At 43.0% G+C, this 72,089-nt stretch overlaps 2 protein-coding genes across 3 annotated transcripts; one reads left to right on the top strand and one right to left on the bottom strand.

The window, feature by feature from the left end:
- Window positions 1-19,752: 19,752 nt before the first annotated feature.
- Window positions 19,753-30,848, top strand: nemp2 (nuclear envelope integral membrane protein 2). Its single transcript, XM_053626169.1, has 9 exons — window positions 19,753-20,393; window positions 21,216-21,322; window positions 22,424-22,655; window positions 23,078-23,150; window positions 28,289-28,382; window positions 28,464-28,578; window positions 29,183-29,408; window positions 29,797-29,997; window positions 30,098-30,848. The coding sequence occupies exons 1-9, from the start codon at window positions 20,303-20,305 to the stop codon at window positions 30,450-30,452; spliced, it is 1,494 nt and encodes a 497-aa protein (XP_053482144.1). The 5' UTR covers window positions 19,753-20,302; the 3' UTR covers window positions 30,453-30,848.
- A 2,297-nt stretch (window positions 30,849-33,145) lies between these two features.
- Window positions 33,146-48,737, bottom strand: mfsd6b (major facilitator superfamily domain containing 6b). Of its 2 annotated transcripts, XR_008386075.1 has the most exons (8): window positions 48,411-48,737; window positions 44,793-46,206; window positions 38,599-38,696; window positions 36,952-37,113; window positions 36,038-36,136; window positions 35,660-35,958; window positions 35,380-35,458; window positions 34,460-34,553 (listed from the first exon to the last, which is right to left on the bottom strand). XR_008386075.1 is itself a non-coding variant. In XM_053626170.1 (7 exons), exons 2-7 carry the CDS (start codon window positions 46,202-46,204, stop codon window positions 34,260-34,262), a joined length of 2,364 nt encoding a protein of 787 aa, XP_053482145.1. In that variant the 5' UTR covers window positions 46,205-46,206; window positions 48,411-48,736; the 3' UTR covers window positions 33,146-34,259. The 2 variants fall into 2 exon arrangements, 1 of the variants encoding a protein (XP_053482145.1); XM_053626170.1 differs by lacking the exon at window positions 35,380-35,458 and having other exon boundaries at window positions 33,146-34,553; window positions 48,411-48,736.
- Window positions 48,738-72,089: the final 23,352 nt, after the last annotated feature.

Below are 72,089 nucleotides of genomic sequence, written 5' to 3' on the forward strand. Positions count from 1 at the left end.
GGGACAGGACAGAGGACGAGCGATCTGTTCATCATCCCGTCTGAGCTGAAACACACAGAGGAGCTGCTACCCAGATCCTCATCTCACTTTCCAAACGAGGGGGAAAGTGCAAGGACGCAGCACAGACACTCTTTTCATTCATGATTTTAGAAATACTGTGTGTGTGTGTGTGTGCATGTGTGTGTGTGTGTGTGTGTGTGTGTGTGTGTGTGTGTGTGTGTGTTTTGTATGGTTTGTGTAACAGCAACTCGGCTTTAAGTGAGAGAGCTTTTAATCAGCAGGCTGCTAAAAGACACATTTACTCATCTTAATGAACTCATATTATTCACCTTACTCAAGAAATAAAAACAACCGTCTATTAAGTGTGTGTGTGTGTATGTGTGTGTGTGTGTGTGTGTGTGTAGGCTCTAATGTTTAAATTAGCCCTGAATGTGTGATCTGAATCCATTAAATACTGTTTATGTACAATAATAAAAGCTTTAATATGTTTTTAATGCCCAAGATCCTACTCTACACCTTTAGCCTCATTAAATATGCCTATAAACCATGAATATGCACGAATATGCAAATTAGAAACCATCCTAAATAGCCTAATATTAGCTAGACGGCTCTCTAACTGTTACTAAACTGGCTCGTATGTGCAATATATTTCTTTTTCTTGAACTGTCGTATTATTTTATATTTTAAATTATGTTGCCAAACGTATTAAAATGTTACACATACATGTTGCTAAACGAATAAAAAATTTTATGTTGCCATAACAACTACCATTTTGTTCATTTATACTAACATCAGCTAAAATTAACCGGCGTAGTAACTGCTATCGTAAATAGTACAGTATAGTGAACTATCCGTGTCGACTTGAATATCCCCTGTAATTTATTCATGTAACAGTTGCGCAAACTGTTAAAATATGATGTTACCGTGACAACCATTATTTTCCTCTTCACTAAAATTAGCTCACTTAGCTAGCTGGCTAATTAACTGCGAGAACACGAGCGCATAGATTTCAGTATAAGAAAATGCTTTGATTTGAATGAGCTTATTCTTAGTGATTATTTCATGTAACAGTAACTAAACTTGTTGAAACATGATGTTACCATGACAACCATTATTTTCTTCATCAACGACGTTAGCTAGCCAGTTAAATGAACTGCTAAGTAATTACCAACTGCTAAATAAATTTACTGCTCAGAGATTTCAGTATTTCAGTTTGAATTAGCAAAATATGGTGTTACTATGACAACCGTTATTTTCTTCATCACCAACGTTAGCTAAGTTGCCTAGTTGGCTAGTTATCTGCTAGTAAACTAGCTCGCCCTTTTAAGTACTCGTGTCTTAATTTGAATTATTATTATATTGTTGTGATTTATCATGTAACAATATGTAAACCTGTTGAAACATGATGTTACCATGATGTACGTGACATAGCCATTTTCTTTTTTTTCCCCCCCCATCACTACCATTAAAAGGTTTGCTAGCTGGCTAATCAACAGCTAGTAAGTAATAACCAGTGTACCGATTTCTTTATTTCAGTTTAAATTATTATGTTCTTATTCATTTAACTGCAGCTAAACCTGTTAAATGATGATATTACCAGGACAATCATCATTTCCTTCACCACTAACATTAGCAAAGTTAGCTAGCCAGCTGGTTAACTGCTAGTAAATGATCTCACATTTTGACACGAGTGAGATTTCAGTATACGAGCCTCAAGTTGCATCTTTCTGTCAGTTTTCAGCGTCTGACACTTTTGTATCACCATATACTAAGCGATTAGCTGTCCTGCTAATTTTGCTGCTAGGAAACTAGCTCACAGAATTCTGTATCAGTCTCAGTTTACATTGTTTGTTTTTGTTTTTCTTTTTTTGGTTTGTTTGTTTGTTTACAACTATTTACAACACCCTCACAATTATTTACAGCGGTAAAACCTGTTAAAAGTTGTTATGTCATTTTACCATAACAACTATCATCATGGCTAGCATAAACATTAGCAAACTAAAATGTCGAGCTAGCTAAGTGCTAATGAACCGGCTAAAATTCGTCACAGGTGAACGAGTGGGATTTCAGTCTCAGTCTCCATTTCATTTACATTGTTATGATTAATATTTAACAGGAGCAAACCCTGCAAAAATACTGTTACTATAACAACCACAATTTTGTTCATCACTAGCTAGCTATCTGCATTTGATCAGATATTTTAGCATTTTGTTCCAGAGGCCGACACGAGAGGAGTGTGTGACTAGAAACCTGCTAGAACATGCCGTTACCAAGACCACCATGATTTCCTTCATTAGTATGATTACCAAACTTAGCTTAGCTAGCTGGTTAAACTGACTTAGCTAGCGTTTGTCACCATTCATTGATATGCGTCTTTATTTATTTAACAGCAGCCAAACTCGTCCATTTATAGCGTCACCATAACAACCATGGTTTTGATCATTATTAACATTAACATTCAAACTTCTATGGCTAAAAGTTTCAGGGTAGTATGTTGTCATTCTCTGATCATTTGCATACTGGGTGTTACATGACTAATCGAGGTCATAGGTAGCCCCGCCCCCAAAAATCAGCCGTATACAGAAACAGCCGAAACATTTATCTGTATATTAAAAATACGTTAACTGTTTAGAAAATCACCTTCAGGTCGAAGAGACAGTACATGCACATACACACACACTGTAGATGACAGTGTTCTATCTGCTACTGTGTGTGTGTGTGTGTGTGTGTGTGTTTACTCTGCGTGGACACCTCTTTACAGCAGGGTATTTTGGGCTGTGGAAAACACACACTTCAGCTCTAGCAATTATGGCGGTGGTTAGGCCACACAGCCCTGGTCTGGGCCTGACAGTTTCTCTCTATACCCCCCATCCACACACACACACATACACGCACACACACACACACCCTGCCATGGCTGCGGAATTGAAGACGCCCACGCTCGTCCGCACCCAGATCTCTCCATCTGACACAGCTGCCAGAGATGGAGCGCTATTCAGCAGCCAAGACCTCCCCCTCCCCGACACTACGCCCCCACACTCACTCACACACACACACACACACACACACAGAGCTCAGTGCTCTCCTCCCGGCAGGGTGCGAGTGTGTACAAGAGTGGGAGAGAAAAAGAGAGAGAGTGAGACAGAGAGAGAGAGAGAGAGAAATGAACGTTGGTGAGATGGAAGTGTGTATAAGAGCCTGAGACAGAAAAGTTTTTTGCATGCAACTTTTATGACCGTGTGTGTGTGTGTGTGTGTGTGTGTGTGTGTGTGTTCAGGTTCAGCTATAAGACGAGGAAAGAAGACACAAACTGTAAAGGGATTACTGACATTTAGGTTTGAGCTGTGACGACTGTACGTGTGTGTGTGTGTGTGTGTGTGTGCTGACTCGCAGGGTGCGGGTGTACATGTCTTTTGTGTATCTACGCAAGAATGTGTGGGCAGGTATTTACGCATTAAGTGTATTTCTGCGCAAGTGTGTTTAGGTGTGTGTGGGCGGCTGAGCTGCTCACATCTGTGTTTTTTTTTTTTTCTTCATGCTCATTAAAGTGAGAATGTGTGTGTGTGTGTGTGTGTGTGCGTGTGGGCTGAGTTCTTGCGCCAGGGTGTGTTCTGTGTGTGTGTGTCTGTGTGTGTGTGTGTGTGTGTGTGTGTGTATAGGGAGGGTATCTGGCATCTAAAGATAGCTGATTTGGCTCAGTGTGTTTATAGCTTTCCCAGTTTTCCTTCTCATGACTTCAGTGTAAAGGTTAAAAAGTTGCCCTGAACATAAGAATGTAATATTTTTAAAAGTCTCTCGCTCCATTTCGGATGGATGATTCGGAATATTACACTCTTCGAAAGAAAGGAAAGATCAAATCTAAAAACCTGTACGGGTTCCCTGAAAATCCTATATCTATACCTATATATATCTCATATTATTATTATTATTATTATTATTATTATTATTTAACTAACACCTGGAGAAAATTGAATAAAATCCATATACAAATAAACAAACCTATTATATTTAATATATATATATATATATATATATATATATATATATATATATATATATATATATATATATATATGTATATTTTTTCTGAGTAACACTGATTTGGGGCGGAGCAACCTCTGAGCTCAGCATATGATGTCACTAGGAAAAAAAAAATCAGACTCCACAGCTTTCAGCCAATCACCTGCCTGCTCGACTTGTTAGATAATATACAGACTTAATGAACTTGATGTTAATGATGATGGACAATTGTGGTTGCTATGGTGTTAGATGAGTCACTAAGAAAATCAAAAGTCAGATCCTTTTGAAATTTGCATATTCGTAAGTAAAGTTGTCGAGGCGTCCATTTTAGTTGTTTCTTCGGTATTAACCGTAATAATTTTTACTCAAAACCTTTTGACACTTTGATAAATGATTCTATCTCTCTCTCATATATATATATATATATACAGTATGTGTGTGTGTGTGTGTGTGTGTGTGTGTGTGTGTGTAATGGGCAGTGCTGTTTTGTGGACTTTTGAAGGACGTGTCGACAGAACAAGCACCCAAAAACCTAAACAGGACACCGACTTCCTGTACTTGACGGTAAACGTTGTGTGTGTGTGTGTGTGTTTGTGTGCGTGTGTGTGTGTGTGTGTGTGTGTGTGTGTAAGAGAACTGGTTGTTAGGATGGGATGTTCTAAAAACCAAGGCTAGTGTGGGTGGTGGGGTGGAGAGACGTGACCCTAGTTCACCACACACACACACACACACACACACACACACACACAACAAATGTTTAGCAGAAATGTTCACACAGTGTACAGATGATATGTGGTAATGACACACACACACAGTCACACACACACACACACACCACAAACAGGAAAAGTTCACACAACTAAAGAAAACCCGTTTCTACAGAAAGTAGAATGATATTGTTCTCTCACATGGTAGTTTTTAACAATAAATTCACGATGAAAATGGCTGCTACGTTTTTCACTCACATTTGGTGAACAGAATTATGGGAAGTACACATGTTCACCCTTAACCAGAACACGTGTCAATGGTATAATCTTAACTGAGCTTGAGGTTTGTGTTGAAACATAATAAATCTACAAGAATGAGATGAGTGACAGTCGTACTGTATACTGAAGATGAACTACTAGCATCATGGTGCTCAGGGGCGGGGCTAACAGTGTTAATCACTGCTGATTGGGTGCTAATGAAATGTCGTTGAGTTTGTTTGAAATGTGAGAAATAAATGCACAGACGAGTTCAAAAACGTTGTTGTTTTTTTTGTCGAACAACATACTGATCCGTGAAAAGTCTCTTTGTTAATTGTGTAACAAAACGATAATGTTATTTATTGAAGCAAAAAAAAAAAAAGTTATCCTATCCCAACTTAGACTGTGTGAAAATGTATTTGCACCCATATTACTAATTCCCCAAATCTATGAAAACCACCGCTAACCCAGAAGAACATTATGGCTTGTCTGAATTTTTGCCCAAATACACCTTGATGATGCTCAAACCTTTCGGGAGAATGTTCTGTGGAATGAAGAGTGTAAAGTGGAACTGTTTGGAAGACAGTGGTACCGTTACATCTGGCGTGAACCAAACACCGAATTCCACAACGAGAACATCATAGCTACGGTCAAGCCTGGTGGTGGAAGTGTGATGGTGTGGGGATGCTTCACTGCTTCAGGCAGCGCATTCATTTAGAACAGTGATTAAACCGACCGAAACTAACAGGGGTATATATATATATATATATATATATATACGGTTTTAACGCACACCTTCCAGCCAATCAGAATCGAGTATTCGGAAATGTTTTGGAGATGACGGAGTTTATTAGTTACGGGAAAACGGCGAGTTTCTTTTTGACGATGCAATCAATCGAGAACACGTTGTTGTTGAAGTGGGAGGGGCAAATCGCTTTACAAGCTTCGTGAATGTTATTCTTCTTACAGTATGTTGAAAAGATGGCCAGAGTTTGTGCATGTGTGTGTGTGTGTGTGTGTGTGTGAGAGAGAGAGATTTCCAACAATCTTGTTTCTCACGTTAAGCCTCAGAGTCGCAGTGGCTGGAAGTCCGAGTGCTGTGATACAAATCTGCAATGAGAGATCCTACACAGCAAAAAAAAAAAAAACAAAAAAAAAAACAAGCTCTAGTTAATTTTATAACTTTATAACAAGATCATTTGCATGGAAACACTGTGAATCGCTGTTTCTTATAGGGTGTCTTCGAACTGATATGATTATTACGGGTCTACAGAAAACTTTTAAACGTTGCAGACTGCACCTCTAATGTTGTTTACGCTCCACGCCTGGTTTACTGTAGATGCTGCTATTTACAGTAGTGTGCATTGCTAATATTACATGGTTTGGTGGTTCATTGACAGTTTGTCATTAGCACTGATTATCACTCCAGCCTACGTGTTTATAGCGCTCGTTCTTTTTTGCACAAACGTTCTTTCTGTGTTCTACAGCCACAGCTATCTCACACTTCTGGTTCCTGGTCATTTGGTGAAACTTTTTGCAGCATTTGTATCACTTGTGTGTCCTAACGCGTGTTGCAGGGCTTAGAATAAAACCGTGACTGAATAAATGCTAATGCTTGGATGATCTTTTGAATAAGCGACGCTCTTAATAAAGCTTTTCATTAATTGCCGGTTCGTAATGAAGATCTTTTGGTTTGGATTGGGTTCGCAGCCAAGATTTTCTTTTCTTTTAAATGGCTTTTCTTTCTATTTCATTGACTGAAGCCCAAACTGCTGTTTTTCCACCTCCAGCTGGTTTTTTATTTTTAAAAAAATAGCGGCGTTAAGTTCTCTGTATAATCAATAACTCACATCAGACAGGTTCACGGTGCACTTGACATTAAGTTAGGGATAATAACAGGAGAAGGAGGACGACGTGGCACATGTAAACGCACCTCAGCCCACGCTTAATCTTACCTGCTAATGCCTGGATGTGAGGTTCTCGTAATCACAGCAATTCATTGCGACGACGCAATAAACACTCAAGACCTTGTCAAGCATGTCAAGAGGAGAAATTTCACACAGATTAGATTGAGCAATCAGATTAAGGTTCAATCCGGCTGAGAGTGCTTGTGTTCACCCGTGGCGCCTGTGTGAGCGAGCGTAGGGGGGGCGACGGCTGATTAAATTTCACCCTAATTCCCTTATTTGCTATGGAGATTGAGCAGGAGTAATCCCCGCAGCATGGAGACGCTGGATTCAGAGCCACAGGGTGCTCATGTCACGCGTCAAGCCGGCTTTGCCTGTACGATCGTGCTGTCTGTGAACAAGTGGAGGAGATATGAAGCGTCTGACTGCACTGGCTGCTCTCTGAAGTCAGGAGATATTCTCGTTGAAGGAGCGCTAAACAAAACACAAAATTTACATTGATACATGGCGGCATGTCCCTTAAATCTTAAAATAAATATGAACCCTTTCGTGCGTAGTGTCCACGCTTTCTGATGGACAGTCGGATTGTTTTCTAGGAAACTATAAGATAGAAATAATCTCCAAATCACCTGAGATCTTGACTGTAATTGAATATTAATCACGATCCTGGTTTCTGTTGCTCTTTACCATTCTCAGTGCAGTCTCTGGTTTACGTTTCCATGACATTATACTCAAAATACCAATTTAAGAGACTACATATATATTATTTACAAACATTATTCATTTTCTGGCCCAGAAAAAACTCCAATCCACCAACCAATTCACTAAAGGTCGTAACTCATTATGTTCTCCCTCCAACTAGGAAAAACCCCCAAAGAAAACTCTCCTTCAACTCAGAAACCCTACTTTCCTCAAGTTCAGAAAGTGATGTCAAATCAACATGGCCGCTGTTTCGGTTCAGGGTTTTTGTAGAAACTAATCGCAGCTAGGAAATAAAGTTGTGAGCTGGGAACTGAAGAAACATCGGACTACAGGACTGATCCGAGGAATGGTTCGAGCCAGTTGTTTGAAATTTGACGCTTCACTACCTATGCTTCATATCTAATTTGTGTAGAATTGTACAAGTTAAATGTTGCTGAAATCTTTCGAAAACAAACGATCAGCTGGATTACCTCCGTTGCTCTGCAGAGTCCGGAGGTGGGATTCTGAGTTTAAATCTGGCAACCCTGCGGGAGTGAGAGCGATTCCTGATGGATTAGGGTGCTTACACTGCTATTATAACAAGCTGGAGGAAAAGCAAGGTGCCTCTATACGCAGCACTAATGACGCTCTGCAAGCTCCCCTGAGTGGAGCTCGTATACGTTCCTCCTGAAGGACTTCAGCACAGGCGTACACGCTGCCCACAGCTTCCTGTGTGTTTTCAGGGCACCGCCTACACGTGAGCACAATAATGACCGGTGTCCCTCCCACCTCCTGCACACACACTGCCATAATGAGCTGTAATCACATCTCATGGCCCCTGGTGGAGCTCGGCGTGTGGGTGGGGCTCCCACCACTGCCACATTCTGATTGCTGCCCACCCTCCATTTCCTGCACAGGGAGGCTAATGAGGAGCCGCCGGCCCACCGATCAGCGCGGGTCCGACGCTTGTTTGAAGGGATTAATTAAGAGCACTTCACGTCTGAAGCCTGCACCTCGCTCGACCTGAGCCTTTCCATCATTACCACATGTTTATCATTTACCGTGTTCAGTGTGGGGACATGTATGACTTTTGTTTGGATACAATAAAACCAATATTAATTTAAACCTGCCATATAAACACATGTGCATGTTTTCTTTTCCAACGTGTTATTTTGTGTGGAAAAAGGTTTATTATTATTATTATTATTATTATTATTATTATTATTATTTTCCAAAGGCTTCTGCTGTGCTGCTAAAAGGCTTGAACCAAGAACGTGGAGAGAAAAAGAAAAGAGTGCTGAGTCCTTACACTACATTACACTACACTACATTACACTATAATACACTACACTATAATACACTACACTACACTACATTACACTACACTACATTACACTATAATACACTACACTACACTACATTACACTACACTACATTACACTATAATACACTACACTACACTACATTACACTATAATACACTACACTACACTACATTACACTACACTACATTACACTATAATACACTACACTATAATACACTACACTACACTACATTACACTACACTACATTACACTATAATACACTACACTACACTACATTACACTACACTACATTACACTATAATACACTACACTACACTACACTACACTACATTACACTATAATACACTACACTACACTACATTACACATTACACATTACACTATAATACACTACACTACATTACACTATAATACACTACACTATAATACACTACACTATAATACACTACACTATAATACACTACACTACACTACACTACATTACACTATAATACACTACACTACATTACACTATAATACACTACACTACACTACACTACATTACACTACACTATAATACACTACACTACATTACACTACACTATAATACACTACACTACATTACACTACACTACATTACACTATAATACACTACACTACATTACACTATAATACACTACACTACATTACACTACACTACATTACACTATAATACACTACACTACATTACACTATAATACACTACACTACATTACACTACACTACATTACACTATAATACACTACACTACATTACACTATAATACACTACACTACACTACACTACATTACACTACACTATAATACACTACACTACATTACACTACACTACATTACACTATAATACACTACACTATAATACACTACACTATAATACACTACACTACATTACACTATAATACACTACACTATAATACACTACACTACATTACACTATAATACACTACACTACATTACACTATAATACACTACACTACATTACACTATAATACACTACACTACATTACACTATAATACACTACACTACACTACACTACATTACACTACACTACATTACACTATAATACACTACACTACATTACACTATAATACACTACACTACATTACACTACACTACATTACACTATAATACACTACACTACATTACACTATAATACACTACACTACATTACACTACACTACATTACACTATAATACACTACACTACATTACACTATAATACACTACACTACACTACACTACATTACACTACACTATAATACACTACACTACATTACACTACACTACATTACACTATAATACACTACACTATAATACACTACACTATAATACACTACACTACATTACACTATAATACACTACACTATAATACACTACACTATAATACACTACACTACATTACACTATAATACACTACACTATAATACACTACACTATAATACACTACACTACATTACACTACACTACATTACACTATAATACACTACACTATAATACACTACACTATAATACACTACACTACATTACACTATAATACACTACACTATAATACACTACACTATAATACACTACACTATAATACACTACACTACACTACACTACACTACATTACACTATAATACACTACACTACATTACACTATAATACACTACACTACACTACACTACATTACACTACACTATAATACACTACACTACATTACACTACACTACATTACACTATAATACACTACACTACATTACACTATAATACACTACATTACACTACACTACATTACACTATAATACACTACACTACACTACACTACATTACACTATAATACACTACACTACACTACATTACACTATAATACACTACACTACACTACATTACACTATAATACACTACACTACACTACATTACACTATAATACACTACACTACACTACATTACACTACACTATAATACACTACACTACATTACACTACACTACATTACACTATAATACACTACACTACACTACACTACATTACACTATAATACACTACACTACATTACACTATAATACACTACACTACACTACATTACACTATAATACACTACACTACACTACACTATAATACACTACACTACATTACACTATAATACACTACACTACACTACATTACACTATAATACACTACACTACACTACACTATAATACACTACACTACATTACACTATAATACACTACACTACACTACACTACATTACACTATAATACACTACACTACATTACACTATAATACACTACACTACACTACACTACATTACACTACACTACATTACACTATAATACACTACACTACATTACACTATAATACACTACACTACATTACACTATAATACACTACACTACATTACACTATAATACACTACACTACATTACACTATAATACACTACACTACATTACACTATAATACACTACACTACACTACACTACATTACACTACACTACATTACACTATAATACACTACACTACATTACACTATAATACACTACACTACATTACACTATAATACACTACACTACATTACACTATAATACACTACACTACACTACACTACATTACACTACACTACATTACACTATAATACACTACACTACACTACACTACATTACACTATAATACACTACACTACATTACACTACACTACATTACACTATAATACACTACACTACACTACACTACATTACACTACACTACATTACACTACACTACATTACACTATAATACACTGCACTATAATACACTACACTACACTACATTACACTATAATACACTACACTACACTACACTACATTACACTATAATACACTACACTACATTACACTACACTACATTACACTACACTACACTACACTACACTACATTACACTACATTACACTACACTACACTACATTACACTATAATACACTACACTACACTACACTACATTACACTATAATACACTGCACTATAATACACTACACTACATTACACTATAATACACTACACTACACTACACTACATTACACTATAATACACTACACTACACTACACTATAATACACTACACTATAATACACTACACTACACTACACTATAATACACTACACTACACTACATTACACTACACTACACTACACTACATTACACCATAATACACTACACTACACTACACTATAATACACTACACTACACTACATTACACTATAATACACTACACTACACTACATTACACCATAATACACTACACTACACTACACTATAATACACTACACTACACTACACTATAATACACTACACTACACTACATTACACCATAATACACTACACTACACTACACTACATTACACTATAATACACTACACTACACTACACTACACTATAATACACTACACTACACTACATTACACTATAATACACTACACTACACTACACTACACTACATTACACTACATTACATTACACTACATTACACTACACTACATTACACTATAATACATTACACTACACTACATTACACTATAATACATTACACTACACTACACTACACTACACTATAATACACTACACTACACTACATTACACTACACTACATTACACTATAATACACTACACTATAATACACTACACTATAATACATTACACTACACTACATTACATTATAATACACTACACTACACTACACTACATGAGATTACATTACACTACATTGCCCTACACAACACTATAATACACTACACTACACTTCACTACACTTCACTACACTTCACTACACTACACGAGATTACATTACACTACATTACCCTACACAACACTACACTACACTACACTTCACTACTCTTCACTACACTACACTACACGAGATTACATTACACTACTTGGACTTTTCTCAGTCTTGAGCATTGTTTTCGCTAAATATGGTCTTTGTCTCAACTGAGACAAATGTTCTTCTTTCTTTCCATATGCACAAAGTTTGTCACAAATAATTCTATGGCGTTTAAACGGTATCATTAATAGAGAATGTATGGAACAGAGAAGATTTTGCTCACTTTCTTTCGCTTGTGGAAGCAACCCTCTGCTTGTGAGTCAAGTTGAATTCTGAGACTTTGGGGGCGGGAATGAGCTGCATGTTCCCTCGCCCATAATTGGTCACTTTGAACCGATCCCCTTTATTTTCTACACAGACTTTGATTTCATTTAAAGTAAAAATTCCAGCAGCTTGAACTTTCTCTTTCTAAGCACACTCATTAATACTCTCACACTATATAATTCCTTCTTTTAGGAAACCGAATCATTGGCGCAATGCAATTCTGAGACTTCAAATCTGAAGTAAAGGCTTGAGCTCAAAAAGGAGTCTTGATTTTGACTCGATCTTGCTTTCACTTGGCCTTGACCCCACTAAGATCATGGTCTTAATGGGGTCTCCCACTTTGTATCTCAGACAAAAAACAACGTAATTCCTACGTAACTCTCACGTCCCAGTTCTGATGCAAGATGAACTTGTACCAGGATGATGGGAAGAGAAGAGTATGGAGAAGGAAACAAATCATACCACATGATTTGTCAAACATGGTGGAGGGAGTGTTATGGCATGGGCATGTACAGCTGCCAGTGGAACTGAGTCATTGGTGTTTATTTATGATGTGACCGCTGATAGAAAGCAGCAGGAAGAATTCTGAAGTGTACAGAGCTATACTGTCTGCTCAGATTCAGTCAAATGCTGAAAAACTGATAAGACGGCACTTCGCAGTACAGATGGATAACGACTCAAAACATACAGCGAAAGCAACCCAAGAGCTTCTTAAGGCAAAGAAATTAGATGTTCTTAAATGTCTGATAAGGCAGAAAGATCCACAGACAAGCAGCAACTGAAGGTGAAGCATCTCAAGGGAGGAAACTCAGCATTTGGTGATGTCCATGGGTTCCAGACTTCAGGCAGTCATTCACTGACTGCAAAGGATTTGCGTCCACTACTTTTGAGCCTGTGAAAATGGAGGGAAAATGGCTGTAATTCGCAATGTTTGTTAAACCCCTTGAATTAACGGGAAAGTTTACACTTCTTCAATCTCATCTTCATCGCTTCATTTCAAATCCATCGTGCTGGTGTACGGACGGCAAATGACGAAAATCGCATCGCTGTCCAAATACTTATGGACCTGACCGTACATCCAATGCGAGTTTGTAACACGTTTCAGAGTGGAAAAAAAAAAGTGTTCGGAAATGATTTATGAGATTTAATTGTAGAAAACCTCAATTAGAAACAAAGCTAAACTATTTGTTTATTTGACTCGCGTATATGTTTTGTTCTGTCACGAATCTGACCAACACCTGAACAGGTACCGAAGACCTCTTTCTCCGAAACATACTGTAAGGCGGAATATAAAATCACATACGGTTAGATTTCTTTTTCACTCTGTATCTTAAGAAAGAATCGAGTCTTTTCATGTTTGATGTTTCCCAGACGGCAATTATGAACAGGCTCTGCTGAGGATCGGTCCCCCCCACTCATCCGCCTACGTACACACTTTTTTTTTTTTTTTCTCAGCTCACTGCTCATGTCAATCTCTCATCTCTCTCTCTCTTTCTCTATTTCTGTCTCTCTGAAACCCTCCTTTAGGAAACAAGAATGGAAAAAAAAAAAAACTTCATAAACAGCCGTTTGAAACCGAGAAGTACTTCCAATACGTAGATGTAAACTTTTTTTAAAAAAAAAAAAAAGCAAAAACAAACAAACAAACAAACAAAAAAAACACAGGATTGGCATATTTACTGCAGAACTAGAAGTAGAGAGAAGACTCCAGGAAACTGTATTTGTGTATATTTTGTGCACGTATTAGCTAGAAAGTGGGACGATGTGGGGAACGGAGAAGCGATCTTCGTCCCACACACGGGTCAGCGCCCAGCAGTGGGTCACTGAAAGTCCCTTTAAGCTTCCCTCTTCCCGCTGAGGCTGTGGAAGTGTTTGTGTCTGTAGGATGGGCTTTAGAGGCCTGGCTGTGGCTGTGGGTGTCAGATTTGAGCCCACTGATCACACCGAGTACAAAAGTCCTTCTTTTCTGTGTGTGTTTGCGGAGAGGCGTCCGTCCTCTAGCGCCAGCTCTGCCGTCAGTGCTCCGAGTCCCACGTCCAAAAGCTCGGCTTTGAATTACAGGGTTACAACAATGCAGCCGTGGAGCTCCAAATGGAGGAAAGATTTAGCGTCAAGAATTCTATGCACTTTATTTTTTTAATCACACACCCATCATACTCATGATCACACGTTCGTCGTGTATTCTTTCTCAAAACATGACGTTTGTCCTGTATCTATCTCCGTTTTTTTTAACACACGCATTATACAGAAGAAGAAGAAGAAGAAGAAGAAGAAGAAGAAGAAGGCAAATTCTGCCCTAAAATCGGCTCTTTAAAAAAAAAAGAAAAAAAAAAAGTTTTGTTTAACGGGACTTTCTGTACCTTTAAAAGAAACCACGAAACTTCCTCTAACTGTCGGTTTCTGACTGTTTTTCCTAACAATTTCCCCTAGTGGCCCGGCACATCCTGCATCTTTGTAAAACAAAACGGTTTATGCAAACTCCTTCGCTAAGCTCGGCGTAAAAACGATCCTAAAGACGTCTTAATGGCAAAGCTACGAAAGATGTTTCTGCAAACAACAACAGAATGACTCATTTTTATCTCATAATGTTTATCTCCGTATTATAAGGTGACACTAAACCAAATATGTGATGACTGAAACCTGTTCTAGACTCATTTGAAGCTTCACGTTCTGTAGTCATGCTCTGTTGAAAGATTGAATTTTTCTAAGCGTTCATCTCTAGGAAGAAGAGAAGCAAAAAGAAAACGTAAAGCCTTAAAAATATCATATTATATTTGATTTATAATAATCTGAGATAAATATGAGATAAATTTGCCCCTATTTAAAAAACCCTCGACACTTGATGAGATATTGTTTTTCTACTTCGTGGCTTGGTGTGAAAACCAGTGAATCGTGTTTTTAGTGTTCTTTCGTTCCCGTCTCTCTTCTCTTTGCAGTCTGTGTGATATCACTACGTTATATTTTCTTAACGTACACCGTGGTATACAGTTTGGAAATAGCAACATAACCGACTCACACAACATTTCCAATACAGTACTATGCAAATGTTTCGAAATGCTGTGTTCACACATCGCTAATAGCTTCCTGTCTGACACTGTCGGCTTCCTAAAGGTTAACCCCTGAGTACGTCTTCTTCTTTTTCTGATGCATTTGTTAAAATATGTATAGAGTAAAGTTCAGTGTTTGGGCTTGCTAACATTATTCACAGCACGGTGCTGTGAGAATTCTGGACTCTGATTGGTCAGAAGGTGTTCATTCCCGAAGTAACGATTTCAAGAATTCAGAACAAAGTCGGTCATATATCAAATCGTTGCCTTACGAATGGAAATCGAAATATCAGATCATATCGTGTCGCATCCTTTGTGTTGTGTCATGTTGTATCGTATTGTATCGTATCGTTCCCGGTTGTATTGTACCACATCATGTATTACTACATTGTATTGTATCATATAATATCGTATCGTTTCACATTGAATCGTATCGTATCGATCGTAATACGTCGTATGATAATGATAACACGATACACTACAGCAGAGTGAAATTCTTCGCATAGCCCAACATGACAGGAAGTTGGGTTCAGCGCCCCTGGAGCAGAGAGTGTTAAGGGCCTTGCTCAAGGGCCCAACAGTGGCAGCTTGAACCCCTGACCTTCCGATCAGTAAGCTAGAGCCTTAACAGCTAAGCCACCACTCTTGTATCATATCATGTATCGCATCGTGATGTATATATGGTATCACATTGTATCATGTTGTATCAAATCATATCGTGTCACATCGTAACGTACCATAAAGTATCACATTGTATCATATTGAATCGTATCATTTCAAATCATATCGTATCACACCATAATGTATCATACTGTATCGTATTGTATCCTATAGTATCATATCGCATCACGTTGTATTATACTGTATCTTGTGGAAGCCTGAGGTTTACACCCCTATATGAAAGCCTGATTTTTTGTTTTTTTGTCATGTGCAGTGTGTGCGTACCTCAGATAAATCCTCACAGACCTGCTAATCCCTGAAAGAAATATGTGCCTGTAATTATCTAGCTCTGTTACCGTGACTGTTTGCTAAAGTCTATGTCCGTTTGTGTTTCTTGCTGACTCTCAAACTCTGTGCTGAAGATGATTCAGTGCTGCACGTGATGATTATGTGCTACAGAAGGAGGGGAAAAAAAAAATCGCAAGCAAAATTTAGGTTGCAGCTAGAGAAATAACGAATACGAGCATGAAACTGCTGAAATCTTATTCCTGTAGTGAAGAGAAGCCAGTGAACGTTTCAGAGTGTAGCGGCAGCATGTGCAGCAGTGTGAGGTGTGCGGCGTGTGAAGAGAGAGCGGCTGTGACGGTAGGCCTCGTGGGCGTGGGTGTACCTGTCAGGAAAAGCCACTGTCGTCTCAGCATCCTAGAGAAATGAGAAAGCAGGCGCCTGCTGTGCATACGCCCACCACAAAAATCCCCCTTCCATTTCAAAGGCTGAGCGCTGCACTGAGATGACATTTTCATCAGGTCTTTGCAAAGTTTTTTGTTTTTTTGGTTTTACATTTTCCCCACAGCCTGACACGGTCTGTGGCACACTGTGTTAAGGATATGAGAGAGACAGAGAGGCAGAGCGAGAGAGATATTCATCACGGTTTCATGTGGAGATAAAAAATATCGCATATGAAGCCCTTTCTTTGATGTTTTGATGTTTCACCAAGGCACGCAGGACAAAAAAAAACAACAACAATGGGGGACATTTCCATTTCCAGGGCATTGATTATAACAATCTCGTTTCGACAAAGAAAGCCTTCATCTGGAAATCTTCCTCTGGAAAGAGCTTTCACAGTAGACACCATGATGGAAAGAACAACATTCTGAGACTCAACGCTCTCATTTACAGTTTAAGAAAGCGTAATTAATTATGACGAGAAATGTTTTTGTAGTATATTATACCGCGGTGCTGTTGAATTCTGGATTCTGATTGGTCCGAAAGTGTCAATGCTACATTTAACAATTTAAGACTAATAATAAGCAGGTTTTAAAAATGTGTTGTTATGTAACGAAGAAAAACATGTATAATTGCGTTTTCTAACGTAACAGTTAGGGAAGGAGTCTCCAGTGTCAGCGCTTTTATAACGGTCAGCGATAAATCTGTAACTTTACGTTTACAGGACAGAGGAGTTATAATAAAGGAAATCGTTTGGACTGCAGATATTAAAGGTTAATTAATTAAATGGATAAAAAGTGCAGTGTGTCATTATTGGCAAATTGCTTCAAGAATGAAGAAAAACGACTGTTTATAGCTGCTATAACGTAAAAGAGAACCGGACCTAACGTGTTTCACAGACATTGCGCGATATCAAATGTAATTCTAAACGGACAAAAAGAATAACGTCGTTGTTTAATACGGTTTTTTTTTTGTTTTTTGTTTAAAAAAAAGGAATCTCTGGTAAATTGCTGTGGTGTAAGAGGAGTAAAACACTTTGAAATGTTCTGTTATAGGAAAATAATCTCCTTCAGGATGGCAATTTTAACAACTCTTTGTGTCTTGGTGCATCACACAACCCTGCCTTTGGTTATTTTCCAACAACAGCATGACCTGGCGTGTTTTCTTACTTACTCATATGCTCCTAAAGCCAGAGCTTCCCTGGAAAGCTGGTGCTGGGAAATGGATCATCAAGACCCCTAAAGTAGAGAAACTGTTTGTTTTATCATTGTTCAGAGTCAGTGTGCACTTTTTTTGTGCTCAGAAACGGTGTCTAGAAAAAGTTGCTCATTGAAAAACAACTCCTGGATGTGACGTATAAAAAGAAAGAAAGAAAGAAAGAAATAAATAAAGCATGGCCTTTAAGAGAATCTGTTATGTGTTCGTATGTTCTGATTAGATTTCTGAATAACAAAAATTCTTGAAAAATGTGAAAATTGACCTTTGAGGCTCAAATATGTCGTGTGCGATTGGTTTAATCTGACTTGTGTTTTTGGAAGTGTATTAAATAAGTATGGAACAATTACTTTTTTTTTTTTTTAGTTTTTAAAGGTCAGGTCTTAGAGTTACGTTTAATGTTGTGGAACGTCTGAAAAACAATTTAGTTTCTCTTATCACTTACATTATAATCTATAGTCTGTCCTTCTGTTACTTACTATTGAAGTTAATAAGACAAAAAACAAAAACAAAAAAGAGAATAAAACATGTTACAGCTTTAAACTCCTGCAGTCTGACGGTTACAACAAACGCTGACACTGGCGACTCCTTCCATGAATGTTAAATAAACGTCTCCTTACAGCAAACTTCACCAGATCAACCATTTTTTAAAAAATGTTCATGTAGACCGTCCAAGTCACTGTGAATGAGCGCTCTGCTGAACAAAAACAAAACAATAGAAACCCTCAATACAATAGAATTTGTAATGGTTTTAATGGGAATTGTATTGGTTTTAATGATAATTGTAATCAGGTTCCTGTGGGTCTCTACTGGTAATCTATTGCCTTCTATTTGTGGCATGTTTTGCCTAGTGGATACCATTAAGATATAAACCATTTTGTAATGTTTTTTAATCGAAACCATTTTGTAATGGTTTTAATGGTTAACAGCTGATGGTTTGTAATAGTATTTGTAGTGTAAACCATTAGAATGTCTGTGATGGTTTCTATCGGTTTGTATTAGAACAAGCGCATTAATATAAACTTGTATTATTGTCAGAGCTGCTGTTATAGAAAATTAATCAACACCTTCTGACCAATCAGAATCCAGAACAGGACTTATAGCGTAACAAGGGGTATATAGAAAATTATTTCAATGTGTATATTTATGGATTATTTTCCACGTATTGTAGTTATCGACATGCAAACAGGTCTTTAGGAGAGTTGTATTATTTTTATTTGACATCTCTGTGACCTTTACAGTGCCTTTAATAGAACCCGGAAGTGGAGTTGTTTATTTTTAAACTCCTTCGTGAGCTCCACTGTTTAAACGGCTCTGTCAGGCCAGACTAATCGATCGCGCTTTGAATTCTTTTTGCTTCTACGCTTTTTTAAAAGCGGATTCTTTGGAAATTTCAATTATTAGTATTCACAACCGAACAACTTGTTAGACTAGTGATTAAACAAGTAAACAAAGTTAAAAATGAAGACAGTTCGGCGAGACGAGCCGCTCTGGATCTGTTAGTCATGCCTTACCTCAGTGCACCGAATTTGAAAATAAAACTTTTCCTATCTGAGTTAGCCAGCTAGCTAGCTGCTTAAGTCCTGTTAGCTTTTAATATTGCAGCAGTGTAAATTAGCCATTTAGCCACGTTATGCCATTATGAAGAAGGTTGTTAGCAGTATATATGCTGTAGGATTAATTATTATTTTCATCTCACGCGCTGAAGGAAACAGAGGATATTCCTATGCAGGTAAATGCTAGCTGAGCGAGCTAACGGCTAAGCGTTTGCTAGCTAGCTAACTAGTACTGTAAAGAAGAAACGTTTATGTCAAGTAAAGCATTAAACCTAATTTTTGCTTAATTATCTACAACAACTCACGTAGAAGTGTGCTTATTCGCTATTGTTAACTGTTTATCCTAGCCAGAGAGCTGTGAATGCAGTACATATCAGCAGGATTAGCTGGCTTGTTGTTTTGTTGTTATATAAACACATGCACACACACATATTGAAACAAGCACAAAAATTGATGCAAAATATTAGCATGTAAACTTAAACTCTTATCACGGCACATTTTTTTTTTTGCATGAACAAAAAGAAAGATAATAGATTAGAATTAGAAAGGATACTTTCTTTCATTAAGCTGTTCATTAAAATTAACATAACATTATTTTAATTGAACTGTTCTGCTTAAAGTGAACTCTTAATTAAACATTATTCTGATGAAACTGAAAATGAGAAACGAGTAAATAAATAAACATACCGAGGTTGAACACGACCGCTTCAGCTTTTGAATCGTTAAGGTGAAGAAAAATTTTTAATATCATTAAAACAGTAAAAGAGCTCAAACGTGAGCTCAGAGATGCACGCAATTGGCTAGTGTCGCTGTGATTGACAGGGGAGACCGAGTAAGTCCCGCCCACTCAGGGAGCATGGGCAGTTTTTGCACTTAATAAACTGTTAGTACATTCATCACTGAACAAAGACAAGCAGTGATGTCCCTCTGATCACGTGATCTCAGAGGTCCAGGACGACGTGTCGTTAACGCGTATTAATTTATCCTCTCGTCTCCAGACTGCACATACGTGAAGCCAGACTACGCCTCCATCTACTACGGGGGTCGGTGCTTCTGCTACACCAGTCCCGCAATCAAATGGAAAGACTACTGGTCCACTTTCCAGGTACGTACTATACAGGTCAACCCCCAAGCTGTGCTAAAGCGAACGTTGATGATCAAGCTAATGTGCCTGTAGGAGGAAGAGTTTTGCTGCAGCGTGATTTAATTTCACTTCCTGTACGAGTCTTTGATCAAAACAGAGCTGAGTGTTCACAACATCAGCCACGGTATCGCTTTTAAACCTGAAACCGTTTTTTCATTCTGACATCACCAGGTGCTTCCTGCAAGGTTAGGTTAGCGAGATAAAGGGATTAAAGGGGGGTTAGCTAGCAGGAATCGGCAAGATAGCTGATACGGTCACAAACAAAATGCAGTCTGATACAGTGTTGATGGAGAAATAAAGCACTCGAGGTGGTGTGGTGCAGTGGATTTCTCACAGGTTGAAAAGGGGGCGTGGCATGAGTAAAATTCGTAATAAAATCAGCGTAAAGCACGACATCGAGTGATTCGCTGCTCATAACTTAGTTGTAGATGAAGGATACGATACAGATATCGTCACAAGCTGTATTATCGCTTATATTCCTCTATCTTGTATCTGATTGGAAGATCAATTCTATTCCTGGCACCAGTCGTTTACAAAATATGCCAGTTTTGTTATGAATATTCAGTAGCATTGAAAACGGGTTCCTCCATTTTCGTTTCTGCGCTTTGCAACCAAATATCGATTTCCGGATTCTGATTGGTCAGAAAGATCACGGGTTTCTTTTCCCTTCTTTCCTTCTATGTTGCCATTTCTATAGCGACGGCCCATACTCGCTCGACACGTAATCGATGATACGGAGACGTTTATTTAGCAGTTAGAGGAGTTTACATGTCATGACGTGTTAAATAAATGGATAAAAAGTACCAGGTGCTGTTTGTTAGTTAGTTAATGTGTAACTTGGTAAGAGAGTCGTTAACGTACAGCTCTGTGGGAAGTGCTTTTCGGGATCTGGAATGGAGGAGGAGGAGGAGATGGAGGTGGTGACTGTGACGCCGCTCTGTCACAGCACCTCATCCTTGATTATTTTCCTGTAAAAGCATGACACAGAGAGGTTTATCCCGTGTATCAGAATACGTCCGCCTGCTGTGACTGCGAGTCTGATTCGATCTTCTCGCCGTGCAGGTCCGAGTGTCGAGCCACGAGGACGTCGTGATCGTGTACCCGATGGAACCCAGAAACTGCCACGACTCTGAGAACCTTCTGAAGCTCGGCACGTGTCTGATGGAACACTACTGGCTCTCGAGTGTTCAGAAGGAGAGCACCGTGGACCTCCCGCTGGTTGAGGAGGAGGTGTTCTTCATGGCCAGGTCTCCCAGAGCCAGCACCGAGTACACACTCTACGTCTCCAAACAAAGTGAGCACGACAGTGACCTCTCATACAGACACACGGTTTAGTTTTTATCCTGGTATGATGAAGTCACTGTCATGATACCAAAGATGTTTATTTTCCTATAACAGCGTGTGTGTAACAGGAGTGTTTTATTCCTCTTATACGACAGTATAAGAGATTTTTACAAATAATTATTTTGTACAAATAAACCATGGGAATTATGTCGAAAAAAGAAAAAAGAAAACAATGCAATAAGCCGTGGCCTTTAAGAAATGTTTATGTTGCGTGAGTCAGAACTAAACTGAATGAAACCTTTGCTCTCTGTACAAAGTCCTGTTTGAGTGAAGCTCGGTCATACACACCGCGTCTTTCTGTTCCTGTAACCGTTAAATGATTTTATTCACAGAGTTCTGATGGAGATTAAAACGGTGTATTTTACATTTCAGGGTTTAACAGGATGCGGTTTTTCCTCTTCGTCTCCGGACTCGTGCTCTTCTTCTTTGCCGGAGTCATATGCAGGTAAACAGCAGGTGTTTATACTTCTTCACATTTTACAGTGATGTGTGAGGGTATGTCTGGGATTTTCAGGGCATATTTATACTGAGAAGCAGGAGGGAGAGAGAGATGGGGAGGCATAAAGGGAGGAAGGGAGGAAGGGAGGGAGGGAGGGAGGGAGGAAGGGAGGGAGGAAGGGAGGGAGGGAGGGAGAAAGAGGAGGTGGCAGAGAGGGGGAGGGAGAAGAGGAGGCAGTGAGAGGGAGCGAGAGAGGGGAGGGAGGAATGGGAGGGAGGGAGATGTGGAGGCATAAAGGGAGGGAGGAGGGAGGGGGAGGCATAGAGGAGGAGGGAGAGAGAGAGAGAGAGGGAGGGAGGGAGATGGGGAGGCTTAAAGGGAGGGGGAGAGGGAGGGAGATGGGGAGGCTTAAAGGGAGGGAGGGAGAAAGAGGAGGCGGCAGAGAGGGGGAGGGAGGGAGAGGAGGAGGCAGAGAGGGAGAAGGGAGGGAGAGGAGGAGGCAGAGAGGGGGTGGGAGGGAGAGGAGGAGGCAGAGAGGGGGTGGGAGGGAGAGGAGGAGGCAGACGGGGGGGTGGGAGGGAGGGGAGAGGGAGACGGGGGGGTGGGAGGGAGAGGAGGAGGCAGAGAGGGGGTGGGAGGGAGGGGAGGAGGCAGACGGGGGGTGGGAGGGAGAGGAGGAGGCAGAGGAGGAGGCAGACGGGGGGTGGGAGGGAGAGGAGGAGGCAGACGGGGGGTGGGAGGGAGAGGGGGAGGGAGAGGAGGAGGCAGAGAGGGAGAAGGGAGGGAGAGGAGGAGGCAGAGAGGGGGTGGGAGGGAGAGGAGGAGGCAGACGGGGGGGTGGGAGGGAGGGGAGGAGGCAGACGGGGGGGTGGGAGGGAGAGGAGGAGGCAGAGAGGGGGTGGGAGGGAGGGAGGGGAGGAGGCAGACGGGGGGGTGGGAGGGAGAGGAGGAGGCAGAGGAGGAGGCAGACGGGGGGTGGGAGGGAGGGGAGGAGGCAGACGGGGGGTGGGAGGGAGAGGAGGAGGCAGAGAGGGAGAAGGGAGGGAGAGGAGGAGGCAGAGAGGGAGAAGGGAGGGAGAGGAGGAGGCAGAGAGGGGGTGGGAGGGAGAGGAGGAGGCAGACGGGGGGGGTGGGAGGGAGGGGAGGAGGCAGACGGGGGGGTGGGAGGGGGGGGTGGGAGGGAGAGGAGGAGGCAGAGAGGGAGAGGAGGAGGCAGAGAGGGAGAAGGGAGGGAGAGGAGGAGGCAGAGAGGGAGAAGGGAGGGAGAGGAGGAGGCAGAGAGGGGGTGGGAGGGAGAGGAGGAGGCAGACGGGGGGGTGGGAGGGAGGGGAGGAGGCAGAGAGGGGGTGGGAGGGAGGGGGAGGAGGCAGACGGGGGGTGGGAGGGAGAGGAGGAGGCAGAGGAGGAGGCAGACGGGGGGTGGGAGGGAGAGGAGGAGGCAGACGGGGGGTGGGAGGGAGGGGAGGAGGCAGACGGGGGGGTGGGAGGGAGAGGAGGAGGCAGAGAGGGGGTGGGAGGGAGGGGGAGGAGGCAGACGGGGGGGTGGGAGGGAGAGGAGGAGGCAGAGGAGGAGGCAGACGGGGGGTGGGAGGGAGAGGAGGAGGCAGACGGGGGGTGGGAGGGAGAGGAGGAGGCAGACGGGGGGTGGGAGGGAGAGGAGGAGGCAGAGAGGGAGAAGGGAGGGAGAGGAGGAGGCAGACGGGGGGTGGGAGGGAGAGGGGGAGGGAGAGGAGGAGGCAGAGAGGGAGAAGGGAGGGAGAGGAGGAGGCAGAGAGGGGGTGGGAGGGAGAGGAGGAGGCAGACGGGGGGGTGGGAGGGAGGGGAGGAGGCAGACGGGGGGTGGGAGGGAGGGGAGGAGGCAGACGGGGGGGTGGGAGGGAGGGGAGGAGGCAGACGGGGGGGTGGGAGGGAGAGGAGGAGGCAGAGAGGGGGTGGGAGGGAGGGGAGGAGGCAGACGGGGGGTGGGAGGGAGGGGGAGGAGGCAGACGGGGGGGTGGGAGGGAGAGGAGGAGGCAGACGGGGGGTGGGAGGGAGAGGAGGAGGCAGACGGGGGGTGGGAGGGAGAGGAGGAGGCAGAGAGGGAGAAGGGAGGGAGAGGAGGAGGCAGACGGGGGGTGGGAGGGAGAGGGGGAGGGAGAGGAGGAGGCAGAGAGGGAGAAGGGAGGGAGAGGAGGAGGCAGAGAGGGGTGGGAGGGAGAGGAGGAGGCAGACGGGGGGGTGGGAGGGAGGGGAGGAGGCAGACGGGGGGTGGGAGGGAGAGGAGGAGGCAGAGAGGGGGTGGGAGGGAGGGGAGGAGGCAGACGGGGGGGTGGGAGGGAGAGGAGGAGGCAGAGGAGGAGGCAGACGGGGGGTGGGAGGGAGAGGAGGAGGCAGACGGGGGGTGGGAGGGAGAGGAGGAGGCAGACGGGGGGTGGGAGGGAGAGGAGGAGGCAGAGAGGGAGAAGGGAGGGAGAGGAGGAGGCAGAGAGGGGGTGGGAGGGAGAGGAGGAGGCAGAGAGGGGGTGGGAGGGAGAGGAGGAGGCAGACGGGGGGGTGGGAGGGAGGGGAGGAGGCAGACGGGGGGTGGGAGGGAGAGGGGGAGGCAGAGAGGGAGGTGGGAGGGAGAGGAGGAGGCAGACAGGGGGTGGGAGGGAGAGGGGGAGGCAGAGAGGGGGTGGGAGGCAGAGAGGGGGTGGGAGGGAGAGGAGGAGGCAGAGAGGGAGGTGGGAGGGAGAGGGGAGGCAGACGGGGGGTGGGAGGGAGAGGGGGAGGCAGAGAGGGAGGTGGGAGGGGGAGAGGGGGAGGCAGAGAGGGAGGTGGGAGGGGGAGAGGGGGAGGCAGAGAGGGAGGTGGGAGGGGAGAGGGGGAGGCAGAGAGGGAGGTGGGAGGGAGAGGAGGAGGCAGAGAGGGGGTGGGAGGGAGAGGAGGAGGCAGACAGGGGGGTGGGAGGGAGAGGAGGAGGCAGAGAGGGGGTGGGAGGCAGAGGAGGAGGCAGAGAGGGGGTGGGAGGCAGAGGAGGAGGCAGAGAGGGGGTGGGAGGCAGAGGAGGAGGCAGAGAGGGGGTGGGAGGCAGAGGAGGAGGCAGAGAGGGGGTGGGAGGGAGGGGAGGAGGCAGACGGGGGGTGGGAGGGAGAGGAGGAGGCAGACGGGGGGGTGGGAGGGAGAGGAGGAGGCAGAGGAGGAGGCAGACGGGGGGTGGGAGGGAGAGGAGGAGGCAGAGAGGGAGAAGGGAGGGAGAGGAGGAGGCAGAGAGGGGGTGGGAGGGAGAGGAGGAGGCAGAGAGGGGGTGGGAGGGAGAGGAGGCAGACGGGGGGTGGGAGGGAGAGGGGGAGGCAGAGAGGGAGGTGGGAGGGAGAGGGGGAGGGAGAGGGGGAGGCAGACGGGGGGTGGGAGGGAGAGGGGGAGGCAGACGGGGGGTGGGAGGGAGAGGGGGAGGGAGAGGAGGCAGACGGGGGGTGGGAGGGAGAGGGGGAGGCAGAGAGGGAGGTGGGAGGGAGAGGGGGAGGCAGACGGGGGTGGGAGGGAGAGGGGGAGGCAGACGGGGGGTGGGAGGGAGAGGGGGAGGCAGACGGGGGGTGGGAGGGAGAGGGGGAGGCAGACGGGGGGTGGAGGGAGAGGGGGAGGGAGAGGGGGAGGCAGAGAGGGAGGTGGGAGGGGGAGAGGGGGAGGGAGGTGGGAGGGGGAGAGGGGGAGGGAGGTGGGAGGGGGAGAGGGGGAGGCAGAGAGGGAGGTGGGAGGGGGAGAGGGGGAGGCAGAGAGGGAGGTGGGAGGGGGAGGCAGAGAGGGAGGTGGGAGGGGGAGGCAGAGAGGGAGGTGGGAGGGAGAGGAGGAGGCAGAGAGGGGGTGGGAGGGAGAGGAGGAGGCAGAGAGGGAGGTGGGAGGGAGAGGAGGAGGCAGAGAGGGGGTGGGAGGGAGAGGAGGAGGCAGAGAGGGGGTGGGAGGCAGAGGAGGAGGCAGAGAGGGGGTGGGAGGCAGAGGAGGAGGCAGAGAGGGGTGGGAGGGAGGGGAGGAGGCAGACGGGGGGTGGGAGGGAGGGGAGGAGGCAGACGGGGGGGTGGGAGGGAGAGGAGGAGGCAGAGGAGGAGGCAGACGGGGGGTGGGAGGGAGAGGAGGAGGCAGACGGGGGGTGGGAGGGAGAGGAGGAGGCAGAGAGGGAGAAGGGAGGGAGAGGAGGAGGCAGAGAGGGGGTGGGAGGGAGAGGAGGAGGCAGAGAGGGGGTGGGAGGGAGAGGAGGCAGACGGGGGGTGGGAGGGAGAGGGGGAGGCAGAGAGGGAGGTGGGAGGGAGAGGGGGAGGCAGACGGGGGGTGGGAGGGAGAGGGGGAGGCAGACGGGGGTGGGAGGGAGAGGGGGAGGGAGAGGAGGCAGACGGGGGGTGGGAGGGAGAGGGGGAGGCAGAGAGGGAGGTGGGAGGGAGAGGGGGAGGCAGACGGGAGGTGGGAGGGAGAGGGGGAGGCAGACGGGGGGTGGGAGGGAGAGGGGGAGGCAGACGGGGGGTGGGAGGGAGAGGGGGAGGGAGAGGGGGAGGCAGAGAGGGAGGTGGGAGGGGGAGAGGGGGAGGGAGGTGGGAGGGGGAGAGGGGGAGGCAGAGAGGGAGGTGGGAGGGGGAGAGGGGGAGGTGGGAGGGGGAGAGGGGGAGGCAGAGAGGGAGGTGGGAGGGAGAGGAGGAGGCAGAGAGGGGGTGGGAGGGAGAGGAGGAGGCAGACAGGGGGGTGGGAGGGAGAGGAGGAGGCAGAGAGGGGGTGGGAGGCAGAGGAGGAGGCAGAGAGGGGGTGGGAGGGAGAGGAGGAGGCGGAGAGGGGGTGGGAGGGAGAGGAGGAGGCGGAGAGGGGGTGGGAGGGAGAGGAGGAGGCAGACAGGGGGGTGGGAGGGAGAGGAGGAGGCAGAGAGGGGGTGGGAGGGAGAGGAGGAGGCAGACAGGGGGTGGGAGGGAGAGGAGGAGGCAGACAGGGGGTGGGAGGGGATAAGGATAGTGACGTTGCTCAGTACCTCTATTTCACCTGTTATAAACAGTTCTGATTAGGGGTGGGGTGAAGTGACAAAGGCATTTCTACACTACACGATATTCATTTAATGTCTACAAAAATGGATTTTATATGTGTTATATTTAAAAATACATATTTTTTCAGCTTTGATTAATCCGTTTACGTTCTCCTCCCTTTTCAAGGAGCTCGTTATTTTTCTACATCTCCGGGGTTTCACTGGGAGTGGCCTCCATTTTAGTTTTCCTGCTTCTGGCCCTGAAAAACGTCGTACCGACGGTGAGTAACGCATCGCCGTAGAGTTAATATCTTAAGAACTTAGATCTGGTTAGGATTGATGGTATTTTTCCTTGGATAAAGCGAGGACTCTTCCTGCTGCTGTTCGCTGCCGGCTCCGGTCTCTCGTACCTGGGCATCCAGAAGCTGATAAACGAGCGGGATGAGATGATGACGCTGTACTGGAGAGAGCTGCTCGGTAAAGTGAAACCTTCTCACGCTGACTCGCTTTATCCGTCCTGCACATCACCTGCTGGAATTTTCTCTGAAAAAGTTTCACATTTACTCAGCCATTCACAGATTCTGCACTCTGATTGGTCAGAAACTGTTGATTAATTCGTTATCATTTTAAAACGATGTATAAGAACATTGCTAATAATTTTCCTGTAACCTCACAACACTGTTTTTTGTCCCCACGTCTGTCAGTGCTAAACTTTTTTAGTAACCCCCCGCCCCATGATCGTCCGATTATTGAACGCTGTAAGCCCCGCCCCTGGAGACATGTCTTGCTCCACTGCCGTATAACACCCCAGACAACTCCAAAAACATACGCCATCTCACCTCGTCGTCTAGGATATCGTCCTTTTATAAACTCCTCACTGTTTAACTCACTAAGGTCAAGTCTGGTGCCGTTAATATTCGCGGGGGCGTGGCGTGGTGTGGCGTGCCTCAAACGCTGTTGGCTGCTGTGTAAATCAAGCAAGCACGTCAAAAGGATATAGATCACAGGAAACACAATAAGCTGTATAAAGTCTCCTGTTGGGAGAATATGAATGCGTTATATCCGGCCCTCTGTCCCACAGGGTACCTGCTGGTGTCAGGCTTTGTGAGTTTGGCGGTGTGTTACCGCCTCGGCCCCGTCACTAGCAGGCGCACGCTGAACGCGGCGACGTGGACTCTGCAGGCTGTAGGCGTGGTGCTGGCATGTCACGGTGTCACCTACGCTCCCGTGTCCTGGATACTGCTGGCTGTGCTGCTGGGGCTTAAGATCCTGCCTCTGCTGTTCGCCCTCGTCCTGGCCATCTGGAGGTGCTCACTCTTTCACTCGTTTATCACATCTTTACTGTGTGTATATATACATCCCTCTCTCTTTCTCTCTCCATCTCCCTCTCTAATTTAGAAGAGTGTAAAGGTGTTTTTTTTTGTATTCTGAGAATTTGACATCTCTTGCTGTCTGTCTCACTCTCTTTTCCTGTCTTTCTCTCTGTCTTTGTTTTTCTTTCTTTCTTTTCTTTTTTGTGAAAGTCTGCACCTGTATTTTTGTGTAAGATACACTTATGCATTAATTTCCCCCATATTTGAATTCACCATTTGTTTTCTTCTCACATCTCCCTCCCTCCCTCACTCCTCCCTCCCTCCCTCACTCCTCCCTCCCTCCCTCACTCCTCCCTCCTTCCTCACTCCTCCCTCCTCCCAGACAAACGTGCTGGCTGCTGTCGATGTTCCTGGGTCTGTTCCAGAGGAGGAGATCACCTAACTGCAGGCTGCTGACGGAGGAGGAGTATCGGGAGCAGGCGGAGAGACACACCAGAGCCTCTCTGGAGGAATTGAGGAGGAAGTGCAGCAACCCTGGCTTTAATGCATGGGACACGGTGCTGAGACTCCGCGCCCCACAGAGGTACGCTGTCTGTAAACACCACAGTGCTGCTATCGGATCCTGGGTTCTGATTGGTTGATGAATTAACCGCCGATCGGTTCTCGTCTCTCGTCACACGCAGGTTTGCCGAGTTCCTGCATAGCGGAGCCCACGTCACGCCGTCAGAGCTGCAGAGCCACAAGGAACACAACAGCTTCGGAGCAGAGTACGGCGAAAAATCACTTCTGGACTCGACGCACGCCGCGGCTACATCAGAGGACTTCAGCGACGACGAGATCAACACGAACACACACCAATCTCCAAACCTGATGCCCTTCTCTTCTCTTCCTGATGTTCCTGCTCTGCCCATTCCTCCCACCTACACAGCCTCTATCTGCCCCTACCCCCCCACGCCCTACACCCCAGTACCCTACACCCCAGTACCCTACACCCCAGTACCCGAGCGCCCGCTCACAGACGACGACGAGCCCTTCTGACCCGTCCAGCTCTGACTCTCACTCGCCTCATCACGTGTAAAAAAACAAAAAAAAAGAAAAATGAGTTTTTAAAGGGTTTTTCCTCTGCTTTTATTTGAAATAATTTAAACTGGAAGATTGTTTGTATTTGTTATTTTAACTTTGTATACTTGTAAATAACGACGCCACGTCCAACTCCCGAGGGCTTTTAATTATGATTCAGGGAAACACTGCCCTCTAGTGTCTGTGTTACATAATCACAACACACACACAGGGAAGCTGGATTTATTCTCATTTTGCTGTGGCATCGCCATGTGATATTTTTTATTTTTAAAAAAGATTTTATGAGTAGATCATTTTACAGTAATGTATCACTGTCTAGTTTTATGCCTTCTTTAATAAAGAACAATGACACTGTACAGTCTAATGTCATAGGAAGTGATATTATTACTCCTGCATTACAGGCAAATGAGATTTCTCACACACACACAGAGGTAAATTTGATACACACCTCTCAGCTTAAATATTATGTTCCCGATCTTTAGCTCTTAATTGTCGTTTTTAATCCGTTTATCAAATACAGAGCTTAATTAGCATAAACACACAAGTTCTCGGGTAATAAACCAAATAAAAATGTACTCTGAATTAGATATTGAGTTCTGATTGGTCAGAAGGTGTTAATTAGTGTTAATCTCTCTGTGTAAACAGCAGCTCTGACAGTTATTAATGCACTTTAGTCTAATACTTTATCGTTTCTATAGTAACGGCTCACTCACCTGGACTCCTAGAGCAGATTTTAAACTTACAGTGTGTGTAATCATTGACATTTCTGTGGCATAAAATCAACTAAAACGTGGGGACTATCATTACCCCAAATTAACCTCTAGCTAACTTAACAGTCATTAGAGAGCTTACTGACCTACATATCCTACCCAAACATTAAACTCTAGCTAACTTACCTGTTCAGCTGATAGTAATTCATTTTACTGAACTTAACCATCAACTAACTACCTAACATTAACCTCTAAATAAGTTAGCTGTAATTAACTAGCTACCTAACATTAACATTTATCTAACTTAGCTGTCATTAGCTAGCTACCTAAGCTTTAACTTATAATTTTGTCATTAACTGGCAATCTAACATTAACATTAGCTAGCAAGTATTATTCTTTATCTAACTTATCTTTCATTAGCTAGCTAACTAACATTGAGCAAACTTAACTTTCAGTTGCTAGTTATCGAACATTAACCTTTAGTTAGCTTAGCCACCATTAATCCATCCATCCAGCCATCTTCTACCACTTACTCCTTTTCAGGGTCACGGGGAACCTGGAGTCTATCCCAGGGAGCATCGGGCACAAGGCGGGGTACACCCTGGACAGGGTGCCAATCCATCGCAGGGCACAATCACATACACACTCACACCCCCATTCATACACTACGGACACTTCGGACATGCCAATCAGCCTACCGTGCATGTCTTTGGACTGGGGGAGGAAACCGGAGTACCCGGCGGAACCCCCGCAGCACGGGGAGAACATGCAAATCTACACACACAGGGTCACGGTGGGACTGCCACCATTAACCATCTAGCTAATATTAATCTCTAGCAAACTTAGCTGTTATTAACTAATGTAGCTGTCATTAGCTAGCTACCTAACACTTACCTATTGCTAACTTTTATTAATTTGCTACCTACCATACTATTAATCTTTAGTGAATTTAAGTCATCAACTAGAAAACTAAAATTAACATCTAGTTAAGTCAGCTCTAATTAAATACCTACCTAACACTGATCTATAGCTTAAGGTTCACCTTTATCCAACGTAGCTGTCATAGGCTAGCTACCCAACATTAACTTCTACAGAACTCATTAGCTAGCTATCTAACGCTAAACACTGTTGAACTTAGCCATCATCAACTAGCTAGTTACATGACATAAACCTTTAGCTAGCTAAGCTCTCATTAACTACCTAACATCTATCATTGATTATCTAGCTACCTAACGTTAATCTTTATCTTACTTATAATATATACATATACTTATCTAACATTAATATGTATGTAATTTAGCGGCCATTAACTAGCTACCCAACATTAAGCATTAGCTGACTTAGCCATCATTAGCTAGCAACCTAATATTCACCTCAGAGTCATCATTAATTAGCTAGCTTACATCAATCTTCGGTGAACGTAGCCATTATTAGCTAGCTAGCTAGGTTTAGTTAGTCATTTAGCTGCGTATATTGTAAATAATTGTGCTCACAGCCGAATTTTATTCCCATCAACAAACTTTTACTTGCTAAAATAGTTAGCATTAACAGAGACACTGATTATTTAATCATGTCCAAACTTTCTGTTTAAACTGAGGTCATGATGTGGGTGCGAGTGTTCTGACCGCAGGGCTACGGTCAGAACCTTCTAGAATGGTCTCTCCTTCACATTCTACTTCTTTGGCTGCTTTCACACTTCCCGGTTTTTCCCTCTCAAGAAAAGTGGATGGAGTGCTTTTGTGCCGATATGAAAAGAAAAAACGGCTGCCGTGACGCTCATACTATAACCACAGCAACTTTCTTACCCGTGCCAGCTAGTATCTGCTAACGAACTAGCCTAGCGTCCTCTCTAACTGAGCTTCCTGCAGATGAAATAAAGACTGGTGTATCTCTGGTGATGACGATGCTGTTTGTCTTCGTTGTAGATTCAAAGGCAGAAAATCAAGACAATTTGAGGTCTTTATTATTTTTAATTGGAACACTGATGATTAAACATTTTCCCTTCACCTCACGAAGACTCGTATTTTAACCGGCACGTTGTCCTCCATGTTTGTTTAGGTTTGATTTTTTGACCTGACTAGCAACCCTGCTGAAAAAAACACCCCCAATAGAAGCCATTACAGAAATTCTAATGGGTTCCACTATGCCATTACAAACTATGAGCTAACTATTAAAACCATTACCAGTCCTTAATGGTATCCACCAGATACAACATGCCACCAATTGAAGGCCACAAATGACCAATAGAGGCCCTCAGGGGCCGTTAGAGTTTCCATTAAAACCAATACAATTCTCATTATAACCATTAAAACCATTACAAATTCTATGAGGGTTTCTATTGTTTGTTTGTTTGTTTTTTCAGCAGGGAAGTGTCTGCAGCGTGACTGGGTGTGGCCTGTCCAGCAGTATTTAAAAAGTTACAAGAAACAGGAATAGCTATACAGAACCTTGGAATGCTAACTAGTTAAACGAAATAACGCACTAATCGATCAGTGGGAAAATCGGTTACTGCGCGCCAGGTTTCATACTAGCATCGTTCTCCGATTAGATCGGCAAAGCAAGCCACCTGAACGCATTTGACGAGAGGTCGTACATGACAGGATAAGATGAAACCACGGTTACGGGTTATTTTTCCGTTTCTGAGCGTCGGACGGTAAACAGGAAGTGATCTCAGGTTCAAGTTGTGAGTGGGAGAACTGAAGGAACGTCGATTTGTCGTTCCTCCTATTTTCAGTGTTTCGGTGCTCTGTCGAGTATTTACATACCGAACGAACGAACGCCTGTCTCTCTGCGAGTGTTGGTTAACGTCAAGTGTGAAAGCAGCGTCGGAAAGCCAGTGTGCGTGATTTCTGGAGAACGTTGTGGAGCGAGATGATAAATACAACAGGGTTTAAGGTTTCTGTGCGTCGTAACGTATAAACCCTGACCTGGCAGTGCAAATCGCATTTACTGCATGACCAAACATCAGCGTTCAGTTCAGACCTTCGTACAGTACTCGGAGTTTACATTTTAAAGTAGTTTCTAAAGCAGTTTTTGTGATGTTGAACTGCAGACGTCATGGATCAGAGGTTCGAGATGAGTCTGGTGTGGGTGCAGGCTCCGGATCTTTGTCTGAAATCTTCTGTGGATCTTCTGATGATCCTCCCGAGTCTGTGTGACGGGAGACGGGACGTTCAGAGACGGGACTATCAGAGACGGGACTATCAGAGACGGGACGATCAGAGACGGGACGATCAGAGACGGGACGATCAGGAGGATCACGTGAAGAGATCTGCTCTGGAGCACTGGTGAAAGGACCTGGAGGAGTTTCTCCAGCAGATGGCGCTGCAGACATCTGCTCAATGCTCTCCTACAAACACAGAGACAGGAAGGAGTCAAACAAGGACACATCCTCGACAAGTATAAATAACATTCTTGGTGGAGACTTTTCAGAAGCCAGTGAAACAGCGATGATAAGTGCGGTGTGGATTTTTTCCGTCTCAGGGTCGTTGTACAGAACATACTCCCATTATATTCCCATTTCATCAAGAATCACCAAGATTAAAGCATAGCTAGAACAAGCAGGAAGTAAACCCAAAACAGAGTCAAGTGCAAATGGTTTCCCCATGTTTATAACGGAAGAAAAGACAGTATAGCTCTTGGTTTTTACAATTTATCTACAAGAACTACTACATAATGCGAAAAACTAAGCGGAAATCCCGGGAACGAGACCAGAACGCAACGTAACGATCCTCTCAGCCTCCATTTTTGCACTAGACTGGAGTTCATGGTGAAAAATACATTAAGAGAAAATCCTTTAGTGTTAAAGTAACATATTGAGTTTTTTTTTTTTTTGGTCTTCTTAACTTCAAAAGAGAAAGAAAAAAAAGAGGCTGATGAGGGAATGACTGTTTATAGCGGCTATAAAACAATCGAGAAGAGGAACTAATTTGTTCACATAACGTTAAATGTAACCATAAATGGATAATAAAAGTAGGACAGGTGCAGTTATTGGAAAATAATTCAGCTGTGACTCTGCTTCGTCACACCACTCAGACACTGATTATTTTCCTTTAACAGCACGACACCCAAGTGTTGTTGTTTTGCTTTTGTTTTAATGCCTTACTTATATAATTCCTAAGAAAAACACCAAATGAAAACCACAAAGCCCAGGAGGAAAAGAAAAAAGATCTCACCTTTACTCTGAGCAAAGAGAAAGCATGAATGAGGGGGAAAAAGGAAAGAGTTGAAAGGTCACTCTCGCATTTCTTGAAACTGGTTAAACATAAAAAATAAAAATAAAAAAGATAAGTGACAGGTACAGATCGTTAGTTAGCTGCTGTAAAGAACAAATGAGTGAAATGAAGAAACAGGAAGCCGGAATTTGTTATTAAAGATAAGCTTTTTAGTTTATACACTATATGTATTCTTATTATTAGTATTATTGTTGTTGTTATTGTTTCCTATTGGACACACCCCCTGTAGGCGGGGCTCCTCAGCTGGACGATTGCTCCTGAGGGTGGACATCATGTCTTTGATTTGGTAAACGGCGTAGGACATGGTGACCCAGGGGGAAGTGGACACCACCCACGCCGGCTTGCTCACATCCTCCTGCTCTTCCTGGAACTTGGTCTTCTTGACAGCAGGAGCTGCGGCGCTGTTGGTGTTGGTCTCGACCCTCGTCTCCGGTTGCCTCTGGTTCTGCACCAAGTCGATGGTGGCGATGGGAACAGGACTGGAAGGTACCAGAATGTTCTCAGCCAGCATCTGGTCTCCTGTGTGAGACACACGGGTTGTGATTTATCATCCTGTATTACAGGCCGGATGCATCTGGATGGAATAAAGCGTGCTTACGCCTGTCGTGGCTCGGCCCGATCAGGCTCTGGATGAGGGCGAAGATGAGCAGGATGACGAGGGACGCCATTCCTAAACCTCTGAAGGTTTCAGCCGCACCTACACACACACACACACACACACACACACACACACACACACACACACAAATGAATTAAATTGAAATTAATGAAATAAAATGAAGTTTTCCATATCAGATGAATTTAAATCTGAATAATTAATCTTAAGAAAAAAAAAAAAAAAAGAATGGCTACAGAAAGAAATTGTGGAATTCCGCTTGATCTAATTCGAATTTAAATCTGCATATGGAAATAAACTAATTATGTAACCGACTAATTAAAAAAATGAATGAATGAATGAATGAACATAAGTTAAGTTTTAAAGTTAAATTAGATCAAGCACGACTGATTGATAATATAAAATATTACACCAGGAAAGCGTGGACAATAAATTCAGATTGAAGGCATAAAAAATTAAATAAAGCAATAAACATTAAAGTCTAAAAATATTTACATTTCCTTTTTTGGAAAACAAAAATCATTCCATATTAAAATAAATGCATAACAGATTTCTATACACTCAATTATTATTATTATTATTATTATTATTATTATTATTATTGGTTTCAATAGCCATTAAAGGTGCAGTAAGTGTTTCTAGAAGTGTGGTATTCATACAATTTTGATAGAAAAGTTCATTAGGAACATCCGTACTTCACAGTATTGACCACCCTGATGGTACGTTGTGGATGTTTTCAGTTGTAATTCCCCACACAGGCAGCAGATGGGGCTGTAAACATTACACACCGCACCTTTAACATGGAGACACTCCCGTCACAGTGACTGGATGATGTCATTCCTGAGAAACCTCACGGGTGTGTTTTTCACGTTTGTGCTTATTTTCTCTCGTCATACCAAAGTAGTTGACAAACACTCCTCCGATCATGGCGCCACAACCCCGCCCCAGCCCCAGGTGGAGGCCTTGCAGGATCCCCTGCGCAGACGTCCTCAGAGCCGGAGGAACCGCCGCGCTCAGGTACGAGATACACGCCGCCCAGACGGACGCATGGGTCAGACCTACAGGACAACAACGTCGTTAACATAAATGGCCTGATTAGACGGATCAGTTCAGCTGATTCACACAGTACACATAGAGAAGAAGATAAATACGCACAGGTATGATACGTGTAAAAGGTAAACACTGGTATGAAAGGTCAATATTAAACGCAAACACCTATAGGGATACTGAAGTAACTACCTAAAGGGGGAAAAGGTAGGATACAATGTGCTTTCACATTATTAATTAATTAAATAATGCATGAAATTAGCTGAAATTTAAGCTGAATCTGTTTCCACACACACACACACACACACACACACACACACACACACACACACACACACACACACAAAGGACGACATGTCATACTTTTAATTCATTCACTGATACATTTAAACAAGTTCGTTTCTGTTGTCACGTACGTTATAGCAGCTATGAAAAGCCATTCCCTCACTTGCCCTCTCTTTATTCTGTCTCTTGAAGTTAATAAGGGAAAAACAAAAACAACCGCAGCTTGTCATGTGACCGGGAAACCGCAAAGCTGCGTAAACTCTTCTGTCCTGAAGACGTCGGAAAACTTAAACTTACAGCTTTACCTCTGACACTGGAGACTCCTTCAGTAAGTGTTAAATGAATAAACGCCTCCTTACTTTAAGAAAACGTTGTTTTTTGGGGGTTTTTTTTAATCCGTTTATGTGCCGTACAAGTCCCTATGAATGAGCTGTTACTATAGTAACAATAACACACTCGAGTGAATAGGTGAAGACTACCGAGTTTGTCTTCGTTAGTCTTTATTTACTGCCTTCACTGGAATAAAGTGTCAATAATGACATTTTCTGTGTCGAGTCAGAGCTTTCATGCGGCGGTGAGATGATGTCCTTTAAATGTTCAAATGGCGTGATTGGGTGTGACTTTGGGCTGACAGTAAACAGATTATTACCAAAATTAGACTTTTGTGGCCAAACCCACGTAGGACAATAAAGCTGACCTGACTGCTGAGTCTGTGCTGGAAGATCCAGACAAACAGGCTTATTTACTCTCAGCATATTTCTCGTCAGGACAGTCAAGGTGAAAGCTGCCAAACCAGCCTGGTGCCGTGGTGTAGTTACAGTAATTTCGTGCGGGCCTGTTAAAGGTTGGGTCTGTGTTTTTCAAGCCTTAATAAGCATAATATTATTACTGGAACTCATTAATAAGTCAGAACATTGATTATACCTTTAATGCAGTTGGAATGCAAGTTCAGTTCAATGCAGATCCCCGAATAATCCTTCTGTAAATGTCATATATATACATACACACACACAAACAATAGTGTTCTCCAACTACACCCAGTGAGCTGCATTAAAATGGGCGTGCTGCAGGAAACAATGTGCCTGAGCTGCAAGTCAAACAGCTGATTCACGGCCTGAGCTGAACTCGCAGCCGGACAGACTTCCAGTCAAACACTTCCTGGTAGATAATTCAACTGGACGCCTGAGTGCAGAGTGCAGCATGGCTCTCACCTTGAAGGACCTCCATGGGCAGAACTACCCAGGCGTTCTCCAGGTAGGAGATGTACAGGTAGCGTGCAGTGTTACAGGCCAACCCGATATACAGTACTCTGCAGGACAACAGAGAAAAGGCATGAAAAGGATGCGTTACAATAACAAAACACAAAAACTGGTTACAGGTAAAAACCCTGGGTCAATACTGTCAAACCTGGCCAAAATGTCTTCAGAGCATAAAACCAGACAAAACATTTCACAGACGATAAAACCAGGCTAAAAATGTTTTCAGAGGGTGAAACTAGGTCCAAAAATGCCTATTTTTTAATTAATAAAAATAGAAGAAAAAAACAAGGCAAAAAAAAGTCTTAACATTGTGAGACCAGGACAAACAAAATATTTTCATAAGATAAAACCAAGCCAGAATTGTCTTTACAGGGTAAAACCAGGCCAAAACATTCAACTGAAAGCTGGGTGAAAAATATCTTAAAAATAAAACCAGGCCAAAAATGTCTTAATGCGGTGAAAGCAGGCCAAAATTCTTATAAAAGACAAAAACGGATCAAAACAAGTCTCAGTAGGGTGAATCCAGGCCCAGAATATCAGAATATGGTGAAAACGGGCCAAACATTTCATAAAACAGGCCTAAAAATCTTTTCATAGGTCCAATTTTTTTTTAAATTAATAAAAATAAAAGAAAAAACAAGGCTAAAATGTCTTCATATTGTGAATCCAGGACCAAAAAATTATTTTAATAAGATAAAACCAGGCTAAAAATGTCTTGAAAGATAAAACCAAGCCACGATTGTCTTCATAAAGTGAAACGTATTTGTGCACTCGCTTTGCAAAGGTGATTATTTAAGAGTGTGCGTTAGACATGCGAGCGTGTGCAACGACAGACACCACAAGAGGAAATGACTGGTCGTGTACACTCCAGTCCTGTGTCCTCTGATGTTTGTGTGTGTGTGTGTGTGTGTGTGTGTGTGTGTGCGTGTACATTAAAGCTTTGGTAACAGTAACCGTCTTTAACTACAGTGCTAACTAACTTGCTAAAAGTTGAGTGACGGCATGATTCCTGAGGGGCGTGATTTAAAGGGGTTAACGCTGTTGTCCAGAGATTGTGAGCTTCGATCTTGATGATGCCCGTCAATCATAGTAACACTAGCCAATCACGGGCGTCTGTGAGCTAAAGTAGTGAGTGTACAGCTTGTGTAACGGTGTAAATTTGCTGAACTTGTAGTGACCGGTATGAGTGAGTGTGAGAGCGATGACACCAAATTTAACACACCTGCTCCCCATTCACACCTGAGACCTTGTAACACTAACAAGTCACATGACACCGGGGAGGGGAAAATGGCTAATTGGGCCCAATTTGGACATTTTCACTTAGGGGTGTACTCACTTTTGTTGCCAGCGGTTTAGACATTAATGTCTGTGTGTTGAGTTATTCTGAGGGGACAGTAAATTTACACTGTTACACAAGCTGTACACTCACTACTTTACATTGTAGCAAAGTGTCATTTCTTCAGTGTTGACACATGAAAAGATATCATCAAATATTTACACAAATGTGAGGGGTGTACTCACTTTTGTGAGATACTGTATAAATGTATCAACATTTCATTTCTGAAATAAACCAAGGCGTTTTTCAGTCTAATCTCTCTTCACGGCATCTGGAGTTTGTGTGATTAGATTTTAAAATATCTGACTGAGGAATTTTCACAAAAAGATGCATTTGTGTTTAAATGTTTATTGCCTGTCCTTAGACTTCCGCTAAATCCGAGTTTTAGCTTAAAAAAATAAAAGGTTTTCTGTTATATCAAGTTAAGTTTTTCTCCATGAAAATCTCTCACACACACACACACACACACACACACACACACACACGGAGTTTTCCTTCAATCACTATAAATGGTGTTAAAAACAGATCATTACGAGAATGGAAACTCCTTCCTGTGTGCCAGTAGTGAGTCACGTGAGCCACCGAATTCAACATGCAAACGTAGCCGTGATGTGACGTGCATGGAGATATCCACGCAAATCAGGAGTCTTCTCCACATGACCTCATCTCGGTCACTTTCTGAGCACTGAATCGATCCCGGACAGCAGGACGTCAGTCGGATCGATGGATAAACGCGCCGAGCTGAGCTGTACGAATCTGGTTAGCTAATGGCAGGGATCGGATTACGCCGACCATGGGATCATTAGCACACAGCTCTGAAACCAGACTGCTAAACACAGAAAGGAGTGCTGAGAAGCAATGCACAGATCACACACACACACACACCGATCAAACCCTGCCTTATACATTAAATACAATACAACTGCAAGCTGCGATCTGCGGGGTCCAAGCACCATTCACGAATAACATTCACAGTCTTGCCAGGTTCCACAGAACAATAAAGTGACCATACTGTTCAGGTTTGATTGACATGCACTGATGAATCATTTCAATACCAATCATAATATGTGTATAATTAACAATCGCCGGGGTCCAAGCACCAGAGCGCCTGTACAATCCAGTCGTCACCTTACAGGACATGAGGAGATGTCGAGTTTCCGAGCTTGTAGAATGCAAATCAGTATGTCTAGACTGGATAATTTGAATACGCGGGTATTCGTTCTTTACGACGGTATCAGTTGGTCTATTTGTTTTTTAGAAAATTAGCTGTCTACTCCTTATACAAACACATCACACAGGCAGTGAAACGACTCCGATTCAGGGCTACACACACACACACACACACACACACACACATCATCTTGGATAAATAATTATAAACAAGCACGTTATTTAGATCCCATGACCGTCTTCCTGGAACTGATCCGCATTTGGGTGAATCCCAAATGACTTGCAGTTTGAACATATAGTGCACTAGATAGAGTAGAAACCATTGCTCAATCATTTCTCCACCTCCTTTAACCCTTTTATGTATAGTGTCCACACTCATGCGGTTAGTGTATTGTTTTATGTTGCGCCGTGGTCCTGGAGACACGTGTCTTTCCTTTCACTGTGTACTGTACCAGACGTGTATGGTTGAAATGACAATAAAGCCACTCGGCTTGACTCGACTCACGGCCGGTCAATTTAAGGAAAATATAAAGATGTAAACTCGCCTCCAAATCACTTGAGAGCATGATTTTAAATGAACAGAAACTCCCGTAGCTCTTTAGACTATCTGCTGTTTATTAAAAGTTTTCTACGTGATATTAAAATCAACTGTGTAAATCCCGTACGTTCGGAAACGTTCTCTTCTGAACACGTACATATATTTCAGGCCTGCACGTTAGAAACATCGGACATTGGATCTTCAATCTTACATCTTATCCTACGACCTCTCGTTAAACGTATAGAGAGACATTACGAAGAAAAATAAACCTTGGTAGGACGTAGCGGAGATCGTAGGGGCCTCTGGGGAGTGTACTATATGTAGCTAGCACAGTTAACTTAGCTTTGCTAATCTAATCTGAGAACGAAGCAAGTACAAGGCTGAGCATGTTGCATAACTAGTGTTTAACTAGTTCGAGTACAGTGAAAAAAGGTCTCATTTACCGACAAACATCGCTGCCAAAGATAATTTCATACGATTGTAAATTTCACCAATTCAAGTAGTTTTCTGCAACAACAACAACAACAACAACAACAACAAACCCCAGAAAAATCTCTGCAAGTTGCGAAGTGACGTAGCTACAACTGTTCCTCATCTGAACATAAAAACGTGCCGGACAGGCCACGCCCACAAGTGACAACAGCAGCAGTTGCTACAAGCTCCTAAGAAACAAACTACAAGTGACATGAGAGCTGTGAGCTAGTGTGAAAGCAGGGTTACAATACAGACTAGATTCTAAGTTACGGGAAAGTAAACAAGAAGAAATACTCCTGAAAATAAATAAATAAAAATAAAAATCGCTCGTTCTTAAAGCTGTAAGTGTCGACTTTCATACAAGTCTTTAACCATTACTGTAGAGTAGTACCTGATCACGTCACCGCCAGTCATCTACAACTCTAGTAATTAATTCATTCTCATAATTTACCTTCAGACCGTTTCACAGTGATGTCACTTCGGAAATACTGAACAGCAGACGGAGAACGTGTGTTTAAAACCGCATCCTCACCTTCACCTCTCTCTCTCTCTCTCTCTCTCTCTCTCTCTCTCTCTCTCTCTCACACACACCACTGTTTGCTCGTGCCCTTTATTTTACAGCTGGTAAACACCCGAGACAGCCGTCGTGATGCGTGTTCAGCACTAAAAAGTCAACAAATTGACAACACAGGCACCTTTTGGTCCCTCAGCGCTGTGGCACAGGAACTAAGTACGAGTTACAAGGTGTTGACTTTCACTTTGCCTGCTTATCAAGCGCTCGGTGAATCAGAAAGATGGGCAAATGTTAAACAGTAAACATGATTTGGATACAGATGTAGAAGTTTATAGAGGGCTGCACAGAGGATTAGATTAATTAATCAGTTCAAGGATGAACCAAGAGATGGGACTTGCCAAAAATCCTCGACAGTTCGACAGAAATAAAATCCTACGCAAAAGCATTACAAATAAAAATGGTTTATCTAATACATGAAGGCTTTACAGAAATGTAAACCTCCTCAGATGACCGATTAAAAATAATCCCAAGATGATGAATATAACCTATTTCGAGGCATTTTTACTTCTTTCAAGCTTTTTTTGTGTACATATATCTGTGTATATATATATAAAAATTGTGTGTGTGTGGAGAAGAGAGTGTGTGTGTGTTTTTTTTTAAATTCTAGAAATAGGTTTAATGTTATAATAACAGTATTTTCAAATACATTTTCATGAAGGGTGCCAATAATTATGCACAGCAGTGCAGTCTACATAAGCACTGGAGAGATTACAAATATTCGCTGGTCATACCAGCTAAATGTTGAGCCTCAGAAGCGGTAACGAACACCGACGCACACTGAGGAGGAGTGTGTGGGGCACGTCACACCGGTCTCTCAGATTCCTGAGAACGCTGGGCTCAGTTTCACGCTGGAGATTAGCAGAAACAGGAAGGAGTTCACGTGAGGGTGCGACACGCCGAAGATGACTTTCAGAACCCGCTCTCGGTGCTCACATACGCTCTATGTGTAATGCTTTGTAGCTTCCTTGCACTGACTAATGCAAATGTGTGAAGGCTTTTACACACACACACACACACACAGGAAGTTACAATGTACAGGTCTAAGTCATTACCACATTCAGTTCCACACACGCCGTCATGTTGAAACCGAACTTAGTTTATACGCCTTTAAATCAATTATCATGATTTATTTTTACACATCGGTTTAAACGATACAGAAAATAAACAGACAATACTCATCACTTAATCCTAAAATAATAAGCACTCCATTACATGTAGTCGATTGTAACTGACTGTACGCTAAAATCAAAGATTTTTCTACCATTTTGTTTCCGTCTGTCCGTGCCTGTCGACTTTAAAGGAATGCTAATACGCGTATCGGCTAAAACGGCGACGGAAAGCGAATGGCCAACGGTTAGCGCCGCCGGGAGGCAGCTAGGCGTCGATAGGAGGTACGCAAAAAACACCGCGATATTTTCCGGATGCATGATATTTAGGCTTCATCGTGCATGAGCATATAGTATCAGTAGGTGATATGTGAGGAATAAAACACTCCGTGTCATGCAGTAATAATAATCAATGGCACGGCTGAGTGACGAAGCGATGCGTCAGCGTTATCATCCTCAAGTTGATTATGTTCCTGTAACAGAAGATCCTAAAGTGTTTTATTTCTCTCTCTTATCTTACTGTCTCGGTACAGCATAAGAGTTTTAATCCGTTCACGGTTACATTTAACGTCGTGGGACGTCCACGAAAACAAGTTCGTTCCTGTTCTCGCTTACGTTATCGCGGCCAGAAATATCCGCTCCCTCGCCAGCGTCTTTATTTGCCCTCTCTTGACGTTGATGAGACAAAAATTTACGAGGAAAGCGTAACGCGCAAACTCCTCCGTTTCGAAGACGTCGGAAAAACTTACCGTTACAAAAGCACTGAGGCTGAAGACTCCTTCCTTAAACGTTAAACAGACGTCAAGAAACCTTCACCATGCAACAAATGCGTTCATGCGTTCACGGGAACGACTCCCAGCGAACGAGCTGTTGCTATAGAAACGCTAACGTATTAGAACAGAGCGCGTTAATATGCACCTGCGTCAGAGTTTCGTGAATAAAATGTACCTTATGTGGCCGACGAGTCCGATGAGTTTGTGGCTGATGAAGTAGGCGGCGAGTTCGGAGGCGTGGCTGAGCACGGAGCACACCCCGAACAGCGTGGTGGTCCCTTTCAGGTCCTCCAGGTGCCAGTACAGGAACGTGAACACGAAGCCATAACCAAAGCCCATGAACCAGGCCACGAAGAGCACGGAGCCATAACGGATCCCGCACAGCAGACGGATCAAGTCCTTGAACGGAAACCGGGGGTTGTTGTTAGACCTGGGACACACTGGGACTTCCTCCATACTGGACTCGGACGTGTTCTGGACCACGTGAGGGATCTCCACCTGTTGCTTCACGTCCTGTTCGGACGGATCTGCTCCAAACCTGGAATCGAAGCGGAACTGCGTTGCGACGATAAGGGCTAAAGTCATAAGCACGCCGAAGACGATGAAGGCGATCTGGTAGTTCTTGTACTCCGGAGGGATGCAGTTGGCCCCCTGGATGATCAGGGTGAGATGTGTGTGGTCGATCCAGATGCCTACAGATAACATGGCTATACCCCAACCTAGAGAACCCCACATCCTTTGGAGGCCGTATCGGTCGCGCTGCCTTCCCAGGTACTGCAGGGTCACGGTGTCGACGATGGTCACTGCCGGCGCGCTGAAGAACTCCCCGATGATGATCACCAGCAGGATCACGAGGAAGATGGTGTCCACTTGGCTTTTGTCGTAAATGATAGTGTACTGTTTAGGCGACGCTGTAGTGGAGAGAGAAGAGCTTGCGTTATCGCTCCTTACAAATCGATTGAGGGGGCTATAATCCCCAGATAAAGTCTGAAACGTCGACGGCATGCCCAACACATCCCCTATGAGGTATCGACGGTGTCTGGTCTGGTTTCCGGAGGAACTCGGAGTTGTTACGTTTTCTGATCCTATCTCTATGCAAGTCATGCGTGCTGGTTCGACGAAGACGATGCTGCAGTTGAACACCACCCAGCAGAAAACGGAGAACAGCAGGACGGCCTTGCCTTTGTTGAAGCGGTCAGCTACTATACCCCAAAACGGCGCGCTGCAGAACTCGATGAAGTAGCGGATCCCCACCAGGAGGCCGCTCTGGCTCGGCGTCATGCCCAGCTGCTTGTAATACACAGCCAGGAGGGGGTGCAGGGAACCGTACGCGGCATAGAAGAAGAAGTAGAAGATCTTGGAGATCAGGAGGCGCTCGTCTATTCTCAGGCAGATCCGCTCCAGGCAGTCCGTACTGGAAGAGGTCGGCGGGGGCGGGGAGTCGACAGAAGCAGACGATGATGTTTGACTGGGTGGAGAGCTGTTTGCTGTCCCCAATGACAGGGTGTTAAACGGCTCAGCCAGGACGTATCTCCGCTTCTGTTCTTCCTCGTCGTCATCCAGGATGGCCATACGATCGCTCGCCATCTCTAAGACAAGAAAACACACCTCATATAACTCGAGCACTCCTCAAATATAACATTTAATAAGTTCTATGACAGCGGTATGATTACCACAAAATAAATACGGTCACCTGACTTGGGGCTTGAAATAGATTTTTTAATTATTTTTTTCATGGACAAAATGGCCTTCACACAGCAGCGCAGTGTGTTTACAGTAGCAGAAGCATAGACAGAGCTCTGAACACTGAATGTTTTGGCTATGTGATAAACTCATGTGTTAACCCCTCTCTCTCTCCCCCTTTTATTTTATTTTTGTAAAGAAATGTTCTTCATTCTACCGTAAGAGGAGTTAATCTATAGAATAGATGCTCTTATAACAGTAATATATATATATATATATTTTTTTAAATGCATTAACTTTACAGTTTGAGAACACACCATAATGTCAGTGTGGTAAGTCTGTGTTTGACATCCTGTGTAAATATACGATCTCACCACACCCAGAGTTATATTATTGTGGGCAGATTATGTACCTCATGATATTTCAAGACTGGCCTGAACTGACAGGAAGTCTATAGTAACTCAAATAAATCACTCTTTTATTAATAATTATTTTCCGTGGTGAGAAGAAAAGCATCTCAGAGCGCAAAACACATAAAACCTTGACGTTGATGGGCTACAACAGCAGAAGACCACATCAGGTTGTACTCCTGTCAGCCAAGAACTGGAATCCGAGGCTGGTCTTCTGCTCTTGTAGCCCATCCACCTCAAGGTTTGATGTTTTTGTGCATGCTTTTCTGCTCACCGCGGCTGTAAAGAGTGCTTATGCAAGTTACTATAGACTTTCTATCAGCTCAGACCAGTCTGCTCATTCTCCTCTGAGCTCTCTCAGCCACAAGGTGTTTCAGCCTGCAGACCCTCTGCTTGCAGGATGCTTTTTTGTACCATTTGGTATAAACTCTCGAGACTGTTGTGTGTGAAAATCCCCAGAGATCAGCAGTTTGGCTGATTAGATGAAATGAATGAATGTGCAGGTGTTCCTAATAAAGTGGATGGGTGGGTGTATATATAAGTTTACTGACAAAATGCCAGCAAAACAGCAGTGTTGCATTTAAATAAGGGAAACATTTAAAAGTTAATTCGATGAATACGACGATACAGTACTAACAAACCACCTGCTGGTTATTTATATTTTTTTATATTATATATATTACATATATATTATATATATATATATATATATATATATATATATATATATAATATATATTACATATATATTATATATATATATATATATATATATATATATATATATATATATAATATATATTACATATATATTATATATATATATATATATATATATATATATATATATATATATATATATATATATATATATATAAAAATCACAATACCAACGATATCGGAGAAAAATGTATTGTGACATGATTCATCACGATATCAATTTATATAATAATATCGCCCGGCTCTACGATACATGATGTAAAAAAAAGCCTCATTTTGATCGAGACAGTAAACAGGATTCAAGGAAAAAATTATTACTATAAAAACATCACTACTTGACCAGAGAGATGCTACCCCTGCTGAAAAATACAACAGAAACCATCACAGAAATTCTAATGGTTTCCATTACATTACTACCATTACAAACCTTCAGCTACCCATTAAAACCATTACAGCTCCTTAATGATACCCACTAGATATAACAACCCACCAATAGAAGGTCACCAATAGAAGCCAGTACAGCACATTACTACCATTACAAACCTTCAGCTACCCATTAAAACCATTACAGCTCCTTAATGATAAACACTAAACATAACAACACACCAACAGAAGCCAGTACAGCACATTACTACCATTACAAACCTTCAGCTACCCATTAAAACCATTACGGCTCCTTAATGGTATCCACTAGACATAACGTGCCAGCAATAGAAGGCAACAAATTACCAGTAGAGACCTACAGGGACCATTCCAGTTTCCATTAAAACCAATACAATTCCTAATACAACCATTATACTTTCTATGAGGGTTTCTATTGTTTGTTTGTTTATTTGTTTGTTTGTTTTTCCAGCTGATACTCTACATGATAATCCATTTGAACCGCGTTTACTGTGTATGTCCTGAAGGTTACATGATCCTCCTGTCTCATGAAACAAGCCACACTCATGACACCAGAAAGCTCTGCTCTCTGAACTCACCTCTGTATTGTTCCTCTGAAGTTCCTGCTAAGATCTCTTCTGACCAACACAATAATACACTCCTTCATCCATCATGGGTCTCAGCGCGCGCGCACAGGATACACACGCAGCTCCTAAACATCTCCAGCACGCGCGGAATCAAGTCAATAACATAAATAAATCAGAGAATCAGAGTGTGAGTGTGTGTGTGAGAGAGAGACAGAGAGAGAGAGGTTATTACTGGCAGCAGCAGCCAGTGCAGCTCCACTCCCGAACACATGACGTCTGCGTCTCACCTGCGCCGAATCTGATTGGTCGAACGAACCGGGGAGGTCGAAGCTGATTGGCTGGAGCTTCACATGCCTTGTAATTGTGTAATTATGAAGAAGTGCGTCTCCTTAAAATTCACTCTGGGTGTGTCTTGGATAAGATGAATAGAGGGATTAGTGATATGAGTCACTGTTTCAAAAAGAGAGAGAAAGGAGACAAAGACAAAGAGAGATACTTTTTTATTTGTGGAGGATTTTATTTTATTCCAACACAAGATGTTACTAAGTTACCGATAGATGGCAAGTGTAAGTGTTTACCACCACCTAGTGGTCGACTCGGCTCATTTCAGGTTTTTAATTTGGAAAAAAAAAACACCAAAAAACAATAGAAACCCTCATAGAATGTGTAATGGTTTTAATGGGAATTGCATTGTTTTAATGGAAACTGTAATGGGCGCTGTGGGTCTCTAATGGTAACTTGTTGCCTTCTATTGGTGGCCTTATATCTAGTGGATACCATTAATGGCAAAAAAAGGTGATGGTGATCGTTTGCAATGGTATTTGTAGTGGAAACCATTAGAATTTCTGTGATGGCTTCTGTTGATTTTTTTTCAGCAGGGGTCTTTAACTGTAAATACAACGGAAAATCCAATTCCGAAAAAGTTGGGACGGTATGGAAAATGCAAAAAAAATCCCCAAGAGTCGATTGAAAATTCAGTTCACCCTGTATTATACTGAAAACACATTATTAACATATTATTTGATGTTTTACTTTGTGAATTGAATTTATTTTTGAAAATAGACATTATACATTTCAAATCTGATGACGGCAACACACTCCAAAAAGTTGGGATAGTCGGCTGATGTGTAACATCAGCTTTTCTTTTAATAACACTTATTAAGCGTTTGGATGCTGAGTGAAGACACCAGTTGGTTAAGTTCAGCGAGCGGAATTTTCCTCCGTTCATCCATTATGCATTTCTTCAGCTGTGCAACTGTACGAGACCTTCATCGCCTTATACTGCACTTCATAATGTACCACGTTCTCAATGGGAGACAGGTCATTACTGCAGCAGGCCATGCTAGCACACACACTCTCTGCTTACGCAACCACGCGCTTGTAATCCGGGCAGAATGTGGTTTGGTGTTGTCCTGCTCTGGATGGCAGATTATTTTGCTCCACAATGTGTACATATATTTCTGCATTAATGATGCCCTCACAGATGTGCAAGTTACCCATGCCACGTGCACTGACACGCCCCCATACCATGACAGACTCTGGATTTTGGCCCTGATGCTGATAACAGCTCGGAAGAAGAAGAAGAAGAATTACTAAAGTGTAAGGAGTGCATTAAAAATGTGTTACCCTCTTATTCCTTGGAATTTTTTTTTTTTTTTTACTAATTTGCATAATGTGCAAAACCTACTTTTGACATCTTGTCCTAGGATTTTTGGTCTATTTGCACAAAATTGGTGCTTCAGGGGAATCTCTTTTTCAGAAAAGTTATTTTTCAGAACATTTAGAAAAATAAAAAATATGGCTGCCACATGCCACTCAATTCATGCAAGGCGGAGCCTAATTTATTCAAACAGCTGTAACACATGACTGCTTCTGTGGATTTGCACAAAATCATGCACAGGAGAAAATTATGAGCTCATTTGCAAATTTGGGGCATGGCCATACACAGAGGGTAAGCCAAAGTCATATAACTGTTTCTTGAAGTCCTGTCAAGATAAAATTTGGTAGATTGTATTTACATGTACGGCACTTGGCCGATGCACCTTTCCAGAATGACTTACATTTATACATCAGAACAGTCTTGGGTTAAGGGCCTTGCTCAAGGGCCCAGCAGTGGCAGGTTGGCAGTGCTGAGATTTGAACCCACGACCTTCCAAGCAGTAGTCCAACATCTTAACAGCACCACTGCCCCAAAACACACCATGATGATCCTCAAACCTTTTGGGAGAATGTTCTGTGGAGTAAAGCGTGGAAAGTGGAACTGTTTGGAAGACATTCGAAAAACCAAACACAGAATTCCACAAAAAGAACATCATAGCTACGGTCAAGCATGGTGGTGGAAGTGTGATGGTGTGGGGATGCTTTGCTGCTTCAGGGTCTGGGCAACTTGCAAAAAAAAAATAATAAACTGTATTGTGTGTTTATTCAGGTCGCCTTTATTTTATGCTTTATTTGGTTTGTAGATCTAAACAAACCAAATAAATTTATTTAGTATGAGAGATACACAAAAACAGAATAAATCAAGAAGTGGGCAAATACTTTTTCACAGCACCGTAAGCATGAATACAATCCGGGCGTACTACACGGCACCGATTCTGACAGCTCTTCCGCGCCAGTCATAGTGCATTATGGGATAGCTCAGTGTCCACAATGTCCAGTGGTTCCATACTGCAGAATCGAGGCGGAAGCAGTAGGTCATCCGGGTATTTCTTGAATACTGTTTGATGAATACTGAGGGTTCAGACGTACTACTCCTTTGGCTGACTGTTTTTCGCCTACTATATAGTAAGATAGCAGGGATATTCAGATGCAGCCAGTGACGTATTAGAATTGGAGGCTATGGCAGCCAAGTTTGTAGGCCATGATGTTCTCTGTGAAGTTGAGTCCAACACCAACTCTAGCATTGAAATGACGTTAGAAGAGTAACATGTGCAACTACATGTTGTAGATCATCACACTAACTATGGATTAACTGTCACAACCAGAATAATCTTCAGTGTCCTGCTTGGTCTGATGTGTTGTTTTCTAAGAGAGAGTTCCTCAAGAGTGCAGCAGTCTTGTATGCGGTCCGGAGTTTAGAGTCTCTCTCGCCAGTTATGGGAGTCACTGAAAGCAGAAAGAAACACAAATAAGTAGACTCACGGTAATAGGTAACTGGTGAGAATCATCAAGCGTTACCTGCCAGTTCGACCCGCTTCTGCTCCATCAACAGCTGTTGCTTGACCATGCCCTGTGGCCACATAGTTGATGCTGTCCAAGCTTGCCACCCTTTGGGTTTTGGTCAATTGACGAGGACGCTTTAATGCTCTTTTGCATGTGCTTTAAATGAATTCAGACAAGCTGAAGTGACTAAGTTGTAAGCTGGGCCAGCGGAGAAGCAACAAAAGGATTACAGAGTTGAGAGGCTTAACAGTTTAAAAAAAAAAAAACGCTTAAAAGATGAAATCTCTCTTCTTTATGTGTCTCCTGTTGGAACTTTATGGGATGGCTGTAAGTCTGGTAATAGAATACAGTTTCGTTGCTCAGTCGATGAACAGGGCTACAGCTCAGAACTATTGCAGGCAGCACTATGGGGATTTGGCTATCATCACTACTGAAGAGGAAAACCAGAGAGCTGTGAAGGTTACAGGGCAAAACTATGCACATGCTTGGAATGGGCTGAACAGAACTACACCACATGTCAACGCCTGGAAGTGGTCTAATGGAAAAGAAGTAAATTTCACAAAGTGGAACCCCGGCGAGCCTGATGATCGGAGTCCAGGAGAGAATTGTGCTGTTATGAATTCATATGGCTGGTTTGATACTAGCTGTTATAGAACTTTCCCTTCCATTTGTTGTAGGAGGTTCGTGTTGGTGAAGGAGAAAAAAACATGGGATGAGGCTCTCAAGTACTGCAGAACGCACTACACTGACTTGACCTTTGTGGATTCGGGAACACTGCTAGACCTGCTTAAAACAGAGACTCAACAAGCTCAAACAGCCAGTGTGTGGACAGGTCTGCGTTTCCTCGATGGACAATGGTTCTGGGTGAACGGGATGCCGCTGGGGAGCCTGGTATCACTGCCTTCATGCCCAGTCCAACCCTATCGCTGTGGTGCGTACAACTTCAACACGTACGTCTGGGAGAACAGAGACTGCAACGAGAAGCTTAATTTCCTCTGCTATTATTACTGAAGGTGAGCAATAAACATCCAGAACATTAACCAGGATCGTGTACGTTTTAATATTAATGTCATAAAGCATGATAGTTGCTAGAACTTTAAGTCCAGCACTAAAGACTTAACTGTAGAAGTGTGTATCACGTTCACTTTGTCCTTCACTCACTCCTTCAACCTGAATATATCAAAAACTGTACATGTTTCTCTTCCTAAACAGATGACTCTCTGCAACTGGAATGAGAAGAACGTCTCCCTCAAGAAGCGTTCTTCAAGAATTCATTCAGATCTAGATATTATGTAGTATGTTTAACCCAGGATCATCACTTAAACTAGAACTTAATCTATAATATAACAGTGAATTGGGGCAGGTGTAATAATTTCATGTTAGAACATTATGTACTTCAGAGTAAATGTTTGGTGGTTGTTTTTCAGTGACTTGTAGGGAAAAACTAGAACGCTAGTGTTTAAAAAAAATTAAATGGAATGAAGATAACCTAGATAATCCAAGATAACTCAAGATAACTTGAAGGCTGAAGTTATGTTGTTCTATAGAGGCCTGCTTTCTTAGTTTGCATTTGACGGCTTTGAATAGGAAATCTGATGCGCAAAGGTATAGTACTTTCTGACATTACTTTGCATTGACCTTGAGGCACAAAATACATTTAATCATTGTTATTCCTGTACTAAATACTATCATAAAAAAAAAAAAAACATTGCTGTAAACAGAATACCTCCAAGTTGTTAAAAAGTCAACTTTAAGTAAAGTAAGTCATGTAAAAACTAAACTCAATTCACCCCCTGTTGACATCTATACCACAGACTATGTGGATCTTTGTGGATTGTATGTTCCTGAAGCACCCTGCTGTTCATATGTTAAAACTTCTCTTGCATTTTTTGTTTGTTTGTTTTTTGTTTGTTTGTTTGTTTGTTTTTGAGGATAAGCAGTAAGGAAAAGGGATGGATTTCCTTACTGCTTATCCTGCACAGGGTTGCGTAGGAGCCTGGAGTCTATCCCAGGGATCTCAGGAAACCCATTGCAGGGCACAATGACATACACACTCACACACCCATTCATACACTACGGACAATTTTGGAAATGCCAATCAGCCTACAGCAAATGTCTTTGGACTGGGGGAGGAATCTGGAATACCTGGAGGAAACCCCCAAAGCACGGGGAGAGCATGCAAACTATGTGCTCACATGGCAGAGGCAGGATTCAAACCACTAAACCACTGTGCCCCCCCATGCATGTAACCCCCCCCCCCCCCCATTTATATATGTATGTATGTATGTTTGTGAAACATGTAGAAAATATTTATGAAGTGTAATCAATATGTACAACCAACATTTAGAATTATTACTTAAGCATAATCTAATAATCGATATTAGTTAACAAGCATAATCTATATGATAATCAATATTTAGAAGCATAATCTAAATCCATAGAACACTTTTTGATCAAGTTTTATTCTAAGTGTGTATTGAGTTAGATGAATTCTGTGTCTTACTGTACAGTAATAGTTTTTCTGTATCAGCCTGTACCTTCCTACATAGAAATAAATTGGCATTAGACATTCGTTGAAAACTGCTTTTGTAAGTAAATAACCTTGAGGCTGGATACCAATTAACGATTTAGGATAGGGCCTGAGGAAGGGAGGTAGATATCAGCTAGGACAGCAGATAGAAATAGACAGAAGCTCATTGAGACATAAGAAGGGAGTGTTGGTCAGAGAGAAACAAAAAACAAAGACTCTGTCTGAGTGAAACCTTTTTTTTTTTTAACAGAAACCTTGTCCTCATAAAACCCTTTCAAGAAAAACAACTAACTGCGCATGCTCCACAAATTTAAGATAACATATAGACATGAATAATTGATTGTGGCGAAGAAGATTGGTCTGTTTTTAATGAAAAAGGTAAAACCCCGCCTAAGAGTAATGAGTACGCTGTGGAGAAAGGTATAAAAAGGGCTGTGTGTGTTTGCATAATTTAGACTTTCTGCAGACTGTCTCACATTATTGTTTCAATAAAGTTGAATTACCTTTTGACATCTACAAACCCTCTGTCTCTGAAGTTATTTTGACTTAGGCTGGAAAGATTGTTTGCCATGACAAACACAGGACATTTATCTGTTATACCCCTGCGTTTTCTCTCAAATTGCCATTTGTATTGGCAAATCTCTTTCTGTTTGTTTGAGAGTCGAGTCTTCCTGTGCAAAGCAGATTGTGTTTATATATTGGTATATTTATTTGTTTAGTTTTGGCACAAATTTTTACTCCATATTACAAGCAGAATTTTTCAGTGGCCAAGCATTTCAGCATACTCCAGGGATTTATAGGAAAAAAGAACTGTGAATTTAGCACAAATAAGATGTTACAGTTCTTGAACACAAGGTGGAGCTGTCAGGAAACGTCTTGGGTAAATTCAATTCAATTTTACAAAATTTGGAGGAGGAGGAGCAAAAAAATCAATTACAGGCAAACAGTTTGGAATATCGACTTTTGTCCAAGTTGGTCTGAATACGATGCGTGCCAAATTTGTTGTTGATTGGACATAATTTGTAGGAGGAGTAGCAAAAAACCCTGTTTTTAACTAAATCCAAGATGATTGACAGGAAGTACACGTGAATTTCAGATGTCGGTGTGCGTTCACTTCAGCATACTCCAGCAAATTATAAGAATTAGGAAATGTGAATTTACTACAAATTCTTCAAATGATATAAGGAAAAAAATGAAAGTGGTTACAGTTCATAACCACAAGGTGGCACAGTCACATAACGTTTTGGGTATATTCAGGGCGTGATCCTGAAGACTCTCCTCAACAATTGTGATGACACTTAGCTGCATAAGTGAGATACCCCTGCTTTACACTTTTGCATTTGCCAGTGCATTTCAGGAGAACGGTTTTGAATATCAAAATTCCTTTGAGAAGTCACGATGATGTCAGCCAAATGTGGTGAAGATTGGATACAATTTGGTTGAGGAGGATGAGCAGAAAAGGCAGTAAGATGTAAGCATTTTCAGCATGTTAATGTAACATTTGACCAGTAGTTGGCACTGACCTGAAATTTGTTGCATAGCCTCAGGTCATGGTCCTGAAGGTGCTTACCAAATTTTGTGTCACTGCACAAAGTCGTTGCTGAGATTCAGCCTCACAGAAATTGACATCGTAGGAAGTGTTGAACTCGTCTTGACCCAGGGAATCCAGGAATACCTGGCTTTTAAACTTTAGACACACAGTTCAAACGTTATGACCATAAACATACTTACAAATTTGAGCGTTGTCAGCAACTGGCCCAAATCTGGTCAGAATGCTCCGTTAAGAGATTAGCATATAGATGCAAAATATAAAATATCAGCTTGATCGGTCTTATGGTTACTGAGAAACAATTATACGACCTTAGCTCCAATCGTTTATGTATGATCACACCAAAAACATTACACATGACCTGAGTATCTCCATGTATACATGGCTTTCAAGTTTCATGTGAATCCATGCAAGCACTCATGAGTTACACCTGGTTGAATAAATAAGACTCCGCATAATTAGTGTTGATTGACACTTGGCGGCCATGTTGTTTATGAATGTCAACATTGTTTTTGATCATTATTCAGGGTCACACTCAGGTGAATAGTTTGACACCAAATTGGTGAAGACAGGCCAAAAATCCTAGGGCTAGTTCACAAAAGTAGGTTTTGCATATTATGCAAATTATCAAAAAGTCTAAGTGGACAGAGGTGAATGGATCTTGAGGTCAAGGAGAAGTCAAGTGAAAAAAACTTTTGTTTGTAAGACTCATGGTTCATGAGATAAACGTAAACACTTGGGCTCGCTTGGCCCATCTCTCTTCCTTGAGTAGCGGGAGGGAGTACTACATACTGACCAAGTTTCATGTCCCTACGACTTACTGTTTGGACTGCATGATTTGTTTTAAGGCATAAGAAGAAGAAGAAGAAGAAGAAGAAGAAGAAGAAGAAGAAGAAAGAAAGAAAAACTCTAACAAAAACAATAATAATGTAACAATGGTGCAAAAAGTCAGTATTTAAGCTTTTATGCGCCTATAGAGTCCTCACCCTTCACAGAAATTGTTGAGTCCTTCTGTATTGACACTCATGTAACACGGTTTATTTTTAAATTAAGTTTACTATGGGTTGTCTTATCTGATGTCTTGTCTGATCTGAGCATTATGATGTCATGCAACCAACATCAAGATGATTTATACGCCATATGTCCAGTACATGCACATAGGAATTCTAAAGTTGCAACCCCCTTGGTGCTTGGACCCACCATTAGCTGCTTGCAGTATATGAGGTCAAGCACTGAAGGTGTGTAGGCACCCAAAGGTTATTCTGCATCTTTTATTATTATTATGATTCCTCTTCTGGCTACGGTGTCTTTGGAAGCCCGTAGAACTATCCGGTAAAAAGTTGTGAAGTTTTCCAAACTGACTAGGTCGAAGGAACTTCTGACCAAAATTTGGGCCAAGTGCTACAAAAACTCTAGTACCACTATTGGGTCAAATTTGGAATTATGTTTATTTTGTTCATGTTATTTTGTCCAGTCATTATCACATTTGGCATACATCGTCTTCAGAGTAAACATCACAAAAGTTTTCAAAATAATTTTGAATAGTCCACAAAGTTTGTCCGTAATGGGCCAACAAATCTGACAGCAAAGCTGCCAAAAAGGAAGTGAGGCTGTATCTCAGCAATGACTTTGCACATTGACACAACACTTTTTTTAAATGAAAGAATAGTCTGAAAATGGACTGCTTTAGTAACTGAAACTACATGGATTATAAGTGCCTGGAGCACCTTCCTATCCAGGGATAATGATGATGATGATAATAATAATAATAATGCAATATAAAAAATTAAGTTGCTCCACTGTTTGATTTTTAGACACATTACATTTTCAAAACACATATCAAGCCTTTTATTAAAATTGGGAGCTATGATTAATATATTTTAAATAAATGAAGTAACATTATTTGTAGTGGTCGACCGATATGGGTTTTTTAATGGCAATGCCGATATCTAGAAAGCAGCGTAGATGATACGAGGCCGATATAACACCAATTTAATTACAGTCGATGGGACATACAAAAAAATTGATGAAACTAAATGAACATTTGGTCTTATTTTAAAAATGACTGAAGACACACACATGTCTGAGGAAGAACCAGTCATGAGATTGGTGATTGTCTATGATGTAAATTGTTTTCAGTTTGTTTGAATTTGTTTACTGCACACCTGTGTCGTTATAGGAGTTCACCATGAGCTTGTTTGCTACTGCTGGGCTGCAGATCTGACGGCACAGGTTACTGATTGAATATGACTGAGACTGACTGTCTGGTAGATGCTCGCTTAAATATAACAAAATTTTAACTCAATTAACTCTATTTAAGTGCACTTGCCTTAAAGAAATTGATTTATCAACTTAAAAATTTTGAGGTAATTAGTTTCCTCAAATTTTTTTCAGTTAAATGAACTGTCCAGTTTTACAGTGTACCTAATTTCTTTGAAGAGGGACTGGACTACAGAATCTATGAAGGATTGAACTTTTTTATTGAATCATTTTTCCTCCACTCATTTTTCATTAAAAAATGTTTTCCCCCTGTAATTTTAGCATTGTGGTTAGTGCAGTACATCGCCAGGACACCGACGTTAATAAGAATTAATAAATAACAGAAAAAGAGTTCCCCAGGAGTGTAGCAGGCAGTCTTGTAGCTCTTTGAAGGTGTGTACAGTAACGCTAATAATTAAACGCACGAGTGACAATTTTTACCTTCAGAACCTCACAAGAAATGCAGAAAAGTTCGAGCTACAAAACATTAAGAACAGAAGTGTTAGTCAGTCTGGTTGATATTCAAGATTCAAGACTATATTATCATTCTTACTCTGCACTCATTCCGCTCACATGGTGAAAAGGCTTAGTAATTTAATTCTTCAATTCAGCCACCTTGCAGTGTGTGGTGTATATCAGCGACCTTACAGTCATTAATCTGCAGCATATTCATTATTGTTATATTTGCTTATGTACAGTAATGTGCCATTAGAAATGACGTTTCATCCAACAGTCAAATGTTTACATTACAACTGATGATTTCATATCTAGTGTATTCTATTCTAATTGTAAATTGATTATTCATATTTTTTTTCTTTATTTAGACACCACACACGTATCGTCGTGTATCCTGACTTGAGTGTGCAGAATAAATGCAGTGGATGATCATTTGATTAAACACCGAACTCTGGACTACTGCCTCATTGTGTGTTCTTACTGCAAGAACATATGACCTGTAATATATATTACACGTACTAATGTGATGTTGTCCAAGCTTGCCACTCTTTGGGTTTTGGTGAACTAATGATGACGCTTTAATGCTCTTTTGCATGTGCTTTAAATGAATTCAGACAAGCTGAAATGACTAAGTTGTAAGCTGGGCCAGCGGAGAAGCAACAAAAGGATTACAGAGTTGAGACGCATAACAGTTAAAAAAAAAAAAAAAACTTAAAAAATGAAATCTCTCTGTTTCACGTGTCTCCTGTTGGTACTTTATGGGATGGCTGTAAGTCTGGTAATAGAATACAGTTTCGTTGCTCAGTCAATGGACAGGGCTACAGCTCAGAACTATTGCAGGCAGCACTATGGGGATTTGGCTATCATCACTACTGAAGAGGAAAACCAGAGAGCTGTGAAGGTTATAGGGCAAAACTATGCACATGCTTGGAATGGGCTGAACAGAACTACACCACATGTCAACGCCTGGAAGTGGTCTAATGGAAAAGAAGTAAATTTCACAAAGTGGTCCTCTGGCGAGCCTGATGATCGGAGTCCAGGAGAGAATTGTGCTGTTATGAATTCTAATGGCTGGTTTGATACTAGCTGTGGGGGAAATTTTGCTCCCATTTGTTGTAGGAGGTTCGTGTTGGTGAAGGAGAAAAAAACATGGGATGAGGCTCTCAAGTACTGCAGGACGCACTACACTGACTTGACCTTTGTGGATTCGGGAACACTGCTAGACATGCTTAAAACAGAGACTCAACAAGCTCAAACAGCCAGTGTGTGGACAGGTCTGCGTTTCCTCGATGGACAATGGTTCTGGGTGAACGGGATGCCGCTGGGGAGCCTGGTATCACTGCCTTCATGCCCAGTCCAACCCTATCGCTGTGGTGCGTACAACTTCAACACGAAAGTCTGGGAGAACAGAGACTGCAACGAGAAGCTTAATTTCCTCTGCTATTATTACTGAAGGTGAGCAATAAACATCCAGAACATTAACCAGGATCGTGTACGTTTTAATATTAATGTCATAAAGCATGATAGTTGCTAGAACTTTCAGTCCAGCACTAAAGACTTAACTGTAGAAGTGTGTATCACGTTCACTTTGTCCTTCACTCACTCCTTCAACCTGAATATATCAAAAACTGTACATGTTTCTCTTCCTAAACAGATGACTCTCTGCAACTGGAATGAGAAGAACGTCTCCCTCAAGAAGCGTTCTTCAAGAATTCATTCAGATCTAGATATTATGTAGTATGTTTAAACCAGGATCATCACTTAAACTAGAACTTAATCTATAATATAACAGTAAAATAGTTTTGGTTCACTGGAAACTGGGGCAGGTGTTGTTTAATTGTATACTTTTCTCTTGAATAAGTTTATGTTAAAACAATATGTACTTATAAGTAAATGTTTGGTGGTGGGCTTTTATTGATTATGTTCATGTTAATACATTGTGTACTTATAAATCTTTCGGATGAGGCGTTAAACCGAGGTCCTGACTCTCTGTGGTCATTAAAAATCCCAGGAGACGTATCATAAAAGAGTAGGGGTATAACCCCGGTGTCCTGGTGAAATTCCCCCATTGGCCGTTCTCTATCATGGCCCCATAATAATCTCCATCCCTGAATTGGCTACATCATTCTTGAGGAGCTGAGGAGATAACACCCCCCCGTATAAGTAAAGTGCTTTGAGTGTATAGAAAGGCGCTATATAAATGTAAGGAATTATTATTATTATTATTATTATTATTATTATAAGTAAATGTTTGGTGGTTGGTTTTCAGTTACTTAGGGAAAAAAATAGAAAGCTAGTGTTTAAAAAAGGAATTAAATAAAGATAACCCTTAAGGCTTGTTAGTTGTTGTATAATGTACTTCTACAGAGGTTTGTTTTGTTAGTTTGCATTTGACAGCTTTGAATGGGAAATATGATGTGCAAATTTGCTTACTTTTTTACATTACTTTGCACTGATGTTGGTCACCAGATCCATGTACTACATACAATCATTAAAATATCTTTCTTAAGAGAATACCTTGCTTTTTTTTCCACAAGTTGTTAAAAATTTTGAGAGTAGACTGAAAATGTCCTGCTTTAGCCTCTGTGAAACTATGTGGATTGTATAGTCCTGGAGCACTCTGCTGTTCATTTTTGCAAACTTCACTCGAGTTTTTTTGTAAATTAAATGGAAAATTGGACAAAATTTGGAGGAGGAGTAGCAAAAATGGCACATAGATTTTCGGCAACTTTTGACCAGTAAGTGGCGCTGTTATAAATTTTGTGCAGGTTGGTCTGAAGATGATTTGTGCCAAATTTGGTACTGATTGGGCATAATTTGTAGGAGGAGTAGTTCAAATGAAAATGAAAGTTGTTGCAATTCTTGACCACAAGATGGCGCAGTCAATAAACTTCTTGAGTACATTCAGGGCATGGTCCTGAAGGTTGTTGGCTCAAATTTAGCCTATTACCCAAAAACACTTAAAATTCAACATAGAAGCCAATACTCACATCTACCTCTGAGCCCAGTTGGAGATACACCAGCCGTGAGTGAGAAGAAGCAAGGGTCCAGCTTTATTGTTCCATTCCACCACACGAGATCCACACCGATGAGAATTCTCAGAAGTGATCCCAATACCCTGAGCTTAAGCTCCAGTATTTATACTGTACTTACACACTAAATAACCCATATGTTTCAAGAAGACTATGATCTCACTACCAATAGAGTTAAAAAAGAGCTCATTTACCTTACTCTTATGTTCCAGAAAAGGGCTATTTCACTTACACATAGAATCAAAACCAGGGGTTTCAATTTACACATAAAATCAGAACCCAGGGATTTCTAATAACCCAGAAAGTCAAAACCAGAGAGTTTCAGTTACCCAGAGAACAAAAACCAGAGATTTTCAGTTACCCAGAGAATCAAAACCGGAGAATTTGAATTACCCGTAAAATAGAAAGTGGACAAGACTAAACAATCTAGAGTGACCTTGGTCTTATTGTTATCTCGCAGGGGGGCAGCTTGACTCAGCCACCCATATAAATGGCTCCTCATGGTTCTTTCTTAAAATTAAGGCCTTCCTTGCGAGCCTGCATTTCTAGTTTATAATTTATTTTCATATTTGCTCTATATCTCTTATTATATATAGTTATACTACTTGAAAAACGGTCTGCTGTACTTCCTACTTCATAATATCATTACTGTCCCACATATCCTATTATTCTGTTTGTTTTAAAGGATATATATATATATATATATATATATATATATATATATATATATATATATATTATAATAATAATAATAATAAGATATTACCCTTATAATGTCTTAATATTCCTTTTTATTATTCTTGTAAAGTTATAGTAGTATGTGTGTGTGCGTATGTTATGTCTACTTGCCCGCCCTTGACTGTACGAGCGTGTGTCTGTGTGTGTGTGTGTGTTAGCACTCCTCAGCTCGTATACTTCTTTTTGACTTTTTGAGTAATAAACCATAGTGTATTACTCTTAAAGATCTAAGATCTTTAAAGTGTGAATCCAATTCAATATTCAATATCAGTCAATATCCGCCTCACACTGCTTCTGTGTGTCTTGGTGCCTGTCTTTTCTTCTTCTCCCCTTTGTTGGAAGCTAGGTCTCCCTTATGTTTATTTTATGACATTTTTTATCCACAACAAGGTACCTATCAAGTTTCATGATGATTCCTAGATGCATTACGTGAAAATCTGATGATGTTTTAGGTCATATTTATGCAGAAATGTAGAAAATTCTAAATTCTAAAGGGTACACAAATTTTCAAGCACCTTATATTTCAGGTTTTGTGCAATTCTGCCCCCGATGAACGGCCACACACCAAACTTTGCTCCGAATATTATCCGGTATAAGTCTTTCAAGTTTGGTGAAAATCCGTTCAAACAATCATGAGTTACAGCTGCTTGAGTAAATTAGGCTCCACCTAAATAGAATTGATTGACATGTGGTGGCCATGCCGTTTAAATATTTCTGATCATTATTGAGGTTCACACTCTGCTGACTCGTTTAGTGTTTAAATGACTTGTGAATTTAAAGTGTGAACTTGAGTTCCGTGTGAATTCTCCTCTTTCTATCATTGGAAGAAGCCAGCTGGTGGTGCCACCGCTCCAGTTATAAATTCAGCTGGAGTACAACATTTTAAAGAGGTGATCCTAGATTATTTAAATCTGTATACTATAGCTGATTTTATAACAGGAGCTGTTGCACCACCAACATGGCTTCTTCCAATGGTAGGAAGAGGTACATAAACTATAATAAACACCTTCATCCAACATGGGTCTCAGCGCACGCGCACAGGATACACACGCAGCTCCTAAACATCTCCAGCTCGTGCGGAATCAAGTCAATAACATAAATAAATCAGAGAAAAACTCAGCAGGTGTGAGTGAGTGAGAGAGAGCGAGAGGTTATTACTGGCAGCAGCAGCCAGTGCAGCTCCACTCCCGAACACATGACGTCTGCGTCTCACCTGCGCCGAATCTGATTGGTCGAACGCACCGGGGAGGTCGAAGCTGATTGGCTGGAGCTTCACATGCCTTGTAATTGTGTAATTATGAAGAAGTGCGTCTCCTTAAAATTCACTCTGGGTGTGTCTTGGATAAGTTGAATAGAGGGATTAGTGATATGAGTCACTGTTTCAAAAAGAGAGAGAAAGGAGACAAAGACAAAGAGAGATACTTTTTTATTTGTGGAGGATTTTATTTTATTCCAACACAAGATGTTACTAAGATACCGATAGATGGCAAGTGTGTTTACCACCACCTAGTGGTCGACTCGGCTCATTTCAGGTTTTTAATTTGGAAAAAAAACACCGAAAAACAATAGAAACCCTCATAGAATGTGTAATGGTTTTAATGGGAATTGCATTGTTTTAATGGAAACTGTAATGGGCGCTGTGGGTCTCTAATGGTAATTTGTTGCCTTCTATTGGTGGCCTTATATCTAGTGGATACCATTAATGGCAAAAAAGGTGATGGTGATTGTTTGTAATGGTATTTGTAGTGGAAACCATTAGAAGTTCTGTGATGGCTTCTGTTGATTTTTTTTTACAGCAGGGGTCTTTAACTGTAAATACAACTGAAAATCCAATTCCGAAAAAGTTGGGACGGTATGGAAAATGAAAGAAAAAAAAAACCCAAAAGAATCGATTGAAAATTCAGTTCACCCTGTATTATACTGAAAACACATTATTAACATATTATTTTATGTTTTACTTTGTGAATTGAATTTATTTTTGAAAATAGACATTATACATTTCAAATCTGATGACGGCAACACACTCCAAAAAGTTGGGATAGTCGGCTGATGTGTAACATCAGCTTTTCTTTTAATAACACTTATTAAGCGTTTGGATGCTGAGTGAAGACACCAGTTGGTTAAGTTCAGCAAACGGAATTTTCCTCCATTCATCCATTATGCATTTCTTCAGCTGTGCAACTGTACGAGACCTTCATCGCCTTATATTGCACTTCATAATGTACCACGTTCTCAATGGGAGACAGGTCATTACTGCAGCAGGCCATGCTAGCACACACACTCTCTGCTTACGCAACCACGCGCTTGTAATCCGGGCAGAATGTGGTTTGGTGCTGTCCTGCTCTGGATGGCAGATTATGTTGCTCCAAAATGTGTACATAAATTTCTGCATTAATGATGCCTTCACAGATGAAGTTACCCATGCCATGTGCACTGACACACCCCCATACCTTGGGCACTGACATGCCCCCATACCATGGGCACTGACACGCCCCCATACCATGGGCACTGACATGCCACCATACCTTGGGCACTGACACGCCCCCATACCTTGGGCACTTTCACGGCCCCATACCATGGCCACTGACACGGCCCCCTACCATGACAGACACTGGATTTTGGCCCTGATGCTGATAACAGCTTGGAAGAAGAAGAAGAAGCAGCAGAATTACTAAAGTGTAAGGAGTGCGTTACAAGTGTGTTACCCTCTTATTCCTTGGATATGGATTTATTTATTTATTTTACTAATTTGCATAATGTGCAAAACCTACTTTTGACATCTTGTCCTAGGATTTTTGGGCTATTTGCACAAAATTGGTGCTTCAGTGTTACGAGTCCCCCTTTAAGCAGCGCGCTGTGGAGCATGTGAGCACGCGTACTTTTTCCCTTGTTGACAATCGTGACATTTCGACTCGTGCATTTGTTTATGTTTATGTTATGTCTCCTCCCCGTTCTGTCATTGGTTGTTGTTTCACGTGTGTCTGAATCGCCCTCCGCCGCCAGCCATTATAAGGCTGATTATGTCCGCATATATACCGCGCGCCTCCCAGCACACAAGGCGGAATATTGAGTTAGAATAGATTAGTTTAGAGTCCATACGATAGATAACCACAGTTCATAGTTTCATGTTTTGAGTCATAGTCATAGTTCATGTCATGTTTAGGTTCGTTAGTGTAGTTCACGCTGGTTTCTCCGCTACCAGTCCCTCACTGTAGCTTATGTTTCATGTTTTGTATCTCGACCCTGTTTTCCGTGACCACGATCTTGATTTGTGCCTCGCCCCTTTATATCTGTTTGCCGATCGCCTGACCTTTTGCCTGTTTTTGGATTACGTTTTGGATCACGTTTTGGATTTGTCTGCCTGTCTCTCTCCTAAATAAAACCTGTTCATCCTGCGCTTGTAAACGTCTGAACTTCCTCACATCACTGAAACGTGACATTCAGGGGAATCTCTTTTTCAAAAAAGTTGTTCAGAACATTTAGAAAAGGAAAAAATATGACTGCCACATGCCACTCAATTCATACAAGGCGGAGCCTAATTTACTCAAACAGCTGTAACACATGACTGCTTCTGTGGATTTGCACAAAATCATGCACAGGAGAAAATTATGAGCTCATTTGCAAATTTGGGGCATGGCCATACACAGAGGGAAAACCAAAGTCAGATAACTGTTTCTTGAAGTCCTGTCAAAATAAAATTTGGTAGATTATATTTACATGTACATTTATGGCATTTGGCAGATGCCCCTATCCAGAGTGACTTACATTTATGCAACTGAACAGTCTTGGGTTAAGGGCCTTGCTCAAGGGCCCAGCAGTGGCAGGTTGGCAGTGCTGAGATTTGAACCCACGACCTTCCAAGCAGTAGTCCAACATCTTAACAGCTGAGCTACCACTGGAAGTAAACGTGAATTTCAGATGTCGGTGTGCGTTCACTTCAGCATACTCCAGCAAATTATAGGAATTAGGAAATGTAAATTTACTACAAATTCTTCAAATGATATAAGGAAAAAAAATAAAAGTGGTTACAGTTCATAACCACAAGGTGGCACAGTCACAATGTTTTGGGTATATCCAGGGCATGATCCTGAAGACTCTTCTCAACATTTCTGATGAGACTTACCTGCATTAGTGAGATACCCCTGCTTTACATACCCCTGCTTTACATTTTTGCATTTGCCAGTGCATTTCAGGAGAACGGTTTTGAATATCAAAATTCCTTTGAGAAGTTTTGTTTAGATGCATTTCACGATGATGTGAGCCTAATCTGGTGAAGATTGGATACAATTTGGTTGAGGAGGAGCAGAAAAGGCAGTAAGATGTACAAAGCACAAGAGGCTCCACGCACCAGAGGAGGAGAAGGGGAGCCGAGACACACCGAGGGGCGAGTGGTCCGCATAGAAGGGGATGCGGTGCTCACCCCATATGTGACAGAGGAAGAAAAGGAATGGGAAGGCAGAGTTCGGCGGCTGGAGAACGGGATATCATACGGGGTGGGTAAAATGGAGGAACTGGAAAATCTTGCAGGTCAAGCACTCCAGATGGCAAAGGCTGCAAGGAATGCGACCAAGCACCGACTGGAAGAACCAAAGAGGCCACAGAATTCGGGAGAAGCACTGAACCAGTCAGCAGGAAAACAGCTAAAAAGCATGGGTAAGGCCTCAAAAGCCACAACACGAGTGCATAATGTAAAGCAACAGCGGAAGAGTAAGCAAGGGTGTTCAGATATGGATCTGGATGAACAAGAGGGGACTGAGAGTGAGGGGACCGAATCTGAAGACGAAGGAGAAAATGGACAGGACGTTAGCGAGGATGAGGGCCCAGGTGCCACCCACCCGACAAAGGTGAAGTCCAGTGTAACTAGAGCACTAAGGGACAGAGGGAGCCTGAAAACCCCAGCGAGATTCCAACCAGGCGTCACAAAGGCTCGGGCATTGGCGCGTTCCCGCTCCCAGTCCGAGTCTAGCCTGTATCTGGAGGAGCCACCCCAAGGTCAGATGCCTCTCATGGTCAAGGGAAAAGCCCTTCATTATGCACCCTGGAGCTTCATGGACCTGACTGGTCTGATTCAACGATTACCCAACATGTGTGAAGGGGGGCAGAAATGGATTACACAGTTCAAGGAAAAGACATCCGGACAGCACCTGGCGATTGGTGACATTGAAGCCATATTCTGCCAAACAGTGGGCAATGGGCGGGCTGAAGAGATGTTCAACACAGCAGAACATGGAGATTTGATAGACGACCCGCAGGCTGATGCTATCCCGTTTGGCCTATATCGACAAGGAATATGGGACGCAGTGAGAAGCATGTATCCGGCAAAGATGGACCCGAGGAAGCACGAAAACATACAACTCAAAGACGAAGAGAACGTAATCACCTTCATACAAGAATTCCAAGACAAATGGAGGGATGAAACGGGTGCCAAGTGGGATGAGTCAGTGGCAAGTGTGGGACTGTTTAAACTACTGCTGAAGAAGGCTCTCCCAGGGGAGGTGCAGAAGAAGTTGGAAGAAGTAGTGGGGCTCAGCGCAATGGAATGGAATTCATTTCTGGCACATGTGACCCATCACATGGAACAAAACAGAAAGCTGAAAAGAGAAGCCAAGGATGCCACGGAAACCCTGATGAACCAACTCTATAAAGCACAGCTCGGTGAACTGACAAGGACCAAACAGGAAGAGAAGGAATGAAGGAAAGAACATACCAAACAAGCAGCATTGATGGTGCCTCCCCAACAAACAACAGCCCCAGCACATACTGACCCTCTGACACAGCCAAGCGGGTACCAGGTCCAACCGCAAACACTAGTACCGCCCATGCCCGCCAAGATGCAACCCGCCCCAGTGGACTTCATGTATCCTGTGGGACCCCCTATGTACCAAGGGCCATCCTCTTCCACTCCTCCATGACGACGTCACGGAGCTGGTGGATGTTAGAGACCTTGTGCTCCTCCACCTTCCGTTTGAGGATGCACCACAGATGCTCAGTAGGGTTTAGTCCATCACCTTCACCCTCAGCTTCTTTAGCAAGGCAGTGGTCTTCTTGGAGGTGTGTTTGGGGTCGTTATCATGCTGGAATACTGCCCTGCAGCCCAGTCTCCGAAGGGAGGGGATCATGCTCTGCTTCAGTGTGTCACAGTACATGTTGGCATTGGAGGGATCTTTATTTCAGTCGGACGGTGAGGGGAGTGCGGGTGTGCGTGTGTGTGTCGAAGTGCAATCGGACGGTGAGGGTCTCAGCCGTCTTCGGTTACAGCCAGGGGGTGGAGCCTTCACTCGCGTCGGATTCGTCTGAAAACCAGAAAAACACACAACAGCGAATAGCAGACATGCACTTGTCACAAAATATCACCTAAGACACGCCAGATACTTGCACACATGCTCAGAGATCCTTCTATCCTCTTGCGAGTGGAATATCGCCCTTTTATATTCTCCCCTCGCCTGCTGGATGGTGGAATTCTTTCTGCGCGTTGCACCATTCACGAGCCGTGGGTGTGTCGGTGGCCCCGCCCCGCCGCCATGCACTGTCTGGCCATCCAAAACATTGGTGGCGCTGAAGCGGAGCTGTCTCTTCAGCGCCACTGTGGCAGTCGCGGGAGGAGCGATCTTTGTTTCCTGTGCGCCGGCCGCCGGCCTGTCGCCACAGTACCCTCCCCTCAGCTCCGAGCCCACTGCCGTCGTGTGTCGGGCCCACAGTGCATCCAGTCGCGAGAGGCCATCTGCATTCCCATGGTGGGTCCCTGCCCGGTGCTGGACCTGGAATGAGAAATCCTGCAATGAGTGGAACCATCGGGTCACCCTGGCATTAGTGTCCTTGGCCTTGGCCATCCGCTTCAGTGGGGTGCGGTCTGTCACCAGGCCGACCAGCCAGGTAGTATCACAGCTCTTCAATGGCCCACTTTATCGCCAGGGCCTATCGTTCCACGGCCGCATACTTCCTCATAGCTGGGGACAACTTTTGACTAATGTAGAGGACCGGGTGTTCCTCCCCGTCGAAGGTCTGCAAGAGAACAGCGCCCGGCCTGGTCTCAGAGGCATCTGTGTGTACGGTGAATGGGAGAGCGAAGTCTGGGTTGCGTAGCACTGGGGCGCTGGTGAGGGCCTCCTTTAGGGCTTGGAACGCCTGCTCTGCCTCCGCAGACCATTTCACCCGGTCCGGCTGGCCCTTCTTCGTAAGGTCTGAGAGGGGGGAAGCTATAGAGGATAAGTTAGGCACGAACCTGCGGTAATACCCTGCCAATCCCAAGAAGGCACGTACCTGTTTCTCTGATGTGGGCTGGGGTAGTCCTTCACTGCCTCAATTTTCATCGCCTGTGGCTTCAGCATAAACCGGCCAATACGGTAGCCCAGGTACTGTGCCTCGGTCATCCCTAGGTGGCATTTCTTGGGGTTGGCGGTCAGCCCGGCCTTCTGGAGTTCCTTCAGAACCTCCCCCAGGTGGAACAGGTGGTCCAACCAAGTGGAGTAGTAGATGACTACGTCGTCTAGGTAGGCGGCCGCGAACATACGGTGGGGTCACAGGACAATGTCCATCAGCTGCTGGAACGTTGCGGGCGCTCCGTGTAGCCTGAATGGGAGAACCCGGTACTGCCAGTGACCGGTGGCTGTGCTGAAGGCCATCTTCGGTCTCACATCCGCTGCCAGCGCGACTTGCCAGTAGCCTTTCGTTAGGTCCAGGGTAGATATGAACCGGGCCCTCCCCAGTCACTCCACGAGGTCATCCACTCGGGGGAGGGGATAGCTATCGAACTCAGAGACCTGGTTCAGCTTCTGGAAGTCGTTACAAAGCCGCATACTTCCATCCGGCTTCGGCACAACGACGATGGGGCTGGACCAGGGGCTGTTGGACTCCTCTATGATGTGATCCCGCAGCATTCGGCCAACTTCTTCCTCGATAGCCTTGCGCCGGGCCTTTGGGACACGGTAGGGCCGCTGTCTTACCACTACTCCTGGAGGGATCTTGATATCGTGTTGGACCAGCTGCGTCATTCCTGGGGAGGTAGAAAACAGATCGGAAAATTGGTCCACCAACTCGGTTAGCTCCTGTCTTTGTGTGGGGGTAAGATCTTCCCCCAATTCTACCACGGTACCCTTGCCGTGATCTGTGTCCTGAGTCGCGTACGCCGATACTACCGGCACCGGTTCTACCCACTTCTTCAGCAGATTCACGTGGTAGAGTTTTTCCTCTGGTCGCTTACCGGGCTGCTGCAGGGGGTAGTTTATGTTGCCTTTTTGCTCGAGGACTGTGTACGGGCCTTGTCACCGGGCCAGGAACTTGCAGGAGATACTGGGCACTAGTAGGAGCACCCGATCGCCCGCTTGGAACTCCCGAGGCTGTGTGGGATGGTTGTACACCCTTTTCTGTTCTTCCTGGGCAGCTCGCATGTGCTTCTGAACTATCGGGTTTACACGGTCAATCTTCTCTTGCATCTACTGCACATAGTCGATGACCGAGCAGAATGGGGACGGTTGCTCCTCCCACGCTTCGCGGGCCACATCCAGCAGTCCTTGAGGTCGATGTCCGAAGAGGAGCTCAAAGGGGGTGAAGCCTGTGGACGCCTGGGGCACTCCCGGATGGGCGAAGAGCACGTAGGGAAGGAGGAGGTCCCAGTTCCTCCCTTCCTTGTCTACCACCCGGCGTAACATCTGTTTTAGTGTCTGGTTGAATCTCTCGACCAGTCCATCAGTTTGCGGGTGGTAGACAGACGTCTTGAGGTGTTTCACCTGTAACAGCCAACAGAGATCAGACATTAGCTTGGACACAAAAAGCATACCTTGGTCAGTCAGAATGTCCTTTGGGATCCCCACACGACTGAACAGGAGTACCAGTTCTCTGGCGATGTTGCGGGAGGTGGCTTTGCGTAGTGGCACCGCCTCGGGGTACCGGGTGGCATAGTCCACGATGACAAGTATGTACTCGTGGCCCTGGGTGGACATGGGGAGTGGCCCTATGAGGTCCATTCCAATACTTTCAAAGGGGATGCTGATGATGGGAAGTGGGATCAGGGGCGCCGGCGGGGGCTTCCTGGAGGCGGTACGCTGACACTGAGGGCACCGTTGACAAAAGGCCCAGACCTCTGTGTCCATCCTCGGCCAGGTGAAGCGGTCCTTCAGTTTTTCCCCAGTGTTTCAGGCCCCCAGGTGGCCCCTGAGCGGATGGGTATGGGCCAGGTGCAACAGTGTTTGGGTTCAGGTCTTGGGGACTACCAGGAGGCCGTTTTAGTGTTGTTTGTGGAGGGATCTTTATTTCAGACGGACGGTGAGGGGAGTGCGGGTGCGTGTGTGTCGAAGTGCGATCGGGCGGTGAGGGTCTCAGCCGTCTTCGGTTACAGCCAGGGGGCAGAGCCTTCACTCGCATCGGATTCATCTGAAAACCAGAAAAACAACAGCGATTAGCGGACATGCGCTCGTCGCAAAATATCACCTAACACACGCCAGATACTTGCGCACATGCTCGGAGATTCTTCTCTCTTCTTGCAAGTGGAATATCACCCATTTATATTCTCCCCTCGCCCGCTGGATGGTGGAATTTTTCACCATTCACAAGCCATGGGTGTGTCGGTGGCCCCGCCCCGCCGCCATGTGCTCTCTGGCCGTGCAAAACACTGGTGGCACTGAAGTGGAGCTGTCTCTTCAGCGCCACTGCGGCAATCGTGGGAGGAGTGATCTTTGTTTCCTGGGTGCCGGCCACCGGCCTGTCAGCACAACTGTTACTCAAGCTGTACACTCACTACTTTACATTGTAGCAAAGTGTCATTTCTTCAGTGTTGTCACATGAAAAGATATCATCAAATATTTACAAAAATGTGACGGGTGTACTCACTTTTGTGAGATACTGTAATCACACTGTCACGTTTCAAGGTAGATTCGGAAGTAATCGCAGATATACAATGTTTTATTAAACAAACAAACAACAAAACAATGACACTAAGACAACCTGGCAAAATATTGTAGCAAGAAACA

Source organism: Ictalurus furcatus, chromosome 6 (genome assembly GCF_023375685.1).
Source record: "Ictalurus furcatus strain D&B chromosome 6, Billie_1.0, whole genome shotgun sequence".
NCBI lineage: Eukaryota > Metazoa > Chordata > Actinopteri > Siluriformes > Ictaluridae > Ictalurus > Ictalurus furcatus.

What these genes read in the sequence shown, in the direction of transcription:
- mfsd6b (XM_053626170.1), bottom strand. Translation starts at nt 46,204, where the DNA reads ATGGCGAGCGATCGTATGGCCATCCTGGATGACGACGAGGAAGAACAG. An exon ending in GGACTCGTCGGCCACATAAG is followed by an intron (nt 38,697 to 44,792) that starts GTACATTTTATT and finishes GTTGTCCTGCAG; the next exon opens with AGTACTGTATATCGGGTTGG. An exon ending in AGTGTTTGTCAACTACTTTG is followed by an intron (nt 36,137 to 36,951) that starts GTATGACGAGAG and finishes GTGTGTGTGTAG; the next exon opens with GTGCGGCTGAAACCTTCAGA.
- nemp2 (XM_053626169.1), top strand. Translation starts at nt 20,303, where the DNA reads ATGAAGAAGGTTGTTAGCAGTATATATGCTGTAGGATTAATTATTATT. An exon ending in CTCGTCCTGGCCATCTGGAG is followed by an intron (nt 29,409 to 29,796) that starts GTGCTCACTCTT and finishes CCCTCCTCCCAG; the next exon opens with ACAAACGTGCTGGCTGCTGT. An exon ending in AGACTCCGCGCCCCACAGAG is followed by an intron (nt 29,998 to 30,097) that starts GTACGCTGTCTG and finishes CGTCACACGCAG; the next exon opens with GTTTGCCGAGTTCCTGCATA.